We start from the raw sequence: 72,089 nt of genomic DNA, 5'->3' as shown, positions 1-72,089 counted from the left end.
AGTGGGCTCAGGCAAAGCACTATTTTGGAGAGTGATACTTGCCGACCTTTTGGATGAAACCAAATCCCAAAAAATTACTACAGCTCTTGCAAAATGGGTGACACTAACTGCAGACCTGTCAGCATCGTAGAAGACTCGGGTCTTAAAGACGTACTACGGTTGGCATGTTCTGACCCACACACTTTTTTCTTTTGTTTACAGTAAATAAATAATAAACAAATACAAATCTTAAAGTCAAGTTCATAAAGTAACTTTCTTTGCATTTATTTGAGTCCCAATCAAGATAGACTGGTAAGAATTGCTTTCCATTGTTAATATGCACTTAAAAAGTTCTGAAATGCAAATTCATGTGATAAAATATGCGATTAATCGCGATTAACTATAGAAATTCAGCGATTAATCGCAATTCGAAAAAATTAATCGTTTGACAGCCCTACTTATAACACATAATATGTAGATTCGTAGGCCTAACGCATTCCGCTTATCTTGCATACATGCAACAATTATTTTCATACAATCATCCTAATCGGGATTCATGTGGATAAAAATGATTGGACAGGAGGGTGAGCAGAGCAACCAATAATGAAAATAAACTTTATTTGCTGAACACGTTTCATACAAGCATACATAACAGCCATACAGCTCAGTGCTTTATAATAATGAAATGACATGCAGTGGGTGCTTCACATGAAACGACATAATTATTGCAGAATAAGAAGGGTAGAATTTTCCAACGAGTTGTCCACGTTTATTAAGCCTGCATGAAACATCACGTTTAGAACGCACGGGGCAAAGTATCCAGATGCACTTGTTTCACCGGCAGACCCATGTTAATAACATCGCCCTTGCATGATTACAGCCGAGTGTAAGGACAGTTGGATTCTCCTCGCACCGCAGTTGTCTTACCCTAATTAGGGTTCCAAGCCCGAGGCTGTAGGAACCGCGGTAGTGAAGCTACACGGTTCACACAGCAGGGCTGTGGAACCCTATTGTTTTTCTAGAGATTATTCTTCCGTTGATAAAACTCCCGCTACAGCCTAAACCGTACATGGTGCCATTTTCAGGACTGGTCCAAAACTCTGAACCCTCAGCGGAGACAAAATTTGACACACTTCCACCACTAGGTGGCACTATAGCAGAAAAAACGTGTTTGGCCCTATAACTCCCAAACCATACATCGCACATTCAAAAACCATATATCCTCGTGTTCCCTGGATCCAGGTGACTCTCCTGATATAGACCACGCCCATTTCTGCCTAGACTTTTATGTGTGAAAAATCATGATTTATCGAAAACTTTCTTTGCCGAACTCCTCCTAGACCGTGTAACTGCTCTGCACGAAACTTGGCATTTAGCATCTCCAGACCGACCTGATGAAAAGTTATCAAAAGAATTTTTATAGGATAAAAATTGCGCATATTACACATGAACAAACTTGTGTAGCTAACTATAAAAACACCAACTTTGCCATATCTCGGCCAAAATAAATGCTATCAACGCAAAACTTTTTGCCACGACCCTCTGGAGGTCCTCCACACATTTTACGAAAATTGGCCACTAGGGGCTGCTACAAGTACAAAAAGCTTATATCTCATGAACTGCTCTTCCGATTTTTACAAAATGTGGTGGGTACTATCTAGGGTCACTCCTGAGGCTACCCCTACAGTAGGGTACTTATTGGTCAAAGTGGGCGTGGCCTATGGGACCCACATTTGGATTCACCACTTACCCTAATGTGAGCAACTTTAAATTTACAGGGTAGATTTACAATGGGTCATGGACCTCACACACCAAAAACGACATATGTGGACCACTAGGTGGCACTATAATGATGTCAAACGTGTTTTTGCCTATAACTCCCACATTCCACATGGCACATTAGAAAACCTTACATCCCCGTGTTCCTTGAATCACGCTGAATCACATGATGTAGATTACGCCCAATTCCGCTTAGAAGTTTTTAGCAATAGTGCGCAATGTGCAAAACCAACTTTTTCGAACTCCTCCTAGACCGTATGACCGATCTGCAAGAAACCTGGAACATAGCATCTCCAGATGGACCTGACCAAAACTTATCAAAAGAAATTTGCTACGTTAAAAGTATGCGCAATTTACGACAAAACAAATTTTCCTAGCTAGCTACCAAAACACAAACTTTATCATATTTCGGCCATATTAAATGCTATCAGCAAAAGTCTTGAGATTATTTTTCCACATAGCACTATAATGCTGTGTACCAAATCTGTAATCAACAAATCAATCATCTTATCCAATTTTTAGCACGTTTGGGACGAACATAAGGGCCCAAAAATGTTCATCTTTTAACTTCACCTGGTAGAACTTCTGCCATTTTCCTGGGTTAAACACCTGCCAAACCAACCCCCACCGCCAGCTGTTTTGTCCAACTGCCACAAAGCACGCTTTAAAGAATATAAATATACAAATACAATTTCCCCACAATGGGTACAAACAATTTTGGCTTAATTTATCTGAGGATAGTGCTCGGTATGACTCTGAAATTGGTTGTTGACTATTTACAACCATGGTGCCGACCCAATAAACAATTACAGGCTGGCATGAAACATATCCTCAAATCAAACCAGAATTACAAAAGAGTACCCCTGAGAAATTTCCACCATACTAAATAATTGATTGCAATCCTCTCCAAATAGAATATAACAGACCAGGAAGTACACAAGAGTCTGTATAAGGAAATAAATCTGCGGTTAAAAGACAATTATGTGTCAAGAAGTAAACAGGCGATCACATGGCTTGGCTCAGGCTGTATTTGATGGGGCCTTTTCTTTCTGTGCCACATCATGGTAAAATAGTATTGTACAGTTTTGATGTGAAAATAATGTATATAAACTGCATTATTTATACAGTATATAAAAAAATGTATAGTCTATGAAAAGTAAGGAAATACTAGAGAAACAGAAATATCTGCCATAGAGTGACATCACCGACCATCAGAGATCAGCCAGTGGGACAGTTCAGATTTGGGGATTTATAAATACATTTTTATTTACAGTTTTGATCATATAGGGAGTATCAGCTACATGTGTACATCCATGCTGTATGCATACACATATATTTTACCTACATAATTGAAATATCATTACACATGCTTAATTGGAAACACCTAAAATGTGGTTCTGGAGAAGGGCCACATCTTAAACACTACACTTGTTAACTCCTCACATTAAGAGTCTTATTCATTTTATGTATTGGCCTTGTTTAATGAAGGTGCCCTAAAGTAAGGGCAATGTAAGGACAGCTTCCCTCTTCTTCATGCATGATTTTACATACAAATGTGGAGGCCCATATACTGTAATTTACAGTCAAAAATGAACTGCAGACACTCCCTAAAGCTCAGCTATGATTTGGCAAGAAACCTTGTGATCTTTAAACCCCTTTCATGAAATGACCTACATGACGACTTGGAACCTCTGGAACTAGTTCCTCTCTCTCTCTCTCTCTCTGTGACTTCAAAGCCTTAGTTAAGGTACTAGAAGATGGAACTACTGGGAATTGCTATTACTTTGAATAAGTTGGTTCTTACTTTTTGTGCTCCGCTGTGGCTGCTGTACCCACACCCACAATTTCTCCTTGTGTGTGTGTGTGTGTGTGTGTGTGTGTGTGTGTGTGTGTGTGTGTGTGTGTGTGTGTTTCTCAGCGCTCTCCCTTAGCAGCTGGATTGTAGGACAGTGGAAAAAACATTCTTAAATGTGACACCTCCAGCATTTTAATCGTTTATTTTAGTTTTCATGGATTTTGGTTCTGCACAATATGCTTTTCAGTAGAAGACAGCAATGGGTAGTTCTACAATTGCTTTTAGTACTATTTATGGAAGGACTGCTACCATTACTGCTGCCATAACTTCTAATATTACTACAATTTATTTACCTAAAAAAACAAATTGAGCATTCAGTAATTTAACAACAATGCCTTGCTCAAGGTTGTTGAGTTTTCTGGAGGTTTCAACCACATTGCATGGCCTCAATCAGTGGATTGAGAGGGTGAAAGGGAGAGAAGTGACTGCATTTTCTGTAAATGGACCTTGGGCTACGATTCTTTTTAAACTACTATTTTCCAAAGTCAAGGTTGGTTCTCTTAGACTTCAGTGCCGCATTTGATACTGTGGATCACCGTATCTTGGTTGAGAGGCTCAGGCAGTGGGTGGGAATCTCAGGGTCAGCTCTGGAGTAGGTCTCTTCTTACCTTTCAGACAGGAGTTTTTTAGTCACTGTTCATACCTATGCCTCATCAACTGAATCTCTGTTATGTAATGTTCCTCAAGGTTCTGTCCTGGGTCCGATGTGGTTTGCTCTGTACATGCTTTCTCTAATCTTAATGTCAAAACTTTTACGAAATTGTCTAAACTCCATTAAACTTTTACTAATGCTAGACTAATTGCCAAAACCCTGTTTGACTATGTAGCATATTAAATGACCAGAGTAGTTCACCAACTAGCAGCATTAAAAGCAACAGCAGAGTAGAGAGCTCAGTGGTAAACAATGGGCCTCATTCACCAACCATTCTTATGAAGAAATATGTTCTTAAACCCCACTTACGCACTTTTTATGAAGATTCTGACATTCACCAATGTTTTCTTATCTTGGATTTGTTCTTAGCTAAGAACAAAATCTACGAACACTCAAGAGCACTTTTACGCACATTTGAGTGATGACAATTTGCTCCAAATAATTGGTTACTGCATTTTTTTAAATTCTACAGTCATTTACAATGATAATATTGTACTGTAATGTATTTCTGATTATTTGTTGAAAAATAAAATCATAGTATGTAAAGAAACACTAACACTGCAATTTACATCAGCAATTAAACTGATTAAATCCTGCGTTACTTGGTGATTGATCGCGCTATTTATAGGGCCAAAATGCAATGGTGGAATGTAACAAAGTACAAATTCTTCGTTACTGTACTTAAGTAAATTTTTCACGTATCTGTACTTTAGTTAAGTAGAATCAATAGTGCATACTTTTGACTTTTACTTCGTTACATTTTGCAGCAATTATCTATACTTTCTACTCCACTACATTTCTAGAACGTTCAGTTACATTTTCTGATCAGTTTTTCCTCCTGCCAAAACATCTTCCTGACCGTCACACATTTGTCTCACCAGTGAAGTTTGGTTGACAGATATATATGGGGCACCGCCGGTCCTTCATTGGTTTCCAAGCCGGCTCCGGTGCTCCAGAGCCCGGGCGCAGCGCTGCTGACCCTCGGTAATACAGCCTCCGGTAAAAGTGAAAATGAAAATGTTTGTTTTTTATTATTCCCGTTTTTAAATCATAGTTGCCTCTCCACAGCGTGGTTTACTCCTCCGCCAGGCAGCGTAAGACACGTTCATATCTTATTTATTTGGCTGGACCTCTTCACATCTCCACATTTTCGCTGCTTCACACACTTTATTTGCTTACTTGCATGGTTAAAGAAAATAAAACCGTCTTAAAATACATCCATGAATAAAACCAACCGCATTCCGATTCTAACAATATATTTCTGTTTTATCCTGGTTAGGATAGGAACTTCTTTTAAAAGCCAGGCCTTGTTTGTGGTAGTGGACATCTTCTACTTTTATTAAAGTAAATATGTCTCTGGTTATTTGTACTTTTACTTAAGTACTGAAATTCAGTACTTCCTCCACCACTGCAATGTACAAGTCATCTGCGACTCCGACAACCATCTCTTGCTTCCCAGCAAGTGCACAGGAAGTGTCATGTCCTTATATAGGAATTTTGCGGGGCGTTTTCTTATGCCAATTAGTTTTCTTATTCTGGCACGCGCTTTCAATTACGAAGACGTGGGATTCATCAATCCTAAGAACACAGGTGCGAACAATTCTGTTGTTTAAGAACACGTCATGAATCCGACGTAAACTTTTCTTAGGGACTTTCTTAAGAACATATTTAAGAGAAAACTTAGGAAGATATTGGTGAATGAGGCCCAATGGATCTTGGAGCTGATAACATTGGCCATAAAAAAAGCAAACTAAGTTATTATAAATAGCCTAATTAGGTTTATACTTACCACTTCAACTGCCTATGTGGCTTTTCACATCTGCCGCTGTAGCATGTCTAAAGTTTTTGACATGCTCCTAAAACAAAAGGTTTTAATAAAATTGTACAACTTTAATTTGTCCAACGATATTACTGTCAACAACATGTAGATGAAAATTAAACTTAATCAAGACTAAAATAAACTGTAGTTAGTGTTTATTAATATAATAGCCTACTGATCATGGTTCCACACATTTTTAGTTTGTGGAAGGGCCGTTTCTTCCACCTCCCCCTAAGGCTGTATTTGGCCCACAGGCCAGATGTGCCCACTCAGTGGAGCATCTTTCTTGTGGCAGCTGCCAAATTTGTCCCACCTGTGCTCAGCCAGTGCTACAGCCTTGGCCCAGTACCACCATCTCGCAAGCCACACACTGAAAATGTCAAGATTTGAAGATTTAAATCATGCAAAAAGGCAGGTCTGCTTGGTTCTTTTGGTGAATAATTGTAAAGACTTAGCCTGCAATATGTTTACAGCATTTACTATGTAACTGGGACATTTTGGGACCAATTGGCGGGATTGCTGTGGACGAAGTACAAGCGGCAATGAGCAAATTATGTTTAACCATGTATTCAGCTGACGTTAATTTAGCTCACGTTACTGTATTGTGTAAACAGTCTTTTTGCGGGGTGCAAATGTTCCAACAAAAGATTTCCTTACCAAAATACGTATTTGTGGTGTAGCCAGACTTTACTCTACAGCACTCTTCAGATAGGTCTGGCAACCCTTAAATTGATTTGTTTACTTGAAACGCTTAAGTTAATTTGAGATAGCCCTTTTTATTTATTTGTTTGTAGCCATATCTGTATTCTGAATAAAAAAAAAAGGTCTGGCAATGCGAGACTACACTGTAAAAAAGTACAGACCCATTTAGTTATGTCCACTTATTTCTTATTTTTAACTGAACAAGCTTATACAAGTTGTGGATTTTGAACTCAACTTTATGAGTTTTTGAAAGTTAAACTTGCATTTATTCATTGGGTCGACTATTTTCATTTTTTGTCAGATATGTATGTGTTGATTGAACTTCGGTATGTAAGTTAAGTTATCAGTTGAAAAAAAAGCGGGTGTGTGTGTGGCAACAAAAAAGATTTGCCTTTCAAGTTTAAAATAACCTGTCTTCTTTCACGGCAAAGTTAAAGCATGGACACAATAAATTAATTATACACCGCAGATAAGTGATAGCCTATTCAAATTTCAACTAAAATATAACACGTGTTGTGGCAAACAAGAAAGCACTAGTGCCACCGGCGGAGGGAGTACCTGTCAATGACTTGTGAATTGTGAATTTGGAATTTCACTCTTCTCAAATTGAAATGGAAAGTACTTTTCAAAAGTCAAACGTTTAGCTCCGCCCACATTTAGCCCAACCCCGATCTGCGTACTGCAGTCAGGTACAATTGGTTCATTGGCTGGTCAATTCCCATGATGCAAGGCGGTAAATAGAGTTGTGTTAAAATTTGCTGAAAAGTTAGCAGTTTGTTCGAAATACAAATGTAACTTTATGAATTCCGTTTATTAAACGTGTCTGCTTAGAATGTAGTGTTTTGTTGCCTGGTAATTGTCATTGTTGTGCTGATTTACATTTGTAACCATGAGTTACAACCTACTACCAACTGTTACGTTTGATAAGAGCTGGACACACCCAAACACTCATGCTATCTCTGCTATAGATGTGGTTATATTATTTTAACTCGAAACTGTGAGTTGTAATAAAGCAGGAAAGTATGTCTGTTATACTAGGCAAGGAAGGTTTCTTGCATTATCAAAGAAAATAAATTATTTGTTTTAACTTAAAGTATGAAGTTAAACCAAGTAATAAAAAGTTAAATCAACTAAAAGAACAACTTTAACAAAACTAGAACATTGTAGTTACATCAACCTCATTAACTTTAATTTCTAAGTTGAAACAAAGGCAGTCTTCAAGTTGAGTGAGCTTCGATTTTCAAGGCAGCAGGTGAACTTGCATTTCCAAGTTAAACTACCTTGAATTTTCTTACGGTGTAGTCGTTGCCTATTAAAGAGATTTTGCAGCAATGCGTCAATCGAGGCAACGAGCCTATATCTACCTATCCACCTAATCTAAATACCTAACTAGTTAATCACCGTTTGAAAGGAGCTTAACTTGAAGGGTCTTGCAGGTGGCAGATAGACACACTTGGCGGATGACGGTTAACGTTACATTACGCCGCTGATGTTGTCATCATAGACTGTATATATAATGGACCAACAGATCCCGTTGCTCTGGACGGAGACCAGTGAAGGCCATCAGAAGCACTTTTCCGGTGAGCGCCGAGCATTACTGCGCAGCCTCTAACAGAGAGACGACGTAAATGTGACGTGAGCAACCTTTCTGAAAGTTGTAAGTCTTCTGGTAGCTGTGCCAAAAGAAATCTCAATCATTCAGAATATTGCAGAGACGGAGAGTGTAGGTATATGTAAGGAGATAACATGGACACAGGCTAATTATTGCTAACTAAAATGCTAGTTAGCATTAATAATTAAACTTAAATGGCTAATGTAAGTCGAAACTGCCTGCAAGCTTCTCCTGTACTATACGGTAATTCCTCTACTATGCGACAATAAGTCCTGTGGTTATGACACAATCGTTAGCCTATTTTTACAAAAACGTCTGCTACGGAGCCATAACGTGAGATACAAGGTAATGGAGCCTTTTATACATTGTCGTGTTTCTTATAAACAATGGACAAATAAAGTCTTTAAACGCTTCAGATGTAAAGTTATTCGCTGTCAAAGTGATGTCAAAATGAATGGCAGTCAATGGGATGCTAACGGGGGGTGAGTGCTTGTTAGCATGAAAATGGCGCCATAGGAGGTACGCATTGTGAGGAGAAGCTTACCCCCTTGGTTGTCAGAAGGGACGCCAGGTGAAGTTGGCATCGCTTCGGATCTTCTTGCAGCTGCAAAACTGTGAATAGCGAGTGAAGGGAAGCTACTGTGTTGCTGTAATCTGTGAAACCACTTACTGAAACCAACAAAGCTAGCAGTGCTATTTAAAAGAAAAACAACCGGCAGAGTTAGCAAGTTTGGAACTTTTGTTAATGATATCAGCTAACGTTAACGGTTATCAGTGTTTTTGCATGACATGTTAAGCAAGCACCGATGAGGCTTGATTCCTGGGAGTTTGATAAAAACAAAAACTGCATAAATGTTGGACTGAAAAAGGAAAGTGAATGGAGGCCAATTTACTCCGAAACCGGTCATGAACACAGTAGAAAAAGAAGACACATTCAGAAGTAGACGGGAGTGTTGGACAAAGCGTTGAAAACCTCAAGTCCAGAGGGAATCAAATAGCCTACAGGTAGGTGAGGAATATACTCTCTCGTTTCTTTGCTAATGTGTGGCTTTCTTGATGGCAAAGTGGCCCGCCGTGGCTATATGCCGAATCACTGTACACTTAATAGTTATATTGCTACTGTTTGCCTGAATTTAGCTGTTGGGTTGGAACGTTATTGTAGTTAGGGCCTACTATTAGGGATAGTGAAGTTTGCCATTGCATGCTGTGCACACAGACACTCGGCACCATTGACGGAGCCTGCTGGGCCTTTTGAACAAACTTTGAACTCACCTGTTTGGCATTGTGTCATATGAGAGTATGTAGGCTGTAACCTTATAGATGTTTTGTGGTTTGTTGTTGGAAGTTTTGTATACTTACAATTTTAATAATTATTATGCTTTTATTTGGGTCACATAACGATTACCTTTAACACCTTGATAACTGCTTCAATTGCACTTTATGCTGATGTAATTGATTTATTATGTGGGTCATTGTATCCAATTTTCTTGTATGGCAGATGAGGGCTGGGGGTGTTGGTGAGAAAGGGCAAACAAGCAGTCTGTATCTGTGTATTTGTAGTATATGTTTTATGTAATGCTGTTTTGTTTAAGTATGTGTTTTATAAGTACTTTTTTATTTGTTTATAGGACCTCCCTTGAAAATGAGATGCTACATCTCAAGGGGCTATACTTTCCATAAATTCAAATGAGGGATTTTGTATGTAGGGTTTTTTTTATTTATTATTTTTTATTTTTGAGGCCTGTGTAAGTCATGTATTTGATACATGCACCCGTTTTGAAATGAATGTGAACGTTTGAATGTTATCTGTTATTGTAGTTCATTATATTTTGCTACCAATCTACCCTTTGCTGAATATGTAAGAATTCACAGTCTCTACATGTTTGATGTTAAGAAGATAGAATGATAGAAAGGTGGAAAGATGGGAAACAGGATGGAAAGTTTGATCTACAGTACCATTGTACATTAACATTTGACATAAAGGTGATCATCATTGGTGATTACCAACATCACTTATCAACAGATAGATCTTATGGTATAGATTGTTAGTCAGAGATACAGGTTTCTCTAATGAATTAAGTCTTTCAGTAGGAATTTACAGTGGTTTGTTTTAAGTGGGTAACAAACACATTTTTTTAAGACTGGAGACCACACCAGCTGTGAACAAGCCAAATTGGGCCAGGGGCAAACTCAGCCTTTGACTACACACCTGTAAAGTTGCGTGACTGCATTTTACACAGTTGTGACGCTATTATGGTGACAAAATCTAAAACACCTGGCAAAGTCCTCAAAACTGCCTCTGTAGTAGTTCTGTTCTGTTTTTCAAGGTCCACATTTTGCCATGATGACACATACATGCAGACTCAAAAGGTGAAAGCATTAAGCAAAATCAGTGTCTCTTTCACAGCTGGTAATAAGGTTGCCTTTGTCTGAAAAAAATACTAATTTGTTTGTGTTTCTGCAGTCCCAACCCCATTTTAATTTGCAGGCTAATTTTCCCAGAAAGGCAGCATTCCCAATCAGTTTTCTATTAGCATCCATTTTCAATTGTTTTGTGTTTGTTTGGATCAGGATACACACATACAAAGTCACTTCTCGTGATGAGTTTGACAAATCCTTCAGATTATTACTGTTTGACCGCATCCAAATTCACTTTAGGTCATCTTTGACAAAGTGTCTTTTTTAGTTGAATACAGTTGAAGCAGTTTGGTACTACACTTATGTTAACTAGTTGCCACAGGTAAAAAGGAATCTTCAGCATAATGTGTTGTGTACTCGTTCTGCTTTACATATTGTATAAAGAACTAGGCTAAGACACAAGGACACATTTTTTAAATGCTCCACGTAACAATTTAACAGCAACTGATGGGATTTCTTAAACAGGGTTTATGCTTTTTAAAACCCAGGAAAATATTGCAAAAACAATAGGGATTTTCCAGGTTTTAATTTACAGATATTGTTCATTGTACATTTTATCCCTAGGTAACCGTAATATACAAGAATTGGTATCTTCAATACACATTTTCCACATGAGGGGAATGTGTTAGATTTATGTAATTCTCTAGGAAACACTTGCTGCAAACAAGTCAAAAATTAAAAATAAAATGAATGTGTTAGTGTTAATTCAGCTGCTGAGCATTCACACCTGACTCCATGCTCCAATGAAGTGTTTAGAGTTTTAAATTAATAATGTGATTTGTGCATGCATACACATGTTCATAAGTGTGTACTCTGGGGAATTATCGCAACGTCGATCTCTGTTGCCTTGTCCATTGAGGGACGTGAGGAAAGAAGTGAGAGATGGCCCCTGAGGATATTGTGGCTGTGTGATGTGATTGTATGTGGTCGTCTGGCTTGATTGCCCTGAAACAAGTTTGCAATTCAGCATCTGACAATTCCACTCCAGTTCAGTATTTTCAAAAGAATCACACTAGGTGCATCTCACTTCCTTTATTTGATAGCTCCTCGGCCCTCGGCTGAACCGGAAATTGTTCTAGCCCTCCTTCGTGAATGTTGTCTCAAAGCTCTTTTATAAACGGGTTTCCTGTTTACAAACATTACAGGGTGCGTGCGCATACCAGGGGCAGAAAGCCCCTGCTGACTCAATAAAATGTGATTTTATTTGGATCTGTTTGTCTGTCTTTAATTTTGCAGTGTTACTGTGATATATATGTATGGCTATAATTATCATTTTTGGCTAATATAATAGCCAATGTTAGCAGCAGGGTTACCCCTGAGTGTACCCTATGGTTGGTTTATGCCTTAAAATAATGGCCAGGATTTCTGGGAAAAGGTATGATATGTGTGTCTCCATTTCAAAACATAACTGCAGGTTGACTGTTTTTAGCAGCAGAGGTTGATTGTGGGCGAGAGGGCGACAACACTGTCGTGGTTAGCTCGCCGAAACTCTACTGCAGCTGTCTCGGCAATGTTAGCTAATGTCCGCTAGCATACAGGCTAACTATAACCAGTTAGCTTTGTGTGTAACGTAATAAAAACCCACCCATCTCGTAGGAGTGAAGCTTAATATTTCATTCAATAAAATTATGGTCGAAAGGAGCACTAACGCCACATGTCTTACGTTGACAACGTGGGCGCAGATATAAGAAACTCCGAAGGCAGTCGTAATATTTACCTAGCAGGCTAGGCTAACGCTGTTGCGCTAACGTTAGCAAAACATCGGCATAGCTTTAGTTAGCAGTCTAAACTTGTCCGGACCTTTAACTGTCTATGGCCCGGACTCGAGTACTACAGTCCTCGACTCGAGTACTACAGACAGGTAGAAAGCGGCTGAAAGCGTAGCGTAAATACAAGCCTGATCGTGCGGCTGGCCTTTCACACGGACGCGTATTTCTACGTGCCGGTCACAAAGTGATCCTTCTCCTCTCTCTCTCTCTCTCTCTCTCTCTCTCTCTCTCTCTGATAGAAAGAGACAGGATGAGTGGGGAAAACTGTGTCTGTCCATTAGGGGTGCAAGATATATCGACTCAATATCGTTATCGCAATATATCGAAAGTGTCGCAATAAGTATGCAATCTTTTTAGGGCTGTCAGCATTAACGCGTTAATCGCAATGCGATTAAGGGCCGAGCATAACGCGTTAATTTTATTTAATCGCATTAATTGCATGCCGCCATTTATTAATTTATTTTACACTTCACTCGGCTTGGCATCGTGCTTAACAGGCTACTATTTTGACCCTTTGCAGCACCTTTACTTATCATCAAGCTGCCATACTTCCTTGTAACACATCCTGCTGCTGCAGGCTGCAGGCATGATGGAGAAAGACAGCAGCAACACAATTCTGAATGGAGCTTTTTATTTTCCAAAACTCCCGGACGGCTCAGTAGACAAGTCGAAAGCTATATGCACATTGTGTAAAGCCAAATTAAAATATTGCCGAAGCACGTCAAGCTTGAGCTACCACCTACGGAGCTAATTAACGTGACTCAGGTTAGTGGGCTCAGGCAAAGCACTATTTTGGAGAGTGATACTTGCCGACCTGTGGATGAAACCAAATCCCAAAAAAATACTATAGCTCTTGCAAAATGGGTGGCACTAACTTCAGACCTGTCAGCATCGTAGAGGACTCGGATCTCAAGACGTACTACGGTTGGCATGTTCTGACCCGTCTCGTTGCCGTCGAGGGGGACAATAGTTTCATGCATACACAGCATGTATGACACGGAGAAAACAGCCACACTGGAACTGCTGCAAAGTGCTGCAAACGCTGTCTCATTAACCGGTGATCACTGGACGTCAGTGAGTAATCCAAATTATTTAGGAGTTACTAAACACTATATTGACTCTGGTAAGGATAGGGATTTTTAGTTTTTTAGTTAGGTACTTGGAGGAATCGTGCAATAATAACAGATTCACACTTTTTTCTTTTGTTTACAGTAAATAAATAATAAACAAATACAAATCTTAAAGTCAAGTTCATAAAGTAACTTTCTTTGCATTTATTTGAGTCCCAATCAAGATAGACTGGTAAGAATTGCTTTCCATTGTTAATATGTACTTAAAAACTGTTCTGAAATGTAAAATAATAGAATTTAAATCATGTGATAAAATATGCGTTTAATCGCGATTTACTATAGAAATTCAGCGATTAATCGTGATTAGAAAAAAATAATCGTTTGACGGCCCTAAATATTTTTTTTTATTTTGTGGAGTGCTGCGTCCCGTCCGTTGGCTGTGTGGCTTAGTTGTGTTTGATTTAGAGCCCGCTTGAAACGCTATAATGATCCTGTTTCATTGGCCAGTTACCGTTCCACTTGCACATGTTAGTGCACGTCAGCACACGGGTCCACTACGTCACAAACCCTATGGAGCGTACCATGTGACGTGTGTGCATATTTCAACAGAGTGACAGTGTAAGTGAAGAAATAGAGACAACAAAATGGAACGAATCAGAGAAGCAAAAGAAAAGTTGTGTCCTGTTCTCTTTATTTATTTTATACTGTACAACCAGTAAAACATGTCCTGTTCTGTAGACATGGTCGTTATTTATTTATTCATGTTGTACCAGTCCAATATGACTATCAGTTGAAATAAACCTTGTGTTGTAAGAAAACTTGTTTTATTTGTTATGAATCTATTTTGATGCGTTTTCCCTTAACTTTTGTAATTTTACATATGTTTAAAAATATCAAAATTAATATTGATATCGCAATATTCATAATCGATATCGCAATATCACATTTTGTCAATATCGTGCAACCCAACTGTCCGTCCGTTGGTCTCTCTCTCTCTCCATGTGCCTGATCGCGTCTCGCTGTGAGAAGTCAAGACAGCCGAAATCACCATGAACCGATGTGTTTTATTTTGAAATGTGCTTTATTTTTTGTAAAGAATCTGGCTGCACTGTGGTCTTCCTGTATGTAATTACTTGCCTGGCTTGACGCATATGCTCGCGTAAAAAATAGAGGAGATGCCGAAACTATTCGCTGCAGCGCACGGGCATACGCGGATGCTACACGCCCGGTGTGGCCGGACAGATTGGATTACCTGGGCGCCGAAATAAAAATAGCTGTGCTACGCTACTATACGCGATGCTTACGCCTGCGGTGTGTTCCCGGTGTAATCGAATCATGAGACCTATGAAGATTCATACCGTACAGCTGACATATTCACATGACACTTCAGTGGAAAGGACGTCTCATCCCTCTAAAAACACATTTCTTCGTTTCCTCTCTCCTCCCATGATTTCCTCCGTCTCTATCATGCTGCCTCGGTGGGCCAGACTAAGACGCGAGGAAGCAGGGGCGGATTGGCCATCTGGCAATTCTGGCAAATGCCAGAGGGGCCGGACCATTTTTTCTAATGTGGGCCGGTCATATTTTTTTTTAATATACAAATAAATAATAATAAATCAAGTCGACCGACCCAATCATAGGTTACTCAAATTGGAACATTCAGTCAAAATCAAAGCACGTCACCTGAGGTGATCATGCTGCTCTGGGGGACCGGCTACGCAGCAAGAAGCCGCTGCTGACGGGTGCAGAGCTCTGACTGCTGTCTGTCTGCGCGGCCGTCTGACGGTGTCAGTATTACATTTACACAGTTTCATTACCGGTTAAAAACATCTCGTCGCGTTAAATAGTAGTCCAATTCGTTCGTACAGTTGGTTTAACACCTGATGCAAAGTGTAGGCCTATAGGAGTACACATGAAAACCCTGAACAAGCAGCGTCGTTCTGCTGTGCTCCATTCACGTAGTGTTTAGTTTTACACTATGTAGGGTTAAACTCCACAATTAATCCGTGGTTCACATGTACAGTATGCATGAACTGTGGTGGTTCATTACACTGTAGGCTATATTCAACATCACTGATAATTTCTGATCAATAGAATATAGAAAACATTACACTTCATAACGTAATGTATCCATAACATTATTGTGTTATTGTACAATTTAGCAATAAAAGCAGTAGCCTATGTAAGTTCATGCTGTGTGTTGTCGTATCCGGCCCATGTCCCAGATGTGGAAGCCCCCTTACTGGACTACTGAATATAATAATATTCCATTATATTTTGTATTTTGAGTTGTTACCTGCCACCAGAATTTTGTGATTTCCTTGCCATAAATATAGATGTTTTTACCATAAATTGGTGCCTAAAAATGTTTTAGAATGCAGGAATTGAAGTCTTTTACCCTCAAAATTCCCTGGGGGACGACCCCCAGACCCCCCCTGCTTAATGTGTTCCCCCAAAAGGCCAATTCTTTAAAAAGTAGTAAGCATTGTTTGCCAGTTACTTACATTAAATACTTAAAAATCTGTTACATAAGGTACTGCTTATACTATTTCACCATCTGTACACAATAAATTAGTGAATGCACGTGTCCGTGGGTGGGGCTGCATGGCCGTGGTGATGTGGGCTGGTATGACTACAGTGCCAGGGCTGAATTTTTGTCCCAGTCCGCCCCTGCAGGAAGTGAGGCAAGTGTGTGTGTATGCGTGTGTTCTACCTCTGAGGAATACAAATAATTAAGGAAGTAGTAATCAATTTTTAATTAAAATGGAACTCCATCCATTGTCAATACTGCATTTGCAGGTCACATGACAAGCTTGTACGAGGTATGCAATCTAGTCCTCTTGTGGCTCTCTCTGTGTCTCTTCATGGCTGTCTTCTTCTTCTTTAGTGAATAGCTCTGAACTAATTACATGATGTAGTATAATGAAATACTGAATTCTTCATAATGTTGTGAAATGGCGACATACCTATGATATGTTGCCACTGATGGGGCATAAATGGCATTTTAAAGCCATTTCTTGAAAGTGGCTGCCATACACGTGCAAACTGTGAAAAAAGGAAAGGATTGGGTTGGAAAAGCCAACTCTCTCAAATCTGACATCTATTACTCGTGACCTTTTGAAGTCTGGGCTCATCTTGTCTTCCTCTTTCAGTCTGACTGATTTGTCAGGTACAGCAACATGGTTTCATTATGGCTGTGCACCTGGCAGGGAGAGACGTGTGTGCTTTTTTTGAGGTTTCATTGACAACACACGGTAGCTTCACACAACATACACAGCTTTTCACATACCATACTGCACTCAGCCTGACTTCAGTTTGATTAATGCGTGAATGGGCATCACTGTTGTCAACGCTTGCTTTGAACATTGAAAAGGGCAGCTGTTTAAATTAAAAGCATCCTGCTCCTGTAATGTCCATAAGCAGGCTGGAATCTCGCAAAATCTTTTAATAGAATAACTGAATAAGAAGCCAAATGAATAGGAAAATGACTTTAATTCAGGAAAAGAGAGGAGGCAAAAGTACAATTGCTTGCGATTCAGAGGTGTAGAGTGAGTTATCCCAAGAGGGTTTCTCAGAGCTCATCAAAGCTCTTTCCATAGTTGCCTGCATTGTAATTGGGCAACGCTGAAATAGATAACTGAAATGAGGCACAATGTACAGGTTCTAAATGAAAGTAATAGGGAGAAAATCCAGCCGTTTTCCTTATAGCCTTCAATGTGTCTGGCCAGACTTGTTCCAGGAAATGATAGCTCAGCACATAATAGATAGTTTCGGCATTGTGATGTTTTATTGTGAGAAGCTCCATTCTGCCTTTGGGTTGTGCTGCCAACTGTGTCTGATTTTGGGGAAAATATTAAGTATGGTAATTACCTACTCTAGTAGAGAGAGGCCCTTGTGCCTATTTTTTACCCCAGTTTAATTGCTTCCATTGGGATAATTAGTAATCGTTAAGAGATAGTAAAATGGGCATTTATGCATCGTCACGATGCACTGTACCTAACGTCCAAACATTAAGTGGTGCATCATTAGCCGAGTGGCCAACAGAGTGGTGTTGTAACTAGAGCTCCATGAAGAGACCCACCAGTAAACTGTGGCTCTGTTATGATCCAGGACAAAATACTGAACAGTGCTGCTGTCAATATTTTTATGGTTCCCTTGTACTTTGCAATTCACAATTTAAAATGTGTAAAAACAACTGTAGATACTGACAGATCTCAACCACAGTTAAGACCAACTCTACAGTAATGAGAGAATGTGAAGGTGTATGTGATAGTGTGTGTGGGTGGATGTCAGTATTTGAAAGTGTAAATGGAGGTAGTGTATTAGTGTAAAACTCAATTTTGATGTTTCGTAATAGTTATCAATACAATCAAGTTGATTTTATAGAACAAAGATAGTCTGCAGTACATCCTGGGGTTCAGTACATGTCGCTGTCATGGACTCCGATTATATTATCATATTTCCATGTGTGTGTTCTCACCTGCATTGTCTGGGTGTCATGCTGGAATTAGTAATGTGATTATTCACTTTGCTTCCCATTTTCTTCTCTCTGATCTGCCAGATCAGATTAGGTCAGCAGCTGGAAGGGCTGTTTGTACTGTAGATTTGTTTGTACCCCTATTTGGGAAACAGTATCGTGGTCCAGTTAGTCATGTCTGTGTTGATTAATTGAAGTGCAGTGCTCCGAGCGTCAGAAAACCTGCTCCTGCAACGCTTAATCGTTAGCAAGACATTTTAACTGTGGTAGTTATACCATTAGAGGGGTACTGGATCTATTGATGCCTGTACCCTTCAGTGTACCTTAAGAAAGGTCTTAGTAGACTGCACTGGTTACCGCACTGAACATTGGGAAGGGTAAATGTTTCCACATCCTTACTAGACCTACCACATGCACAATCCTTCATATCAAATGAGTAATTATGGGACACAAATTAAAACACAGCATGTTAGCACTGCTGCTAGGGCACTATACGCAATATAACTTGAAACATAAGTTATACAGTATGGTTTATGCAAGAGAAGTTCCCTGCTTATGGGATAATATAACTCCTTTTATGTCTTTACTTTATCCCACCATTAACATTGTAATGCAAGGATGTAGGTTGAGGTTAATGTGAAGCAAAGTGTCTGCATCAATATCTGCCAGGAAGAAATGGCTCGAGAGCAAAGTACCTCACCTTGTGCGCTGGATCGTATGCCGTCTCATAATGTAATGATTTAGTCAAGAAGCTGGCAAGAGCAAGGAGAGGAGGAAGTGTTTCAGGTCCAATGAAACGTTCAAAGAATCCAATCACGTGAGTCAGTTAGGAGGCTTATTTCTTACTGTAAGTTTACCAGATGTTGCAGTTGCAGGCCTGTAACACTTAACCTGCACATATAACAGTTATATAAATGAGTTAATGCACAGATCTAGGTGAAATGCCACTTGGAAATCACTTTTTTGTGCCTTACACACTCACACACACACACACACACACACACACACACACACACACACACACACACACATAACACTAACATTGAGGTTCTGAAAGTATTTGCATGTGCTATCCTTGCAAATGGAGGGCAATTGCACCAGGGAGATTGCGTGGGACCTGAGGGAGTCTGCCCTGGGATCTGTGAAGTTGCTGTAATGTTATGATTTAAACTCTTGCCTGCAGCAATTCTTTATCTCCCCACTGTCCCTTTTCATCGCCCTCTGCTGTCAGTCAGAGGACCAAAGGGCCTTTGGCAAATTGTGTCAGTGTGCATCTTGCAGGGCATGTGTTTTTAAATGCACAGCAGTGAGTGTGAAGAGGGGTCTACATGTCATCCCTGGCGCTGTAAGGGATCTTACATGTTCATTCAGTCAGCATAAAAACCTCACTAACACCAGCAAGTGGGCGTGCCCCCTAGGAGCCCGAGGGGATGAAGAAACCTGAAGCCATTCAATAAAAATGAAACCAAGAAGACATCCGAGCTACTGCGGCTAAAATGCAAGCGAAGCAGGAGCCGTCTGATCCTGCTAGCTCTCCTGAGGTCATAATCTTGAATAAAGGAAGATGGGAAGAAATTCAGTTGCCTCCGGGCAGGCTGTGTGGGAAGAGGAAGTCTTGAAGTACTACTTTGTTTATCCACTATACAATTAGGTGTTAAAATGGCCAACCTCATTCAATGTCAATGTCACTGAAGCGTTTCTTTTTTTTTATTTTATTTTTTTTTATCCTTTTAATGATCCTCTTATGAGGTTTCCCTACTGCAGAACAGAGAAAAAAGCAAACTCCAATTTCACTCAATGTGTTTGGTTCCTTAAGTATAAAATCCTATGTGAAGTGTGTGTATTAAATGTTGAAAGCCTGTGGATGTAGTACATGTCCTGATGAAGGCTTTTTCAAAGACAGAGTGTAGAGTAAAAACGGAGGCAATTTCTTGTTCTTCATTAAGGGAAAAGTCAGACTCTAAAATCTGAATCATTTTAGCTCCAGAAAAGATCTGCTCTCAGTAATGGCTCAATTATGACAATGAGCTTCCTGTTGGTTTTCCATTATCCAGATGATAAGAAGCAATAGTGCTTTTCCTCCCTGTCATCTCTGAGGTAAACAGCAGCGAAAAATCTCAAGAAAAACATTTCTATCCCCTGTGACCTTGGGCATCATATACATGCTATGAATTATTTTTCTATTAATATCATGGAAATCAAGTTGATGACTTCAGAATCGAAAAAAGGAAGAGTAAGCATCTTATTGTTTTTGGGCCTATAGGAAGACTAGAGTAATACATCACATACAAAACCATCAGTTAAAGGTGCTGTAGGTAGGATTTGAACATTGACAACTTCTCAGTCCCTCCCCCCTTTCTGCTAAAGCCCAAAACGGTCTCCTAAGCCCCTCCCCCCACAAGGGAGAATGAATGCGTGTGCATGAGCAGTGATTGACATTGATTGATTGGTGCATCTGAACAGGGAGCGGTGGATTTTTGCACATCACACTACAGGCTGTAGGTGGTGTCAGAGGAGCCGGATGTTTTTTTAAATTACCTGCTTCATGTAGTTCTACTCAAACATAGGGTCAGTTTCAGCAATATGACAGAAAGTTAGTTTTATAAGGCTTACCTACTGCACCTTTTAATACACAGATTATATAAGGAATTTACTTTATAATAATCTTAACAGTATGATAGACATACTCATGTGGTCTTAACATTAAACACTAGGGTTGTGTATTGGTATTAAATACCTTTTTAAGATATTGACTGAAAAAATTTATTGAAACTTCTCCAGTTAAATGATACCTCTATTTGTTAATTTTTGTACCCAGATCTAGAAAATAAATCTATTTGTATGGTTTTGCTCGCAGCCAATCACGGCAGGCAATCTTTGATTTGATATGACGTATGATTGGCCCATTACCGCAGCAGGTAATTTAACCCCTACAGCCTGTGGTGTGTGTGGTAAAGTTGCGCTCATTTGAACACTTTCAAAATGTATTTGTATAAAAATCATTTAGATGGAGAGGAGCAGTGTTGGGTCTAGTAACAGTAACGTAACTACTTTTTCGGGTAAAAAGTAGTGTAACGCGCTACTTTTTACGTAAACGTAAACGTAACGAAATGTAGTTCCTTTTTCAATTCGGCGCAACGTTACTTTTCCCAGGGACAGATTTGACAGCGACACTGCCTTCTCAGCTGCACGCTCACAAGCTCCACACGGGACATGACAGAGGCTGGTAGCAGAGCAATCATGGCGAGCGAGAAGCAGCCAAAGCTAACTTTTGAGAGCGTTTTAAGCTTTGTGGCTTTTTTGCAAGATGGCGCTCTGAGCCAGGCAGACACAAAGCTGACAACCTCACAGATGGATGTGGTGGAGATGGCCTCATACACGCAGCGGACCGCTGTGGACTTGTGTCGGTTGCACAGACACGCAAGGATTTCCAGAAAAGAGGCTGCATGTGTCTAGCCTGGTCCTACCAGACTCTCGTACATTTAATTTGTACAGGGAGTCTGGCCTCTCTCCATTGACAAGTGTTAACTTCCTTGAAGGCGGGTACTCTGTTGAAGTTTAAACCTATTGGATCTGCCCAGAGCCACTCTGGATCTGCCATAACCAATCGCTAACGTTTGGTTGTGACGTATGTCATGCGCATGTGCAACAAGAGGGGCGACCGACAACAACTATCGGCTTATATTTAGCATTAGCAAAAAAAAGATATATATATATATTTTTTTTTTGCATTAGCATCGCTAGCGTTAGCATTAGCCAACTCCTTCACCACTAACGGAGCGAGCTGGAAAATCAGACTTTTCCCGAACCCCGTGGGGAGGAGGGCCACAACATAAGAATATACCGCAAACCCAGACGGAGTACTGAAGGGAAATGAAAATTGAGCAATTGAAGTAAGTAGGAGGGCGGAGCCAGGCTAGCATGTGTCTACGACAATGCACGGACCGTCGTGGCTGCGCGACCGGTACGTAAGTCGATACAGACATTACATAGTATACATTAACACCGTGTGACGCCGATGACCTGCTGATGAATGAATCAGCCGTCACTTTGTGAGTAGAGAATCCAGCCTGCAGTGTAGTTCAGACACTTCACTGATAAACCATAGATTGGCTTTATGGTCAAAGATAGTTTTTGAATTAACTTCAGTCTCTGCCAGAGACCCCTGCTTTTAAAGTGCCCATATTATGAAAAAAACACTTTTTCTGGGATTTGGGGTGTTCTTTTGTGTCTCTGGTGCTTCCACACACATACAAACTTTGAAAAAAATCCATCCATGCTGTTTAGAGTGAGATACGGTTTCTGAATGTGTCCTGCCTTCAGTCTCTGGGTGAGTTGTTCAAAATCGGCACGGCTTGTGACGTCACAAGCCGTGCCGATTTTGAACAATGAGCTGGCTAACCGCAACCATTAGCTCGTACGCTAACGCTAATGCTAACGCTAGTATGTTACCTCGTTCTCAATAGCAAAGCACTGCTACAACACTCACAAGTTCACCATAATCTACAAAAGAACTACTTACATGTGCGCCCTCATTTAGAAGTCTCCCAGCTAATCCTGCCTTGTAACTGACCGAAGTTGTACAAACAGCCTTTCTTTTACTGTCTATGGAGCTAGCTAGCTGACATGATCTACATCTGAGCTACTGCACATGTGCAATCAAAGATAGTACAGAAGAAGAAGAAGAAAAGAGGTCTCACTCTGTAGCTAAAACAGAGACCAGCTGAAAAGAGGATCTGCAGCAGTGAGAGAGAGCGGTGCAGTACAACAAAAATATGGTGTTTTTTGAAAATTAAACCATGTAAACCTATTCTGGTAGAACCTTAAAATACAATTATGAACCTGAAAATGAGCATAATATGGCTGATTTAAAAGTAACGTAAAAGTAACGAGTAAAGTAAAAAGTTACTTTCCATAGGGGGTAACTAAGTAAAGTAACGGATTACTTTTTTAAGAAGTAATGAGTAACGAGCAAACACTACTTTTTAAAAGTAACTTCCCCAACACTGGGGAGGAGTGGTGGTAGTATTTAGGCATCGGCTGGTTACCGGTTTCAAGGTGTACTGAGGTTTGAAAAAGTCACGGTTGCAAAACCGCTAAAATTGTCTGTCATACCATTCCTAAGGTATGAACTTTTTCTCTTCAAGGACAGAAAGTGCAGTTTAGTGATCAGTCTCCCTGCAGTGTGTTTAAAAATAAAATACATTGTGTTCAATGGAAAAAAGTTGTTTTTTACCCAGACATTTACCAGGCAGCTATACTCCTGCAACAATCTAAACCAAAATCATGTACAGTAGCAGAATAATAGGTGGATATTTTGTATGCATGCTTTTGTACAACACTGAAGTAAAACAAATTCTCCTGAAAACATCAGCATTTGCCGATTGAGGGGTTGACATTGGAAAGGAGGGGAGTCTTTACATATTTCGGAAAATTTCTAGAATATTTGTCACATATTTTTGCAAAGCTGATTTCTACTTTAAACCCCCGAGAGCTCTGAAGTGCAGCTAAGTCTTGCATCTTTGATCTAAGAGGGATATCTTTGATCATGAATACTGCGGCAATGTTTCTAACTGGTGGTGTCTTTTCCTTTATGAATTTCACTCTACCCTTAGCATACCAACGCAACACGCATACTCACACAGACACCAATATAGTACACTGGCACTGCATACATTTTCAGGCTAGCATAGGAATATGAGGAAATGTGAACTTTCCATTGCAAGTATTTAATTTGGTTTGTCAGGCCTAAGGAGTGGATCTGTTTCTCACATATGCAGGTAACGACAGCCATCACAGGGGTACTTGTGGTTAATTGCACCAAGTATAAGATAGACCATGGGGAAGAACTAAGGGATAATGAAAAACAAATGGTAAAATAAAATAGAGTGGGAGTTTGAGATGGGCAGAAAAGCGGAAGAGGTAGATTTAACCAAGTCAAGGTTGACTGTGAGGAACTGAGAGAAAAACACCTGAGAGGATAAAATGATAACTAGGTGTGATATTTATTTTTTCACATTTTATTTTTTCAGTGACATGCTATTCCCTGAAAACTTTTCATAGCTTTCCCTTGGCTTGTTATATGACAGCATGAACATTTAATTAGTCATATGCCTCGGAAGTAGGCCAAGATCTGCATCGCACCTGTCCTTTTGATTGACTTAGAAATGTACACTGATCCATGAATAAATGTGGACACACACACACACACACACACACACACACACACACACACACACACACACACACACACACACACACACACACACACACACGTGATGCAATGGTAAGAAATCCCAGCAGTTTGATGTTTATTTGTTGTGGTGTTGGTGACAGCACAAGACCAAGAAATGAATTTATTTAATCAGAGAATGGGTCTAATCCAATGCACAGCTGCCACCGGTTAATGTTTTTCATCATGCCCCTGTGAAGAGGACATCACTTCAAGGAACACAATTCACTTAATTGAAACACTTGTAAACAGAACAGTAAAGAAAATGGAAGAACTCTCCCCCTAAATGTCAATTCATACACTGAAGTCCAGTACTATGAGTTTGTCAAGCTAAGAAAATCGATTTGAAATCTCCTCTCTCTGTGTTACACCAACGCACACATACACGCATCACACATTTCCACACAAAAGGGTAGCCCGCTTGCTCCCAAGCCAGATTTGTGCCCAAGACTGTGGGGCATTCTGGAAAAAATTGGCTAATCTGAACCATTAAATCATAATTGACAGAGCGAGAGGGAAGCAGATACACCCGGAAAGTAACAGGACACTAAAGGCACATTTTAGTGAAGCTCTCTATGCCATTTGTACAATCAATAACTGGATTTGAAACCACAGGGGGGGAAATGCTTTTTGTTTGACATAACGGCTAGATGAACTGCTTTTATAACAAAAGTATTTATAGCAATACTATGTTCCTCACGACACAGTGTATTACAAAAAGTCTCATAACTACGGGCAGTAGTAAAATCATTTTAAAATAAAGTAGGCAATTCTGAATTTCATACGGACTGTGTTCGTAAATACACATGTACCTGGTTTAAAAACTTAGACCTTTGTTGTTTTGAGAGTTGTTAGCAATTTAGGGTTAGATTTACAACCTAAAAATGACAAGGTCTTATTTTCAACAAAATTGGCATTATTGAAGTGCCAATGTGTGGAATTTTTATGTGATCATAATAACTTGATGGCATACTTTATGGTTGTTTGTAAAAAAGTGGGAAAAAAAGTTATTTGTTCTAAGATAACCCTTGGATTGTTTAGATGTGTACCATAGAAAAACATACTTGGACAATCAGCACAGTGGTTAGATTTATACTTGAATGAACTTCAACTTCAACTTTATTTGTGTCCCCGAAGAGCGATTAGGTGTGCAGCAAGTATAAACACATACAAGACACATAAATACATACAAGTTCTACAACACCACCGTAACAGTACGAGGACAAATAAATACCAGTACAAGGTGCATGGATAGCAGCGTCAAAGTAACCTACGTAGGGTAGGAAAAAGTGCACATCAGCCTACAAAACTGACACAATATAATCAACAATGACCATTGTCAACAACATCAGCATCCATTACATTACCAACCAACGTTTCTGACATCCTCAACATATAATCAACAGACTACAATATATAACCAACCAAGGAATAAAGAAAGAAAGAAAAAAGAAAGGATGAAATGAGGTAGCCAAGAGATCAGAGAAGACTTCTCCCCTGACCCCTATTCAAGAAGGAAATGGCTGCAGGTATAAAGGAGTACTTGTACCTGTTAATCCTTACAGATGGACATCTTAGACGGGAGCTAGACGGCAAGGACTGAAATTTAGGGAATAAGGGGTGGGAACTGTCGGAGCGAATAGCATTAGCTTTCCTGACTATCTGTCCATGGAACAGGTCTGATAATGTGCACTGTTGGACACCTAATATCTTGTTGCTCATCTTCACAACTCTGTTTAGTGCAGTTTTGGACTTGATGTTAAGATTTCCGAACCAACAGAGAAGGGAGAAGGTCAGGACAGATTCAATAAAAGATGAAGATCATGAGGGACTCGTCGACATGAAACTGGGACAGTTTCTTCAGGCAATACAGGGGCTACTGGCCTTTTTTGCATAACGCTTCATAGTGGAAAGTACATTTGAGCTTGTTATCCACTATGGTCCCAAGGTATAAACAACTAGGTGAAACAACTAGAAAATAATGCAGTCATTTAATTACACGCCTCTTGCCTTTGGAAATAACGTCAGGTTACTACTATAGCTTGGCATGCTGATGTTTGCGTAACATTAGATGAAATAACACATAGTGTTTAATCCATTCCTTACCCCTTTGCATTTGTGTCATTAGGTTTGTAAAGGCTAAAAATAGACAGGCTAAAAAATAGACACCCCCCTTCAAACTCTTTAGATAGCCTATACCTGGTAGGCTAACTGCAGCCCCGCACACTGTTTGGGCATGTGTACAAATCAAGGCTTGACATGCCTGCTGTGCCAAGTTACGGTTGTTAAGCTATAATTGGACTATCGTGGTTGGGTTTAGCAAACAGTTATTTTCAATTTCAGTCTAGCCAAGTGAATGAACTTTCCAACATGGTTTTGTTCTTCACTGTCAGTCCTGACATTTCATCCTGCATGGCTGCTGGTGGATTATCAATCATAAATATATGATAGTCTATATAGGGCCAGAAAGAACAAAAAAGGGGAAAGGGAGGATGTGTGTTGAAGAGAGACAAAGAGGGAGACCTAAATACTTTAGTATGTGTGAGTGCATGTCGTGCACAATTTCTGTGTTACTTTTATTTTCTGTGTGTTTGTGTGTCCGTCCACGTTTGCAGTCAAGCATGCATGGCCATGTGTATGTATGCTTGCAAGTAGCACACCTGCAACCTGCAACTGGAATGGCCTGAAGGCAGGAGAAGGATGGTGGTGTGACAGGAAAGGGAAAAGAGGCGGAGGGAAGGTGGATGGGAGAGGGTTAAGGGTAGTCGGATCAGTGACAGGCCGAAGCTCCCTCCCCAGAGAGAGGCCAATTCAGGGTGGGTGAAGGGGGGACACTTTGGCGTGGCCTGCCACCAAGCTTATTGGCAATCTGTTAGCAAGGCTGCCGGCAGGAGGGGGAATAACCCGCCCATGGACAGAAGAGTGCCGGCGAGAAAAGAAAAATCTACTCTCCTCAGGATTCCTGGAAATGAGAGAGAGAGAGATATATATGTGGAGTGAGTGGGTGGTGGTGAGGGGGTAAACAGTTGACAGGATCAGAGGAGCACAGGAGAGGTGAAAGTGGGGCAGAATATATAGTGGCATTTTGTCACTGTGGAGGCCAGTTGGGAATGTCCCAACACTGGGATTAGCATTTGAATTTAGTGCAATACGAGAGAGGTGAGAGAGGTGATTGCGCATCTGGAAAGGGATTGTGAGCACAGAGCATGAAGATGAAATACAAAGAGATGCATTAGAAAGGAAGGGAAATAAATCAAAAAGTGTGATTATGTGTCCAGTGAAAAGTAAATTACCCTCTTAGACAGAACAACAAAATAGGTCACATTTTTACGGTGTGTTACATACAGTTACTGACCTGTTGCGGCTCACAGTGTCAGACGTTTGGTATGTATGTGTAGCACCATAGACAGTAAAATAATGGACACAGCGACGCCATATATTTCTACGGAGATCAGTGACGTCACTTTTCCAGTGATGGCTGAGCATTGCTCAGCCTCAAACTGAGCTTGACGACGTAAATGTGACGTGAGCAACCTGTCTGAAAGTCTTCTGGTAGCTGTGCCAAGAGAAATCTCAATCATTCCCAACAGGGTTCGAATTACGTGGGAGCCAGTGGGAGCTGAGCTCCCACAGAGAGAGGATGAGCTCCCATGAAAGCAGTAAAATCATACACCTGTGGGGGTCTCTAAAAATCATCAGCACCATTATTTAAATCACAAATAAAGCACTTTTCCCAAACACACGGAGCTCTGAACCAGACCTGCGTCGCTTTGTGTCCACTCTCGTTGTAAAAATAGAGATGGACGCACTCTGCTGTCGACATGCTGCGGCAGAAGTGTCGCATTTGTGCGCCGTGTATTTCTGTCATAGTTTCGGTTTCCCACCTCCGATGTAGAGCAGCGTACAGGCACTTCCCTAAACTTTGTCTCATTCAGAGACCAGAGTCTCAAACGGGGCTCTGTGTCTGTCAGGAGGTCTACCGTATCAGCAGAGCAATTACATAATGCACAGCAGGCTATGGTGCAGGTAGATTATTTTCTGAAATATAGTGACTTTATTCTTGTAATAGCCTATTATCACTTTATTTTTCTCAAAATATCACGACTCCTCCTCCAGTTTTGAACATGAGTGCTCATGTTCAAAACTTTGTGCACAATCAAAATATATCCCATCTCCTTAAATGTGCACATGACAATTATTCACCTCAATGATACATTATTCATTTTAATGGATTAACACATCTGAAATATTACAGTCCAGGGCTTTATTAATCCATTAAAATGAATAATGTATCATTGAGGTGAATAATTGTCATGTGCTGCATTTAAGGAGGTTACTTCCTCAACAAAAGACGCAAAAGAGGAGGGAAGAGTAAATGATGCTAGGCTACATGTGTGCTGACTCAGATATAATTAGAAAAGTCGATCTACAGGAGAATAAATAGCAATACAGAATGCCTGAGAGCCTTACTGCAATATATTCCATTATGTTTTTATATTTGGATTGTAATCTATGTTTCCCTTTAAAGATATTTCCAGCATACATTGATTCAGAAAAAGGTAAATAGGTGCATAAAAATTCACCAGACTGCAGGAAATGAAATGTTTAATGCTCAAAACGTGCTGCTCATAGGCTCCTTTTTTTTCTTTTTTTTTTTTTAAAGAGACTCCCACAAAGATGAAATCATAATTCGAACCCTGATTCCCAATCTTGCAGAGACAGAGAGCGTAGGTATATGTAAGGAGATAACATAGGCACATGCTAATTATTGCTAACTAAAATGCTAGTTAACATTAGTAATTAGTAATTAGTAATTAAACTGCCTGCAAGCTTCTCCTGACTATACGGTAATTTCTCTACTATGCGACAGAAAGTCGCGTGGTTATGACACAATCGTCTGCTACAGGGCCATAACGTGAGATACAAGGTAATGGAGCCTTTTATACATTGTTGTGTTTCTTATAAACAAAATGTCAATGGATAAATAGAGTCTTTAAACGCTTCAGATGTAAAGTTATTCGCTGTCAAAGTGACACCAAAATGAATGGCAGTCAATGGAATGCTAGTGGAAGGTGATGGCTTGTCAGCCTACAATCTCCCCATAGGAGGTACGCTTTCCAGATGCTCGCTTACCCTTTAACTCCTTAACACTTTTAAGGTAGGTGAACTAGACAGAATTCAGTTTTTAATATGAAGTACTGACATTTGGGGATGAAACAAGAAAAGTGAGGATTCAAAACGTCTACACTTAAACATAAAACGTGTATGTAGGGTTAATAAAAATACTGGAAATACTTTCTTTTCAAACATTCTCGCTTTTTCATTGTTTCCTAGTTTTGCCTCCAAGGCATTTAAGAGCAGTTCAGTCTGACACAGGCCTCAGGCCTTTGTGTAAGCGAATACATCGAGCAGTAAAAAGAAATATTTTGCATTATTCTATATGCGCTGCAGTTGATGTACTGTAACTTAGGTGTGATTTGGATCCTCTGCACACTTCTACTTGACATGCTATAATGATATAAGACTGAAGCGTTTGGCGGGAAGCCCTGTTCATTCCAATGAGAGTGCTCAAAAGCGCATAAAGCAATCATGGAGCTTGGATCTTCTGCATTGACTGCAGTGTTGCCAACTCTTTTACAATGAAAGTAGCTACCACCAGCTCCAAAAGTCACTAAAAGCTGCTAGATGACGTCATACGCTCATTTGCATATATGTGACGTCATTACACACTCATTTGCATAAAGCTTAGTGGTTCTGTCAGCAAGGTAGATAGAAAGAAATAGAAATCTTTAGCCAAATAATCACAAATTCAATACAGCAATTTATTTTACCTTATAATTATTACTTAGGTAGCCTATCTTTGAAGTAAATAACAGAAATTCTACAAAGGGAGGCCCCCGCACCCTGTCCCTTCTCCCCTTTCTATCTGCCTGCGCACTGTGGGCAGTGCTGCTGCCCATGAAGAGAGAGGGGAGGAGGGGCTGCTCCTCAGTGAGTCACAGAACAGAAGAGAGAGGAGACTGTTTTGGCGGCCACAGGAGAGAAATACCTCGTGTGCCCGCTGGACAATACAAGATTTGTCGCTAGTCGCTTTTTTGAAAAAAAGTCACTAAGGGAGTCTGAAAAGTCGCTAAATCTAGCGTCAAAGTCACTAAGTTGCAGAGGTGGGACAAAGTAATTGTTATGCAAGTCACAAGTAAGTCTCAAGTCTTTGCCCTCGAGTCCAGAGTCAAGTCGAGTCAAAGATGAGGCAAGTCCCGAGTCGAGTCACAAGTCAAAGCCAACAAGTCTCAAGTCGAGTCCAAAGTCCTACCATTTTAGTTTCGAGTCATTTCAAGTCATTTCAGTTTCAGTGTATGCAATATTAAGAATATTTTCACTGCTTCAAAAGTCATAAGAAAGCCGTTTCTCTCAAGAAACTGAAGTCATATGCTTTATAGCAGTGGTTTTCAAAGTGGGGACGGGGACCCCTGGGTGCTGCGAGGGAGTGCGGGGGGCCATGGCAAGTTGGCATGAAAAGTATAGCAAAACAAAATAATTGAATAAATTAAATAATTAAAGTAAACCAAATTAAACCAAAAATAAGCTAAACAATATTCCCATTAGTTAAGAACTGCACTATAATAATCTATTGCATCTCTGAACATTACTACTATAATCGTTATTATTTTATTTTATTACATGGCTTGGTTGAATTCCAATGTAGAATGCGGCCTGTTATTTCTTGATAACAGACCGCTGCGAAGTATAACAGACCGTTGCCATGAAAAACAGAGCGTTGCTATGGACGCAGTTCGGTTTAGCGGAAGCAATACAATCGTTTTTAAATCAATAAACTCCTTTTTAAATCAATATTTTGTGTCAAAGTAATGATTTATTTGATAGGTAGCCATGTAATAAGCGGGATAATGTATAGTGAGGCGGTAGTTATAGCGAATACAACCCCTGATATGAAAAGGGAAGGCTAATGGTGGATCTACTGTGACTGTGTTATGGTAGCGTTACTTTAAAACGGACGTTGACATGATGTTGGCGAGGTTTTCCATCTGAGTGTGCTACACTCATGTACCTCATATAATCAGGGTTCAAAAATCCCTATTTTTGTAAGCATGAACCAGCAAGGGAGACGTGCGTTTACTGTTTCGTTGATACAGTAAATATGCAGCAGCTAGTATGTTACGGTACATACATCCGATAAGGTGCTTAGCATTCGTTCAAAACTTACCTTTCTTTGTGCAACTTAAGGTGTCGAACAAAGTTGGACGTTGTGGCAGCTCCGTCTGTAATCTTCGACCCGCATGTTTTGCAAATTGCAACTCTTTTTTTGTCGACTACCTCGTAATTGTTATAGCCAAACGAAACTATCTTCGGTATCATTTTGCCAACTGGCTCGTTGTTGCTTGTGCTTCATTGGTTGTCTTGCAATGTGCCTGCTTAGATGCTGTTGAATCAAAACAACGTGGGACTACAGTGATTGGATGTCGTGCAGGCAGCGCGCGTGCTCTCTGCATGCATACAGGTGGTGCACATTTTTTTCACAGATGCAGATAAACTGAGAGCGGCGCGGCCGTGTGAACATTTTCTTACCCAGTTTTCATGGGAAGTAGCAAGTCTTCTCGAGTCAAAAGGTGCAAGTCCAAGTGAAGTCACGAGTCATTGATGTTAAAGTCCAAGTCGAGTTGCAAGTCTTTGTACATTTTGTCGAGTCGAGTCTGAAGTCATCAAATTCATGACTCGAGTCTGACTCGAGTCCAAGTCACATGACTCGAGTCCACACCTCTGCTAAGTTGGCAACCCTGGTTGACTGGCCCATGACGTCACGATCATAGACTGTATATAGAATGGACCAGGGCTGGACTGGGACAAAAAATCGGCCTTGGTATTTTTCGGCCCCTGTGATTGGTCAGACAGATTCCCTGCAGACAGTCCTCTTAAAATATGCGTGCATTCTCTGATATGAGTTGCCTAGTGTTCTGCGTTCATGTGATAGTTTTGGATCCTTCAAGAGGGGTCTCAAGACTTATCTGTTGATCTTACACTTAAATAATTTATTAATTCTTAGAGTTATGATTTGTATATTTATGGTATTTGTTTATTTTTTATTATTATTGATATTTGATATGGTATTGCCATTATTGTTATTATTACTATTTTGCTTAATATTGGCTTAGCAACTTTAAAAACTGTTATCTGTTATAATCTGTTAATTTTAACTATTGTAAGATTCATATTTTGTCGCTTTGGACAAAAGTGTCTGCTGAATACAATAACCATAACCATAACCCTTCCCAAAAGCTACAATAAAGCTGAGAGTAGTATATGCCCTGGAGAAGAGCACCAATACAAGAGAAGCTAATTAAGCAATTCAAGGAACACTGATGCTTGTATCAACACTGACTTTATAGATCACACAGACTTTTCAGCTACCCAACAGGCCAACCGCTAGCATTTTCAATGTAAGCTTAAACAGTTAGGTTACCTGACAGCCACTAACTTTAATGTTACAGCCAAACTGCTTGTTGTCGTTATGACATGAGGCGCACATAACACACACACACACACACACACACAGCCTCCCTCCCTTCCTGAGAGTCCCTGTTAATTTGCCTACTCCTTACCACATCGTCATCTACTCTCTCTTCCATCTTTTCCTCACTCGCTCCCCTGGCCCTGTCATGGTCACTCTCCTCCTGATCGGGTTCTTCCCGGTCATGATGTTGTTTCTGCTTCTCTGTATAGCCAGCCACCTCACCTCCTTCCTCTACTTCAGGTAATGCTGATGTTGAAGCAGCTACTACAGCCCCAAACATGTCAGAAATGTTGGCACATTTTGAGGAATCCGCTTGTAGATTCTTATTCTTTTTCTCCCGTAATTTCTCGGCACCTCCCTTGCGCTTTGGTGGTCGTTCGTCCATTTTAACGTGGATGCTAAACTTCCAGCATAACTATCACAGCTCGTGTCTCAGGGCCGGGAGGCGTGGCCCTAGTGGGATTCGTAAATTTACGGCCCGGAGTGGGGAAGGGGGTTCTTGGATTTGATTGGGTCAGGCCAGTGCCAATAAAAAAATGAACCAATGGGCCGCTAGGAGTTCTTTATGGGCCGGCGCGGCCCAAAAATGCGTCGGCCCACCGGGAAAATGCCTGGTATGCCAGATGGCCAGTCCAGCCCTGGAATGGACCAACAGATCCCGTTGCTCTGGACGGAGACCAGTGAAGGCCATTAGAAGCACTTTTCCGGTGAGCACCGAGTGCTGCTGTGCAGCCTCTAACAGAGAGACGACGTAAATGTGACGTGAGCAACCTGTCTGAAAGTTGTAAGTCTTCTGGTAGCTGTGCCATGAGAAATCTCAATCATTCCGAATATTGCAGAGACGGAGAGCGTAGGTATATGTAAGAAGATAACTAAGCTAATTATTTCTAACTAAAATGCTAGTTAACATTAGTAATTAAACTTAAACAGCTAATGTAAGTCGAAACTGCCTGCGAGCTTCTCCTGTACTATACGGTAATTCCTCTACTATGCGACAGTAAGTCCCGTGGTTATGACACAAGCCTATTTTTACAAAAATGTCTGCTACGGAGCCATAACGTGAGATACAAGGAAATGGAGCCTTTTATACATTGTCGTGTTTCTTTAGAAATAAACAATGGACAAATAAAGTCTTTAAACGCTTCAGATGTAAAGTTATTCGCTATCAAAGTGACGTCAAAATGAATGGCAGTCAATGGAATGCTAACGGGGGGTGAGTGCTTGTTAGCATCAAAATGGCGCCATAGGAGGTACGCATTGTGAGGAGAAGCTTACCCCCTTGGTCACGATAGACATGTGCACTAGCAATAGTTTGTTTGTGTTGTCGTAGCAACCGGTTGCAACATGCTCGTTCATGAGGTTCTCTCTCGTGTCTCTTACAAGTGGCGAACTCATGAACTCGCCGTTTCATTGTATAAAATATTCACTAACGTTAAACATTGTTTTCGTTGTTCCTGATCATTTACATGCTTATCTAAATAAACAAAGGATGTATTTAGACAACCATGGAGATGTAATTGTTATGTCGTGCTACTAGCTAGCGCTAGCTACTAAGGTTAAACTGCAGTTTGGTGAACAGAGCTTCTCTTAATAACATCCATGGCTTCATCTCTCATCCACGTTACAGGCTTTACAGCATACATACCATGGATGTATTAATAGAACACATGGTGAATTACAACCATTAGCGTTAGCATTATCCATTATTACAGCTGCAGGACCTCGGGAGAACAGTCATATGAGCATGCGCAGTGCAGTCTGCTCGCGTCCATTATGCACGTTCATCATGCCTAGTTTAATAACTCTGGATTCGGCTACTAGTAAATGTTAAAAATGTTAAAAACGTGACATTTTAAACAAGGACTCTTTAAGTGTTCGGTCTGGTAAGTTGATGTACCCCAAAAAAAATTATCCGCTGAAATGTAGAAGTTTCTTTTGCCATGCAAAGTCTATGGGAAAAGTCTTTCTGGGCCAGAGGGTGCAATTCCACCCTTATCCGCTAAGCCCATGGTTGCTTTAAGACATGGCGCTCTTCCTGGGGGCTTGTGAGTACAGAATGTCACTAGAGGAGGAGTAAGTAGACGACAAATGCAGGATGAATACTGAAATCTCAGCCAGGGTTATTTGCATTTGACACATCTAAACCGGGCAAAAAAAAAATGTCACTGTCTTGTCATCATATATGGTGCTGGGAAAGTAGCAATAAGAACACTGGGTTGGTAATGTGATGAAATATATTAGACAGAGAGGGGAAATTGGAGAAATAGCCAGGAGTTAGGAGAAGCAGGATAACATCTTTCATAACCATTCAAAATAGGCCCATTACTGCTGCATATTTTCACACTGTTTGATATACAGTCAGATACTGCGCTGCTTTGTGCAGCCTTTCATGTCACTGTTTCCAGCGACTGTAGCAATTTCACTTTCATAGATGAAATTAATGATGTCCAAGGGGAAGACAAGAGACATCAATCAACAGTTGAGGTGACAGGCAACCTTATAGGTGAATTACCCACACTTACTGTAGGTAATGTCATATTACCACAACGTCTTTGCCGAACCTCCTCTTTAGAGCCACCTCCTAGCCAGGTCTGGTCTCACGAGCCATCTGAGAAACCAAGATTTTCCAGAGAATTATTGATGCTGTCACATAACCCAATTTTTCAAAGACCCTGCTCCATGGGGAAGGAAGAAAAGGGGGGGAAAAACGCTACCCTATGCCGCCAACGAGGAGTCATTTTTCTTTTTAACGGAAAAGGAGGGAGAATATTTCCATTCCAAATGGGCTTGGAGTTATTAGTCTGGTTGGTGGGTATTTTGTCACTGTCATAAGCACAGTGCGAATTAATTGTAGAAATGGTCCCCCACGAGCCACCTTGTGGGGTGGAAATGACATTTTCTTAACCTAAGGACCTTAATCAAAAGCAACGAGGTGGCGCACACCTACAAAGTGTGTTTAAGCAGTGCCAGCAGGTGCAGGCTGACACCAATTTGGAAAGTCAGCAGGATTGGCTGCTAAAATAGGATTAGAGCGAGTTTGAACTGTTCATGATTTACCATTTGTGTCCTCTGGCCAACAACCAAAGTTACGGCTTTAACCTTATCAAGAAAATGGAGGTACATTCAGAATTACAGTCATATTCTTGTATGTTTTGTGCTGCAGACATTTTTTATACTTTGTAGAAAATGCAAATATTTATTTTATAATACATCAGAGAATTATAATAGTCTCGCTCAAAAACACGACAGGTGTTGACTTAGGAGTGTGGGTGGAACAGTTTGTATTGCCCTTCCATCACAAGTCACTTGAAATTTAATCATGTGCTTAATTAACAATTGTAAACACAAAATTGCCAATATTATGCCTGTGCCTCAATGACTTTCACACTTGATAAACAGTTGTGTGAAATACAATAAGTTGGGTGAAGTGGAATATAAAAAACTAATTTGATGCTCGTGAATACAATCCAATTAACCTCCTCAAGGTTTTTTATACAGCAGGGAAGAAATAACACGATTCTAGAAAAAACTGTAGTGACTAAAAGCAGACAGGGAGAAATCAACAACCCCTGCAGAAAGATGGTATGTTATTTGCTACTCTAAAACACATTTTGTAGAAGTTGATGTACTGATTTTAAATACAGGGATTTGTAAGGATTAAAAAAGATTCAACAGGTGCACTGACTGACATACAGGAAATATCAAAGTCTAGTCTTGCTGTTGTAACATTTTGCCTCTTTCATAAGTTTCATTAACTTTTCAATAATAGCTCCTTCACTGAATGTTCCCACTCAGTGATACTAATTGACCCCTCGCAATACTATACTATAAACCTCTCTCTCTCCTTCCTTTTGTTCCATCCTCCCTTCTGCCTCTATCACTGGCCTTGTCTCGAGGGGTAAATAATTGATGCCCCTCTTCTCGCATTGTGAGAAATTTATGAATTGAAGGAGCAAAAGGATGGTTGTATTTTTCTCCCTAACTTCTCAGTAGCCCCTCTCGGACTTATCTATGTAACTGCACCAAGGTCAAAATAAGTCTGTATTTTATAAAGATGGATTACTCTTGCAAAACTTTCGTATTCAGACCTGGCCAGCACTCTCCATGCTTACCAAGATGGTTTCTGGCCTTACCCAGCCCCAAGACACCCATTTCTCACTGTGTGTGTGTGTGTGTGTGTGTGTGTGTGTGTGTGTGTGTGTGTGTGTGTGTGTGTACATGCCTAGGACTACAAAATATGGAACATCAACACCTGATTTATGCGCTAAGCCTACCAACTCAATGTCTTTTTACCCAAGTAGTAGGAAGGAGTGCAGGTATAAATACAAATATAAATAAAACATTAGTTTGACCAATAGCTTAGGGCTTTCTAACTCGCTACAATGTCACCATCACAATCAGTAATGTCTTTAAAGAAGGGCACACTTGTTTCTGCAGTGTACAGTGTTGAGGAACTCAAAGTTCCATCTAAAAATTGTGAAGTATTGTGGAATAAGAAAGAAAAATAAGTTCTTCTCACAGTACTTTCCAAAATATATTTTTAAAGACCTCCGTGAACTGTACCATGACACATGGTCTTCAATCACACTTAGCGACAGACAGAGAATTATAGATATCTCCCACTGCTATCTGCTAACATTTGTCAGCTCATGGGTGTATTTAAGGCTAGCTGTACAAAGTCAAGTCAACTTCAGCACAGAGAAAAAAGTCCACAGCACAAATATCCTCAGTGAGAAAATAGAGACCTCGAGCCACTTTTAATCCCACTGCTTCACGGATCATTTCTGTTGTTCCGAAATTAACTTTAGCGTGTGAAATTTACTGCTGAATTCAAAGAGCTGTGCATACTGTAGGAGGACCTTTGAATGGAGTGGGTAATAAATGTAACACAAAGTAAAACTGATGCTCCTAAATAAATTCCAGCAGCACCACAGCTAGAGAAGTTAAGTTGAATTAAGAAAAGCAACAACACAAATGACCAAAGCTCTTAACAGAGAATTGAAAAATAAAATTAGGTAAGTAACATAATTAGATACATTAGTAACGAAAAAAGGGCAATGCACAACATACAGTACTTGTAGAATAAAAGCAACCATTTAGCAATCTAATACTTGTGGATACTCAAAGACCCCATTAGATTGTCCCTTTAGCTGCCATTATTACAGGGGACAGAGGCTATTTCTACAGTAAGCCCACTGACGTAGTTGCAGTGTATGTATTCACACCTTTTAAACATCTGGCTAGAATGCATCGCAAACCATCTCGGGAGGTAGTTTGAACAATCGGATTTCAATTGGTCTCGAATGGTTCTTCTTTTTTGAGATTGGACAGCCATTATATCTGCCAAGACGCTGTAAATGTAAATGAAGTCAAAAACAGTGGTCAAGACATTGGTCTTGACCACCAGATTTAAAAATGGCACTGAACAGGGTGAAGACCACTTCAGTGTACAAATTAAATTCATTTAATTTTTTTAATTACAGTGACAGGCTCAAATGGCTCCACCATGCCCACATAAAAACACCAGTCGATCCAAATAAATGAATATGTCAGGGAAGTAAACACAGGAGTTTCATTCAGAATGCTGGCCATATCAGCCTATAGTAGGGCTGCAGCTAAAGAGAATTTTCAACTCTGTCAATTATTTCTTTTGGATGAATCGACAAATCACTTACAAAATTATATAAATGATATAAAACAGAACAGAGAACAACATTGCTGTAACAAGTGAATGTTCTTTTTGCTTCATAAACAATTAAAATCATTAATTGATTATTAAAACAGTTGGCTACAACTTTCGGTCATTCAGTTAATCAACTGATGAACTGATAACTGAGTAAAATGTAGTGTCAACTAAGGCAAACTGTAATGGATGTCGGAATGAATTCAACACATAAAAAAAGAGCCGAAAAGGAATGCAAAATCCTTTCTCATTTCCCTCACATCCTTCTCTCCCTCTGTCTTTTTCTCCCGCTGAAGATTAAAATGAACAAACCCATCAGCAGGACTCATTTACTTGCCTAGCTATTTTATGAACATAACAATTTTGTTGTTTTACATCACATCCTGAACCAGTACCAGAATAACTTTGTTGCCAACAGAAATTAATTAAAGAGACACATCCTCTCCACAAACCCTCCATGTATTCTTCACCCACTTCCTTCCTCTCTTACTTGTCATCCACAGCTAATTCACCTGGCAGCCAAGTGTCAGGGGCCCTAAGTTGTATATTGGTTAATGAAGCATGTAACCTGAATTTCTCCTGCCTCCACTTCCTGCCCTGGGTGACATGTGCTGCTCTTCTGTGCTCTTCACTTCACACAGCATCAAGGGCAGGAGCACTGGGAGGCAGCTTAGTGCTCTCCGCCTTTCTCCACCATTCTTTTCAAGCCCTGCCAAAATACTCCCTGAGTTCTGTATGCAAAATCGCTCACTGGCCAAACACAGTTTATGGAGGGCACATTCACACTAATATGCTGTCTGTCAGCACAGCTCAACTTTGTCATGCAGGTATACAGTGTTTCTGTAATAGTGATGGGTCAATTCACAGCTCAAACATTCTATTGGTGAATATACAGTATGAATATATATATATGAGTGAACACACTGAAGCATTTGGAAACAAACGCTAATCTAAATTAGGCTCAGTGTCTGTGAGCAGACATCCCAGTGAGCACGTTTGCTTCCAAACATAAAAAAGCTCAAGGGACAAAAATCATTGTCTTCATGTTTTGGCTTCGGTGCTTGTTGACATCTAATAGTGTGTAAAAAAAAAAAAAAAAAAAAGGGCGACTTGATCAGCCATGGTCCCAAATCAAAAATCTTACAAATCCCTCTTTTTTCACACTGACAAAAAGTATGTTTGAAGAAAACTATTTTTTTTATTCTGGTTTTTGTTTTGGCGTTTTGCAGTTATTATTTATTAGATATTAATTTCTTTGTACATGTATAAAAATGAAATGTGCAATGGACTCGATTGTTAACGATTGTTTGGAAGGGGGTGAAAGAACATTGGAATAAAGTATTAAAAAAAAGAAGAAAAGAAATGAATAAATGCCATTACTTGTGTTAGGCCGTTGTTATGATAAGTTTACATTGAAGGGTTAAACCTGTCAACCTGGACCACATAATTAATCCCTGTGGAATTCCACTGTAAACAAATGGATTTCATGTTGTTTGAGCTGTAAACACACACACACACACACACACACACACACACACACATAAGGGGCTTTCCGACCGGAGGGATTTTTGCAGTTCTTAAACTAAACGTTCCTAGAACACTTTTTTTGTCGTGTTCCAACAGGAAAAATTTGGGGATTTGGCCTCAGTAGCATACTTTTTTAGCTCCTACTTCAGAGCAGGGTCTTTTCCCTTTTCCTAGGTGTACTTGATTGGTCGAATTTATAAGTCACGCCCACTGCCAACTCGGAAACTTGCAGATAGAGCAACAACCAACAACAGGACATTTTTAACAATTTTCACCATCTTATTCATCATTAAATTCACTTCTGACAACGTTTTAGGTGAGAAATTAACTGTTTAGATTTCGAATATAGGCAGTCTTGCGAACACTGATGCCGAAATGACAATTTGCTTCAAAGTTTTCGGAGTTCAGAAGCTCCATCAAGTGAGGCGACAGCCAGCAAGCGCCTGCCCTGGCTTCTAGCTCGTCGCTCGGCCAGTCATGCTCAGACACCTCGCTGTAAGCTGGAGGTCTCTCAGACCGCTCTCGTAAATAAGAGGCTTTTATTTCGCCGTTGACGGTTGGTTTGTTTAAATATCACAACACATGTCCATCATAAGATTAACGGGAACCTGTGGTTAACTGTCTTTTCGGAGCTAAACTCCACAAGCGTGTCCTGCGGCTCGCCGGCCGTCACACACACACACACACACACACACAGTCACACACACACACACACACACACACACACACGTCCACAGCGCAGCCAGCAGAGGTGGGGTCTGTTCCGAGTATAATAAAGCCCCGTCTGTGTTGAGCAAAACATTACGTGAATTACTACGAGAATGGACGTGCATTTAATATAGGAAAAGTGCACAAGTATTAGCATCATTTGATGTTGTTGTATGTGGCGCTAAGGTCTAGTGACGATGCTATAAAGACCGTTGCCGTGCTTGCGTCACTCCCTTACCCCTCCTACCAGTCCCTATGGCCACTTGGCCAGTGGGAATGCAAACGGGAAAAAAGATTTTGGGGGAGAGTAGTTCTTAGAACTGCTTAGAAGTGTACTTTTCCTCTAAAAAGTACAAGTACTATCCGGTCGGAAAGCACCTATAGTGCGTCTCACTATCTTTGTGGCGACCCGTCATTGACATAATGCATTCCTTAGCCCCTTACCCTAACCTTAACCATCACAACTAAATGCCCAACCTTAACCCTTACCCTTACCATAACCTAATTCTAACCCTAATCCTAAAACCAAGTCTTAACCCTCAAACAGCCCTTTAAACTTGTGGGGTCCAGCATTTTGGCCCCACAAAGCTGTCTGGACCCCACAAGTATACTGTATTCCTGGTTTTTGGACCCCACGAATGTAGTTAAACAAGAAAACACACACACACACACACACACACACACACACGCACACACACACAAAACATTTGAGGACGTCATCTTGGGCTTTTGGGAAACACTCATCCACATTTTTCACCATTTTCTGACATTTTATAGACCAAACAACTAATCGAATAATCGAGAAAATAATCAACAGATTAATCGACTATGAAAATAATCGTTAGTTGCAGCCTTAACACACACACACACACACACACACACACACACACACACACACACACACACACACACACACATTCTGCTTCAAGTTGAGTCATGCACAAGTTGAAGGAGCTGATGGGATATGGTGCTAAAACAGTCTCATAAGTATAACTTGTAAAACACAATTCACAAATGAATGCAGAGTGATTGGTATCCGTAAATCTGTGTTGTATCCGTGCCTCTAATTTGTGACTTGTGAAACACAATGCACAAATGAATGCAGAGCGATTTGTATCTGCAAACACAATTCACAAATGAATGCAGAGTGATTTGTACCCGCAAAAACAATTCACAAATGAATGCAGAGTGATTTGTACCCGCAAACACAATTCACAAATGAATGCAGAGTGATTTGTACCCGCAAACACAATTCACAAATGAATGCAGAGTGATTTGTATCCATAAATGCGTATCTGCAGACTGATCTCACTAAGTGGCGTATGTATGACACGCCAATTCGTATGCCATTTTTGCGTGTTATGAAGACGCATAATCGTTTTTTAGCGTGTTTATCAACGCTGTTTGCCTCCATTGACCTACATTACATGTGAATTATCGTCATAACGAGTAGTATGAAAGGACGGAGGTTGGTTGGGGTGGTGGATGGGTAAAACACAGGCCTTTCACCCAGGAGAGCCGGGATCGCATCCTGCGTGTGGTGTTTATCAACTGTTTTTTTTATTTATTTATTTATTTATTTTTTTATAAATAAAGCCTTTCCCAATGTTCTTTTCCTAAACCCAACCGTTTATTGTTTTCCTAAGCGTGTGACGTTGGTCAATGTCGTGTTTTTGTCGTTATTTAGTATTACTAAAGCCTTTCCCAATGTTCTTTCCCTAAACCCAACCTTTTTTTTTTTTTACACGCGTGTGACGTTGTTCTCACGATAGCACGGCGCGTTCTCGCGATAACACGGCATGTTGCGACGCCATGTGGTGTGTATGTTTACATCCGCTGTATACAACGTAGACATACACGTGGATAGTGTAAAATGCGTACAGATAACACGCCATTTGGCTTTAGGAAAGTGGCACTTATGGATTCCAAACTGCTGTTAATCTACAGGAAGATGGTGAAGAAGCCTTGTCAAATGTTTCAGAGACGGTTGGCAGAAACTACTTGACGCTCCTCCGGGTAAGTTGATAGTATTAGGACTTTGTCGTCAAATAAATTACATTGTTTTCATCATCATTGTTGCAGTGCATTTTCAATTTGTTTTGTGTTGTTATAGCAGCAGTTTGCTACATTATGGAGCGTGCTAACGTTCACCTTCTTGTAGAGCTTGAACAGCGATGCTAGTGAATATATTTGGTATCATATGAAACTAAACGATCTAAGGAATCCATTGATACCAACCATGTCATGCTTGTCCATAACAGGGATATATAAAACAAGGTTCCATAGTTAAGCCATTTTCAAAGGAGTCTCTCTCACCTCAAGATATCAGAATAATGGATTTATCATGTTTTACACTGTAGCTGTTGCCATAACTACATATTTCAGATGATGTTGCAAGTTAAACTATAAAGAATACAAATTTAACATTTGCTTGACATATTGTAACCATGTTTATTAGTACAGTAATTGCCACGCACCAGGTTAAATACATGCTTCTCCTGTAAGACAAAACGTATGTGCAGTTGTACACCCTGATAAAAAATAGTTTAATCACTGAATCTGCCATGTTTTACAGATCTGTCTGATGCTGTCCTGAACACCTGTTTGACAAGGTTTACCTGGACCCACAAGACTCTCCTCACAGTATGAAGGTATTGCGGGACAGGTGTCCTATTTCTGCCAAGCGATGGTCTGATGCTGTCCTGAACACCTGTTTGACAAGGTTTACCTGGACCCACAAGACTCTCCTCACAGTATGAAGGTATTGCGGGACAGGTGTCATACTTCTGCCAAGCGATGGTCTGAAGACAACAGAGCAGCATCAGAAAAGATTCAGTATCCACAGGATGACTTCTGTGACCTGAGAGCCTACATTACCAGCTGACACATCTTCAGTAGACAAGAAACCCTATAGACTGGTGAAGGACATGAGCTGGACAGTTAACATCTCCTACTCTGTGCATTATGTATACACACTTTATATTTCCATTTCATTCAATATGAATAAAGTCCTTTATTTCTAAGCAGGGTTTGGTCATCATTAGTTTAGTAGTAAGGCTCCTTAAGTGTTATATAACATGTTTTTTTTCACAAAGACTGTAACTGCACTGTTTATACAGGTGATATGTCTGATTTAATGCATGTAGAAGGGTCAAACACTAAGTCCATTTAACATCCTGACTATAAAAATGTAATCCTTTATGACAGGTAATAGTGACAGTAAGCAACACAAAACATTTGTTTAACAGTTAAACTTTATTGTTTTGACAGATGGCAATATGAATAAAACAAAACTATTTTGAAAGGGTATCAAATCTAATCTGCAGCTTGAAAAACATTTCACAGCATAAATATGACAACGGACGAATAAAAACTTCTAAAAAGTTACTTTGTGAAACAAGAGTCCCTTTCACACAGCCTGACCAATGTCTATGGACACAGTACAGTCCTCACACTAGCTGTTGGTACTTTAGTTACTGAGCAGTTAAGAAGTATGACACCTGTCGAACAATAACTTCCTCCTGATGGTTTCTCATACTGTGAGGAGAGTCTGGTGGGTCCAAGTACAACTCATCAGTGGTCAGTCAGATCTGTAAAACACGGCAGATTCAGTGTTAGATTAAACTAGGCTATCATGTTTTATCACGGTGTACAACTGCACATACATTTAGTCTTGAATAAAGGAACAGCACGTATTTAACCCGGTGTGTGACAATTACTGTAGGCCTAGTAATAAACATGGTTACAATATGTCGAGCAAATGTTAAATTTAAATTCTTTATAGTTTAACTTGCAACATCATCGATTGATTCCTTAGATCATCTAGTTTCATATGATACCAAATATATTCACTAGCTTTACAACTGGGCCCACTAACAGTTTAAGCAGAGCTTAATAACATTTCAGACTGCCAATTCCATACAAGACCCATGTTACAGGGCTGACTTTAATGAGCTAAGTTAGCATCGCTATACAAGAACGTGAACGTAACATAAAGCAAATTGTAAATGCACTGCAACAATGATGCTGAAAACATGAATGTAATTTATTTGACGACAAAGTCCTAATGATATCAATTTACCCGGAGGAACGTCAAGTAGATTCTGCCAACCTCTCTGAAACATTTGTCAAGGCTTCTTCATGGGCATCTATGTAGTTTAACAGCGGTTGGCATCCATAAGTGTTGCATTACCGCCATCTAATGGAGAGCACTGAGATCGTCACTTGAGACACAAATTGTTTAGTGGCAACAACTGCGCGGAAAAAGGGTCTCAAAAGTACCCACACAAATAGGAGATTTACACATTGAAAAATACTAAGTTCATTTACAAATGATGAAATACGAATTACAAATTAGACACACGGACATTATACGGAGACATTTGCGGATACAAATTGCTCTGCATTCATTTGTGAATTGTGTTTGCGGGTACAAATCACTCCGCATTCATTTGTGACTTGTGTTTCACAAGTCACAAATTAGAGGCACGGATACAACACAGATTTACGGATACAAATCATTCTTTATTCATTTGTGAATTGTGTTTTACAAGTTGCAAATACTTATGAGACACCATAATGGGATTACATTGAAATTGAAATTGTACCTCGTGCGATTTTCATGTGTTGTATCTGATGATATATAACTTTGACTTATGTTTAATTATGCCTACATATATTCATTTTAAACGTATTCCATATTGTACTATGTTATTGAGGTTATGGTGGAGTTGGGGCCCTGTGTATAAGAGAGGATGCAGATGCTGGGTCTGGAACAATGACAGGAAAGGGGTCCTGATAAGTACACGTCCTGGTAAATGTGTATTCTGTTGAAAACTCTGATGTAATAAATCTTTTTATACTAAGAGCAGTGTCTACGAAGTTCCTTCTCCATACGGCGGCAACACAGTGCTGCAACTGAAATATACCACACATGTGACAAATAAAATTGATTGATTTGATTGCTTGACATGATCAAGTGAGAAATCTGACTTGCTGATGGGGCTAGAGGAAAAGTCAGAGGATCACCAAAGCCATTAGGATTCATCCACTAGGGACTTGTATACTGTACCACATTTCATGGCAAATCCTTTCAATAGTTGTACAGACATTTCACTCTGGACTACAGTATTGGATTAATAGACTGGCAAACCAACAAATCTGCACCTCTAATGTGGCTAAAAATATAAAATGTTAAGATGGCTAATTTTCAGGTTTGGGAAATCAAAACAAACCAACAAAAACCTTGCCAGTTACTGTACACAATGAATACAAATGAATAATGCAACACACACACACACACACACACACACACACACACACACACACACACACACACACACACACTCACAAATTCCACAGAAATCAAGTAAAAACACACACAAACTCAAATGACTGAAACCACCCAGAATACTGAAAGCACACAATTACCCCACATACATATATGCATTAAGACATCATTAATAATACATGTAGATGTAAGTAAAAAGTATGACTTTTGAAAGGTAGCATACAATAAAATCATAAACATGTTCAAAACGTTTGTAAATGTAGTCATGTTGTCCTCTATCACTCCTATTCACTATGATGCCACTCAGCACCCCCTCTTATTGACTTGTTTACTGTATTGATGTCCGTGCCTATTTGCTTAATGGTCAGTGTGATTTAACGTCAGGATTCATTGGCATGAAATTCTGTTTCACCATCAGTGGCAACTCTGCTCTTCACTTCATCACTCTGATCTTACCGCAACTCCAGATTAGATCCTATAGCTCTCACATGCATCATATTTACACCATTGTTTCCACTATCCTGACAAATAAACGAGTCATGTCACATATAGTGTCTGCGTCCACACAAATGTGTCTCTAATTTGAATGGTTCTGCCTTAAATGCATTCTGTGAGCCTCCAGCAACAGCTCAGCTCAGTTCAAATCAGTGAAGCATTTCCTAGAATTGACATATTCACCATAAAGAAGAGCCATTGGTTTCCTGTGCTTTGTCTGAGCGTGTCTGTCTGTGTTAGTGTTAGTTGTGCACAAATATATTGTAAGGACAGTCTCCGTTGGCTATTTCCCCCAAAGCTTGACCCACTGACCACTTGATCCATTTCTGGAGTTGAAAGTGAAATTCAATTACTGTTTTGTATGTTTTATTTTCAACATTAGAAGTCAAAGTCAGGCCTAGTCATTTCAATTAAACAGGCTTATTGAACTATAACTGCATTCGATTAACTTTATCTTAATTACTTCTCGGTGTCCGCTGTAACCTTGGGGGTGGCAATGTAGTCCCATGGCGATGAAGTGTTAAAGGTATAGGTTTACAAAAAATCACCGCTTTAATGCATCTATATCCAGAAAAATCTATTTTCTCTGTAAGAGTAATTAAATAATCAAGTTTTGATGCAGGTCCCCATGGGGAATATTGGTCTGTAGGCTATACAGGCTTTTCTGTTCAAGGCTGGTTTATGTACAGTGAAATGGTTTGGAAGTCAAGGCCGAGCAGTTATAGTCGAGCTGAGGTGACATAAAGAAAATGCATGGGGCTTATTGATCTCAAGGCAGCAGACATCAGCACTGTAGCTTCCTTTGCTGATGAACAGGCCATGGCCTTGTGACCTTTTGCAGTGTCAGTTTTTCTGGGTTTAATTCTTGTGAATCTTTCAGGGTCATGAATGAAGCTGGGTTCAGCAATTGCAGCGTTATACTACACCACTTCACATATTGCAATTTGTCTTTGTCTTAATGCAAAGGATTTATAATACAATAACATGTTTTGACTGTGAGCAATATACCTTATGTCAAGGTTATGCATCTGTTTTGCACTATGAAATAGCAAGATACCCTTAAATTATTTTCAGACTTTCCTGACTACTTTGTTTTAAGATTTTTTTAAATTATCTATGGTATCCATAGTTTGATCTTATGCTGCCCTTTGTTTTTGCTTTTCTGTTTCGGTTTATGGAGTTACTGAATTATACATTTTGAAGATTTGTCTTGTAAATTGAGTCATGTTATTTTAAACAAAGATGTCAGGGGTCACATCAACTATATTGAAATATTGATCAAAATTCATATTATAATGGCTGAAATGTTGTTTTCACCAATAGATTGTGGCTCTATACTCCAACTGGCTGAATTTTGATTACTCCATTGGAGAAGTTTGTATCATCAATTATTCATCCCCTTGCACTCTCTCTCTCTCTCTCTCTCTCTCTCTCTCTCTCTCTCTCTCTCTTGCTGTCTGTCTTCGTCTCTCTCTCTCTCCCTACCTCTCATGCGTGAATATCCTTCCACCTGAGTAAGCAGGCTGTCATTCATAACACACCCAGTCTGGGCAGAGATAAATAAATAAACCAGGCACATATACGCCTCATTTCATATGCCATTTCCATTTTCTTATCCATCACTTTCCTGCCTCTTTGGTGGACTATCATTCAATTAAACACCATTATCTGCTGGTATGCTTGGGGAATGCTGCACACCTAAGCTGCCCATATGTCTCAACCTTTAATCTAAAGCAAAAAGGCAATTAATCAACAGGAATCAGTATTATGGAAAACAAACCAGGGGGGATGGACTTTATCAAATCCTCTTTAATTAAGCGAATTACTTGAATGGAAGGTGATGTGTAATTTGCAATTTACAAAAACATTATTGAGGTACGAAGTGGAGAGGCTTTTGAAACATCACTGCGAGGTGTTAAGCAACATGGTTCAGCCTGGAGTGGAAGATTCTTTCTTTTAAGAGGGATCAGATGACATGTTTGCTCAACTGCTTTTTTTATCCCACAGGCCTTATAGAAAAATGATTGCAACTATGCATTATAAATAATCCCTTGGTTAGTCTCATATTTGACATTTGTTATATCAATATAGCAATAATAAATAAAAAAATGATCATGGCCTGTCTTTTATAATGTATTCATTAATGGACGTCAAGGCACGGCTTGTTAATTCTGTCATACTCAAAGTGTTTGATCTGAGATTATGATGATGTGTTTAATCTAGTTTCCCCTCAATATTTCTTGCAGAAAACTGCCCTTTAGCATTATGTAATATGTATTCTACCTGTTTTTATGCAGACACATTTCCATCTATTTTCAAATCATGCGGCCAGAATGTTTTCTCACCACATTCAAATCTTATAGCTTCCCTAAGAACAGTTCATCTCAGAACGTGATGTGTGTTTATCTCATCAGTCAAACTCCTAGTTTAAATAAAAGGAAGAACAAGCCAGTTGTGCCTGTGGCTGCAGCTGGTAGGAATCAGTTGTTACTCCTGCACTGCTTTGCAAACCAATAATTAGCTTGCAGTTGTGTGACAGTTTTCAAATTGTTCACTGAAAGGTAGCTACAATTTTGTCAAAGACAGCATTGGGTTTGGGCTTTCTGAAGCTTCCTACAGCGTAATTGTTGACCAGCAAAATCGTCAAAGCATGATCAGCACTGAAGAATACCCACATATGTATAATCCAAACATATTTCAGTGTTGACACTGGCTGACTGGCTGGCTTTCAAAACTTCCAAGAAATGTCTGATCTTTTGAAAGAAGAACAATTTTGTCTTTAACAAATATTGAAATGTTCAATGATTCCTCCTGTTTATTTAACAAAAGATATTTGACTGCAGGTACTTTGTTGGGCAGATATCAGAATGAGTTTGATTTCCTCTTGTAGAGGAAAAGGGTCATTCGCTGCTGCAGTGATCAGAAATGTCATAGGAGTTAACTTATGCACACAAATAAGAGAGCGAGGTGTCTAGATAACCTTTGGTTATATAATATTTAACCTTACTTTAGGGATGCAACACCTTATATTAATTAGTAATTTTATTATGAAGGGTTATCTCATATATAACATTTAAAGAGGGATTAGATATTTAATTTGCTCTTAGGACACAAACAAGGTCACCTGCACGGCACTATTTATGTGCTATCAATTGAGTTGCCTCCGTCAGTCACTTAATGTTGCTTTTGAAATAACTCTTTGAGATTTTACTCTCAAAAACTGTCAGAAAGTCCTGTGTATATGGCTGGCTTTTCATTTCCTGTCTATTTGACAACACCAACACCAGAAATACAGACATTAATCAATATGTTTTTGCAATATGACAATCAAACCCATGTTTTTTCTACATTATTTGTTATTTTGTAACATTACTCTACATTTGTTCCTGAATATAGCATCATTTTTTTGATCAGGGGAATCGTGGAGGACAGTGATGGATAGAATAGAAAGAATTGTTGAGAAATGTTGATATACAAATCTATATTCGTTTTTCTATGTAACTGTGTGAAGGTGTTGCTTTGCTTTGACATGTAAACATAATCACCATATTAACCTGATGTCATTTGCTGTAAGGTAAATAGCTGAACAAGTTCACATTTCCTGATCACAACTGCAGCACAAACAACTGACATACAAAGGTCAGAGCCACTGTGGCCAGACAGTTTAAGCAGACACTTTAAAGAGAAATTGGGACTTCATCCTAGCAGAGAATAGGATAAAGGTGCAAATCAGACAAATAGTGCTAACATATTGGAATAATTCTGAATATAGAGATGCATATTTGCAAACAAATAAAGCAGATTTATCTTCAGTTGAGGCCATGGAATGATAATTTAAGAGAGAAATGCTCAGAGGATTTTTATCTGTGCACAATTGAAAGTCAGTAGAAGAGATATCATGGGAAGGTAGTCTGGATCAACGGAAATACATTTCCAGGATAATTGTCTGACATCCGGCACGTGGCTCAAATTTTGATCATCGGCAGCAATGGGCAGGGGTGGGCTCAGCCCACCCAAACGTGCGTCTTGCCCACCCAATCAAAAGTTAAGAAAATGTGTTCAGCCAATGAAAAAAAATTGCTCAGAAAATACCAGTACCATTTCTAACTTCTGATTGGGTGGGCAGCCTAAAGCCCGCCTCCAAAGTCGCCCAGTGCCCCGTCTTCTCATCGTTATAGTGCTCTGAAGCAGACCTGTCCGTCGCTTTGTGTCTACTCTCTCTGTAAAAATAAAGATGAACAGCGCAGCTTCCGCAGTCAGTGTAGCAGCTCCAGTTGATTATAATGGACGTGCTTCTGTGTGTGTGTCTGCTGCAGACATGTGGTGGTGCGTCTGTGCTTCTGCCGTAGTTCCGGTTTTCCACCTCAGATAGACCAGCGTCCAGCCGCTTCCCTAAACTTTGTCTCATCCAGAGACCCTGGCGGGGATCTCTGTATCTGTCAGACGGTGTGGATGAGATACTGCCATATCAGCAGAGCAATAACGTAATGCACAGTAGACTATAGGGCATGAAATATTGTGACTTTATTCTCGTAATATTATATCTTTTATCTCAAAATAAAATGGGATGAGTTACATTTTGAATGTGCACAAAGTTTTGAACATGAGCAGAAATCTTGCTGAAACACATCTAAGCTATTACAGTCCAGGTGTTTATTAATTATATTGAATTCATGTAGCCTATCATTCACATGAATACGTGCCACATGCACATTTAAAGAGGTTAGTTCCCCAAACAAAAGACGCAAAAGAGGAGGGAGGAGTAAATCATGCCTATGCCTACATGTGTGTTGTCTCAGCAGAGATAATGTTAAATGAGAAAAGTTGATCTACAGGAGAATAAATATTTGAAAAATACAGAATGCCTCAGAGCCTTACTTCATTATATTCCATTATGTATTCATATTTTCAATTGTCCCCTGTGTTTTACTTTACACAAATAAAGACATTTCCAGCATAAATAGATGCAGAGAAAGTTAGAAATAGGTGCATGAAAATTCACCAGAATGCAGGAAATTTAGTGTTTAATGCTCAAATTTTATGGTGTAGAACCCCCAGACATTACCTTTTTTATTTTATTTTTTTTAAGATTATTTTGTGGGCATTTTTCCACCTTTAATGATAGGAAAGCAGTGAAAGGGGGAGAGAGAGGGGGAAGACATGCAGGAAATTGTCCCAGGTCGGACTTCAACCCTGGACCTTCTGCGTCAAGGCATGAACTTCTGTATATGTGCGCCCACTCTACCAACTGAGCTATCCTGGCCACGCCCACATTACCTTCCTCCCCAAATATGTTCAAATAGATCCTATGCTTTTGGGTTGCCAGGACAGCTGGTATTAGGTCAAAAGTTTGTGCCATGTCTCCAGGGCCTGGAAGCTGGAAACCATGGAGCCTATTGTTTCTACCAGCCCACCCTAATATAGCAGGCTAGAACCGGCCCTGTTGACAAGGAATATGTTTACGGCATGTATAATCTAACTGGGAGGTTTTGGGACCGATTAGAGAAGATTGCTATGGACAAAGTACACACGGTGATACACTGGTAATAGCAAATGATGTTTAACCATGTATCCAGCTAATTTAAATAGCTCACGTTACGGTATTGTTTGAACAGTTAACTTCATTTGATATTGTATGTGGCGTTTTCTTTTTCGGGGTGCAAATGTTCCACCAAAACAAGTTCCTTCCTGAGACGCTTGTGAAAGTAGGGTTTAAAGTAGGGCTGTCAAACGATTAATTTGTTTTAATCGCGATTAATCGTTGAATTTCTATAGTTAATCGCGATTAATCACATGTTTTATCACATGATTAAAATTCTGTTATTTTGCATTTCAGAACCAGTGTATCTTGACTGGGAATCAAATGAATGCAAGGAAAGTTACTTTATGAACTAGACTTTTAAGGACAATTCCAGCGCAAAATTAACCTAGGGGTTAATAACAGATCTGTACTCACTCGATTGCTCTCTGGGACATGTTTTCATGCTAATCAAATGTGTTTGTAGCTTTAAACGAAGCTAGCACGGACTGCTGATTAGCTTACAACGCTAGTATTCGGGGCACAGGGAAAGTAAAAACAAATTGCTATTTTGTACCACTAAAAAGGCTCAAAATATCACCAAACTTCAACGGTAGCATAATGAGGGTCCCTAAATGTTAACCGAAGCATTGAGAACTTTGTAAGTGTACAGACAAAAGAGATAGATTATAGATTATAAAGACACTCACGTTCATGTTTACATGCGGCCGCCATCTTGAAAACCAGTCATGACTTACAGCTGGCGATGCAAACTAAAATCAAAAGCAATTTGCTCAATATATCTGAAATAATCACACTGATGTAAAACATAACTTGTCTAGTGTACTTACTCGGTGGATAACTGTCCATCTGGTCCCTCCGGTCTGGGTCGCCGTCTCCAATTTATTTTCGGGACATGGGAAAAAAGTTTCAAGTACAGCCCTGTTTTTCAGAGAGGGGAAATCTTCAGACTGTACAAAACACTGCGTCTCTTGGGTGTCGCAACGCAACAGGTCCCACTCCGTGCAACACAGACACTCCTGTTCGGTGGCCATAGCGTCACAATGTCCGCAGGTACACCACCAGTTTCCCGAAGTACAAGGCTGTGTTGCGGCATTGACTACCGGTAGCTCTCTCTCTCTCGTAGCCCTTTCACGGAGCTCCCGCAGCTCTTCTTTCAATAAACTGTCTGTACACTTACAATGTTCTCAATGCTTCGGTTAACATTTAGGGACCCTCATTATGCTACCGTTGAAGTTTGGTGATATTTTGAGCCTTTTTAGTGGTATAAATAGCGATTTGTTTTTACTTTCCCTGTGCCCCGAATACTAGTGTTGTAAGCTAATCAGCGGTCCGCGCTAGCTTCTTTCAAGCTACAAACACATTCGATTAGCATGAAAACATGTCCCAGAGAGCGATCGAGTGGGTACACATCTGTTATTAACCCCTAGGTTCATTTTGCGCCAGAATTGTCCTTTAAGATGTGTATTTGTTTATTATTTATTTACTGTAAACAAAAGAAAAATGTGTGAATCTGTCATTATTGCACAATTCCTCCAAGTACCTAACTAAAAAACTAAAAATCCTTATCCTTACCAGAGTCAAGATAGTGTGCAGTAACTTCGAAATAATTTTGATTACTCACTGACGTCCAGTGATCACCGGTTAATGAGACAGTGTTTGCAGCACTTTGCAGTTCCAGTTGGGCTGCTTTCTCCGTGTCGTACAGGCTGTGTATGCGTGAAACTACTGTCCCCCTCGACGGCAACGAGACAGGTCAGAACATGCCAACTGTATTACGTCTTTAAGACCCGAGTCTTCTACGATGCTGACAGGTCTGCAGTTAGTTGCCACCCATTTCGCAAGAGCGGTAGTCATTTTTTTGGATTTTGTTTCATCAACAGGTCAGCAAGTAGCACTCTCCAAAATAGTGCTTTGCCTGAGCCCACTAGCATCAACCTGAGTCATGCTAATTAGCTCGTAGGTGGTAGCTCAAGCTTGACGTGCTTCGGTGATATTTTAATTCGACTTTACACATGTGCATGTGGCTTTCGACTTGTCTAATGAGTTGTCCAGGAGTTTTGGAAAATAAAGAGCGCCATTCAGAATTGTGTTTTCTGCTGTCTTTCTCCATCATGCCTGCAGCCTGCAACAGCAGTTACGAGGAAGTATGGCAGCTTGATGATAAGTAAAGGTGCGGCAAAGGGTCAAAATAGTAGCCTGTTTGGCACGACGCAAAGCCGAGTGAAGTGTAAAATAAATTAACAAATGGCGGCATGCGATTAAAAAAAATGAACGCGTTATGCTCGGGCCTTAATCGCATCGCAATTAACGCGTTAATGCTGACAGCCCTGGTTTAAAGAAATGCAAACAACCCAGATTAGTTTTTTTACTCCTATGCCAGAATGTATATATGGTGTAGCCAGACCTTACTGCACAACGCTGTGGAAATAGGTCTGGCAATTCGAGAATACATGGGAAGGTGACATGGCTTAAAAATGTTAAAAATGAGTTTTCAGTTTAAATTCACACATTAGGTTGAGCAACCCTGTCACCTAGAAAATGTCAGTCAATGGGTCAATTAAGGCCTTTAGATTGTTAAATTCCTCAATTACCAAAATCTATATCCAGAGTTTATGCCTCGAAAGATGTGTAGTTACCCATAAATATATAGAAAATTAGGAAAGGAAAACATTGTAGTCTCCCCTATTATGATTTTACATGCTAGATAGCTGAGTTTACTCCATGTGTTCCATTCCATGGAAATTCCAATAATCATGACAGCATAGATCCCTCGGTTTAACTGAAGGCCATCTGCCATTAAACAACATAGAAGACAAGGAAATGTGAAGGTTTTCTCTCCCAATTATTGGCAGCAATAGTTGAGAAGGGCATGATAAACTTCAGCTGAGGCATTTGGAGGTTATGGATAAAGACAAATAAATAGTTTATCTTATAGTCATGTAGATTGAGGTCTTAAAGTCACATGGACCATGACAAGAGGCTGGACTGCTGTTAGGACTGAATTTGGGAAGTGAAGAGAGACATTAAGCCAAGAAGAAGCAATTAGCGACTTAGTTGACGGTACTAAATGTTGTGTTTACTGGTAAACTGGTAAACCTCGTGGTGCATTCAAAGTTATTGTAAAATACCCTTTTCTCATCAGTTTTTGTCTTTTAATTTACTGGTGAAAGAAGTATGCCTAATTATTGTTAGAAGTTATTGTTATTACAATTTTAATAATCATTTAAATTCCCTCCTTTTTTGTGCTGATACAAAAATGTATCTGATCCATGACTATTTGAGAGGGATTGGAAATTATATTGCAAGCTATTATTTAATTATTAAAATGTGTGGTATAGTTACATAAGAAATGAATTCCTCCAAATATGGGCAGTTTAAAACATACGACAACCGTATTGTTAATTTCGGCAACCAAAAGCTGATGCCTGGTTGCCAAGACGGCAACCACTTTAAAAAGTTAGCGTTAAGCTCTGATAAATCTACCTCTGTACATACTAAAAAAGTAGTCTTAATATACTCCTATACCTTTTTTTTAAAGGTCCCGTAGGTAGGATTGTGAAGATCCAGGACTTAGCCAAAAAATGTGAACATCGACAACTTCTCAGTCCCTCCCCCCTTTCCGCTAAAGCCCAAAACGGTCTCTTAAGCCCCTCCGCCCACAAGGGAGAATGAATGCGTGTGCATGAGCAGTGATTGACACCCTGTTAGACACCCCCCTGGCCCTGATTGGTGCATCTGAACAGGGAGCGGTGGATTTTTGCAAATTGCGCTGTAGGTGGTGTCAGAGGAGCCGGATTTTTTTTTTTTTTATTACCTGCTTTATGTAGTTCTACTCAACATAGGGTCAGTTTCAGCAAATATGACAGAAAGTTAGTTTTATAAGTCTTACCTACTGCACCTTTTAAGTAACTCCAGAGGAACTCAAAAGAAGTGATCTCAGTAAACAATGCAATCACTATGGGGGTGGAAAACACTTGAAAAACAACCCAAAGCCTGCTAGTTAACCTTTAGAGACTGTCACTATTAACAATAGGATCTATTGGGATACTGTATCGCTGCAGAGTAAAAAACAAACGAGCAGCTGATTGTAAATCATACAATAACAACACTTCTCATCCGGCTCCTCTTCTTTGCTCTTTTTAGAGCACCTCCCTCCCTTTAAGATGGCATTGCCTTTTGTGGCATCACCCATTGCTGTAAGCCAAGTTTAAATAAATTATTGGATACCTCAGGAAAAGTGTTGATTGACTGAAAAATGCACAGACAACATAGAAATGAAACCCATTTTAAAAATAATGTCACATATCCTGAAGAGGGAGAATAATTACAGATTTAAGAAAATAAATCAGCCGAAATATGTTAGACAAGGTCGACCGTTTTTTATATTTTTTATAGTTTTTTATATTTTTGAAATGAGGCAATTAGTGAACAATCCCAGATAATTATCAGCCATCATTAGACGTAGTATTTCATTGTCATGTAGAAAAAACAAGGGTGGATGTGTTCATTACTTCACCTAGCGGCAAAAAACACACCGGGCCCGTAAGTGTCGCGTATAGCAGCGTAGCGCAGCTATTTTTATTTCGGCGCCCATGTTATCCAATCTGTCCATTCATACCAGGCACGTAGCGTCCGTGTCGGCCAACGCGCTGCAGCAATTGTTTCGGCGTCTCCTCTATTCCTTGCGTGAGATGTGAGCGTATGTGTCAAGCCAGGCAGGTAATCCCATACAGGAAGACCACGTTGCAGCTGGATACTGTGTAATAGATTTTTGAGAATTAAAAAAATCTTTTTTTTCATGAACCCATTTTGATATGGGTCTATTCATTAGTTTTTAAAAAAGATACCAAGATAGGTACTCCCCATATTTTTGGTAGCCTATTTCTGTTCAGTATAATATTACTTATAGTTTGACATATACAGCGATGACGATATATCGATAAGTTAATATCGGCCCAAGGATCGGCCTGTAAAATGAATTGTTCTAGCTAACATGTTTTGATCATCGTGTTTTGAGGTATCTTACTAACTAATTAATTGAGAGCGTCCTGATGCCGAACATCACAGCCTGGTATGGAAACACTAACAAACAGGACCACAAACCTAAAGGATATTTACACACACACACACACACACACACACACACACACACACACGCACACGCACACGCACACACAAACACATACATTCTGCTTCATGATGAGTCATGCACAAGTTGAAGGAGCTGATGGGAGTACATTTCACTGAAATAGGCTCTATGCGCAACTTACTTCCGCATTTTACCTCGTACGATTTTCATGTGAGAAAATTGATTGATTGACATGATCAAGTGACAAATCTGACTTGCTGATGGGGCTAGAGGAAAAGTCAGAGGATCACCAAAGCCATTAAGATTCATCCACTAGGGACTTGCATATCTGTACCACATTTCATGGTAAATCCTTTCAATAGTTGTACAGACATTTCACTCTGCACTACAGTATTGGATTAATAGACAACATGCCATCTGCACCTCTAATGTGGCTAAAAATAGTAAAAATGTTAAGGTGGCTAATTTTCAGGTTTGGGAAATCAAAACAAACCAACAAAAACCTTGCCAGTTACTGTATTACAAAGTCTGTTCATTTTGACACTGCCAACACATTTTTCTCTTCCATCTCTCCAAAGAGAACTATGGTTGAACCAGCAGCAGTTTAACTCATCATGGTGTTTGGAAATTAAACTTAGTGTTACTGTTTTATCATGAAATAGTGAGTCACAGGCTTGTGTTTATGAGATTTAAAGGTCTGAGGCATTCATTTCAAGTATAGATAATTACGGTTTAATCTTTTTTATACCTCTGCTTCAGAATTCTTGTATCTAAACACCACTTGTGAACAGAGAAGGTGATATCACATGCACAGAGGATTTCAAACCTCTAGAGTTATCAGTTTGACTGCACAAAGTGTTTTGGTACTGCCCCTTCTAAGCTTCTCTGATCCCATTTAAATTGCTAAGTGGGTTTTCAGACTGTTGCGGCCAGATCCAAACTACCGTTTAGGTGTCCTCATGCATTAAATTAGGTAACATTTTTGAAATGACTGGAAAACAAATACATATTTATCACGTTGCCAAGGTTAAGCTGTTAAAGCTATGAAACACATAGCTGAAGTATTTGTTGAGTCTGTTTTAACTTTACATGGAATTCCTTCGCATTGTTTTTAATATGCACATATGGAGAAATGTGGTGAAGAAATGAGAGAGATCCATGCTCATTTATGCTCCCTTTATATACAAAAATAGATCCGTCCATTTCAAAGGATGTAACTGTCACTGCCTACATACTTCCATGCGCCCTTTACGTTGGCATTGACGTTAAGCAATACAAGATCTGGACGGCAGCTCAGAGTCAAAGGTTTCTGACAACAGCAAACATGGCAACGGTGGAGGAGGTCGTAATAATTTACTCCTTAAGAAAGAGGCAAAACCAGAGGCAATGTTGTAGTATAATTACATCAAAGTTACATTAATGTTTCTATGAAATACATCGCCATTCTGTTTGGCCATATTTAAAAATGTCTTCTTTGTGTCCTATGGTCGTGTCTCGCTTGAACTATTGGCTGCACTGCCCCCACGATTTCTGGTAGTACTGCTCTGTTTCTCCCGTATCCCTATCTAACGTTGAGCATAAATGAGCCTTAAGAGTGAATGAATAGGTTGATGGATTGGAGATGAGCGATCAGGAAAGGGAAGGAACAACAGAGAGCTGAGAAGTGGTAAGAGTATACGAAGAGAGTGACAAGGAGCTGTGTGGATTTCAAGCATTTGCACTTGGCTCAGCCTTGGTGAAGAAACTAATACCTCAATTTAGCCCCTGCAGCCCAGTATAACACTCCCTTTTCACATATTCATCTCTGACATACTGAAAACCGAGAGAGAGAGAGAGAGAGAGAGAGAGAGAGAGAGAGAGAGAGAGAGAGAGAGAGAGAGAGAACCAGCCAGTTTTATTTTAGCCCCCATGAGGCACTGCAGATTTTGTCATATGAAGAAGCTGAATTTTTGACAGCTTCCAAAAGGCTGTAGAGTTCGATTTTACATGCCTGTATTTGAGCCTTTTAGCACCGTGGTTGTCTATTTGGGAGTTTTCCTGTGAGACAACATCATACATCAAAGTGAATGAGAGCAGTGGTATAAAAAGGTGAGCCAATGTTTAGGAGTAACTGTCAGAACTGGATATGTATCTGTGAATGTGCAAGAAAACTGCAACCTCGTTAAGTAAATATTCTTTTTGTTCTTCTTCAAGTTGGCATAAACCTTTTTCCACCTATAACCATGGTAAAAATTACCTTTTATCCTGTTATAAAACAATGTCCAATTTAGGCACAATACAAAAAAGACTGTAGTTCCATGTTGTGCAATGCGCTCTCTCTCTCTCTCTCTCTCTCTCTCTCTCTCTCTCTGTGTGTGTGTGTCTCTCTCTCTCTCTCTCTCTCTCTCTCTCTGTGTGTGTGTGTGTGTCTCTCTCTCTCTCTCTCTCTCTCTCTCTCTCTCTCTCTCTCTCTGTGTGTGTGTCTCTCTCTCTCTCTCTCTCTCTCTCTCTCTCTCTCTCTCTCTCTGTGTGCCTCTCTCTCTCTCTCTCTCTCTCTCTCTGTGTGTGTGTGTCTCTCTCTCTCTCTCTCTCTCTCTCTCTCTCTCTCTCTGTGTGTCTCACTCACACACACAAATTCAAATAGGCTTCATGGAAATTTCAATAACAATGTTGCCAAAAGCATCAAAATACAATTTGACCAAATATTTGGACTGAACACAATAAACAGTAATATGAACATTAACACAACATTAAGACTAATTGTCGGTCATTCACTGTCCCACTATCCCCTCAGTCTCTCTCTCTCTCTCTCTCTCTCTCTCTCTCTCTCTCTCTCTATCTATCTATCTATCTCTATCTCTCTCTCTGTCCAAGTATCCTCTGATCCCCCTTTTAAAATCAACAGTGGTCTCCTGCCAGCTTATTCGTTATGGACATTTATGGTACGTAGCAGTTTTAAAAAAGGGCCACCGAAGTCCAAATTTGCTTCGATTGTACTTCAAGGACAGTTGACACATTCTTACAACTCTGCTACTTCAACTAAGGGCACAGAATTGTGATTTTTTTTTTCACTGAGAAATGTATGTAAATTAGGTTGAAAATGTGACTTGAGAGTTTGGTGTGATTCACTTCTCCCTGCTCCATCCACAGACCTATATAGGGAAAGAGAAAGCTTCTGGTAAAAGATCCACCACAGCCTTGTGTGCTCCCAAACTCTTTACATAACTCACAATGTAGTCTCTTACTTTGTCATTCTTTAATTTAATACACACCGACACATGCAGGGACAATCATAATATATTAACTCAACACCCACCAAACAGACCCCGTACCTCACATACATAGCCTATCTCATATACTAAACACCACATAGGGCTCTCACAAGAGGCTCTATGGATGTTATAAACGCAAATGATGCTGGACTCACATCACACAGAGGATTGGAAAAGCAAGACAAACTACACTAAAAACATATCAGCTTTTAACTCTCCTGCAACCCAACGTTTGTGTTAGGGGTGCACGATTCAGAAAATGTCACGATTCGATTCAACTGTGAATTTCGATTCAAAATCGATTCACAGTATGTAAATGTAGTTACTTTTCCCATGTGATTGCAGTAGAATTTTTTTTTATATATTATATATAATATTTTTTTTAAATATGAATCGATTTTTGGAATTCTATGAATCGATTTTGAATCGGTAGACCTTGAATCGCGATTCAAATATGAATATGAATCGATTTTTTTGCACACCCCTAGTTTGTGTTTGTACCTCGTGTCTGTACATGTTCACTATGTGTCTGGTACATTTAAAAAAAAAGAGAGAGTGCAGATGCAGCAGGTGATCATAGCAGTCAGGCGCTAACATATGACACGCGTTGTCATTTCTGAAAGGTCACTCCAAAATGGAGCTGTGATGTTGGAGAATTAAAGTGTGCCCTTAATGTTCCATGGAGGTATACTTTTATTGTTATATTATACAAAAAGTAGATCCGACCAGACGATCTGACTGGTCAACTAGACATTAACACTAGAAGTGCCGGAATTCAAAATGACCGCTCACGGCAGTTCTAGTAGTTCTACTAGAACTGCCGTGAGCGGTCATTTTGACCGCCAGATTCCAAGTATCTTATTTGAACATTTAGCTATAACCTAACCTGGCACTGCCTCCGTTTTGGTGTCTGCTGCGGTGCGCAGCGCTGCTCGGACCGTGAGCCGCGGCCCTTTTTTCCTCCATAAACTCCGCTCTCAGCTGCTCTGCCAGTTGCTGCATGAACTTCCTCCGGACAATTTTACTGCTGGTGCAGTCCTTGGAGAGGATGTGTGCAACGATTCCAGCCAGTTCGAGGATGTATAAAGTTATATGAACATGTAAACAGCCACCGGCCATCTACGTGTACGGCGCCTTTCACAGAGCGAGCGCCCGGTGTTTGCCTTCTGATTCAGAACAGAGTGCCTCCACGCCGTAGTAGCCTATGTTACCGACTCTGGCTTTGCCTTCGGCCCATCGGTGATGCCCACACTTGTTACTCGAGACCGCTAGTTACGTTGCTCTGACAGAGACTATGGTAGTTACTAAGCAACCAAGATGCATCTTCAACCACGCGAAAAATTAAAAACAATACCGCGAAAATCCGAACGGTCAATATGACCGTGTATGGCCGAAATAGGTAAAAGTGATTGTATTTTCTTTGCCTTTTGTGTAATGTATATAAAAACAATTTTAAATTAAAATACAGACTCTTTTAGGAAAAGTCAGGCAGCAGCAGGATTGTATTTTTTTATTCAGCAAAGTTATTACACATATAAATTTCAAAACGGTCAAAATGACCGTCATGGCCGTTCTAGTGTTAAGAAAATGCTCAAATCCTGCTTGTGAGAGGGTTTTTAAGCAAATGATTCTTTTGTATCTTTGTTCATTCTTCCAGACCTTGTGCTGTGATGTATTGAACCTTTCTAGCAAGAAATAAACTCTTAAAAGACTTAGTTGACAGAAGCTTTATTTTAGATCTCACCTAGGTATTAGCATTTCGACCACAAGCCTTATAAAGTACTTCCTGCCTGCTCACATGCTAATTTGACTATATTTGTTAATAAGTGTACTTGTGTTCTCAGGCCTTTTGTCTTCCATCAGAGCCACACATCATTTCACATAGGACCTTTTCATGGCTCCATTTTACATGATTTCGATAGTATATAGTCAGTGCAGAAAATTATAGTGTGAAATTAAAGGTTGGGATTGGGTTCCCACTGAAGGTTTTGTGGGATGAAAGCTTTTAGAGGCAGACAGTCTTGATAGTAGTGTTTCAGCTCCATTTTCCCTCAATTTGCCCTCAGTAATATTGCTCTTCTTTCATATTGCTATATGTTTACCTTGTTCTGTATGTATAATGCTGGAATCTAGTGTTACCAGTTAGAAAAAATCCATAATAAACAAACATGAATATGCAGCGATGGCCTTTGCATCAACCATTTTTAAAGTTTAATTTGCCATTGCCAACAATCAGGGTTTGAGCAGAGATGGGAACTCCGAGTCTGAGACTCGGACTCGAGTTGCACTTAAGTCGCACTAACAGCTAACTTCAGACTTGACTCGGACTCGACCCAAAAGACTTCAGACTTGACTCGGACTCGAACTTCGAGACTCGTCAACAACCTGTTTTCATGCAATTATTGCTTTTTAAATCTAAATTTATTCATGTATTTCTATTTTCTTTTATTGGCACATATACGGGGAAAACGTAACGCATGCGTTATGCCTTATGTGCGCGCACTCACATATTAAAAAAAATGCATTGACGAATGCGACACCAAGTCCTCCCGGAGTTGTGCCTGTTGTCATTAGTTTTGCTTTCAATAACTTGGTAAACAGAGGCAGTAAGCTAACAGCTACATGCAAGGTGTGTGGCACCAAGATAAATGATGCCGGATCAACAACGTCGGACTTCATCAGGCATCTCAAAACGCACCCAAATAGGTCAATCACTCACACGCTAATGTGAAAGAGACGTTACATTTAGCATATATCGTCACAGGTAACAAGCTAACCATCGCAAAGTGTTGTGCTAATGCTGGGAACAGGCACGTTGTATCTTTATAGTTAGTAGTTGCTGAGGCTCAGACATCCATGGCGCACAGGAAGCGGGACGCATGAATCCATCTCCCCAGGAACAAACGCTGTGTCGGGTGGGCAAACTCATGTGATGCGTAATTGATCCCGTGGGTGATTTGTAGACTATTAAGTGAACAAGGTGTGCCCGGGCCACCAAACACTGGGACGTCTTGACTGTCTTAATTCTGCACATATTTCTGTTACTGTAGTCATATTTACTATTTCATTATTTCATCCATGCGTGACGCAGCGGATCCGTGCGCACTGTCACCTGCCGTGGAGAGGCTGGCCTCACTAACCTCTCCTCCTCTGAGTCGGGTCTCCCTTGTGCTGGATTCAGTTTCACTGAGCATACTAACACTTAGAAAATAAATGGCATTACATCAGTGAGTTCAAACTACTTATTGTGCGTAATTTGGACTGACACTGAGATGCGTGTTGTTCTGTAACTGGTGTGTTGCTGCCACTATTCTCTTGATTTCCACTTCGACATTAGACATTTTTTTGAGTGAAAGAGACGTTACATTTAGCATATATCACCACAGGTAACAAGCTAACCATCGCAGTATTGTGCTAAGGCTGGGAACAGGCAAATTATATCTTTATAGTTGTATCCATATGATGTGACCCTAACCCTGCTCCGCCGTCCTTCAATACCCACCAGGTCCGTATTTGTTGCGGAACGGCTGCGGCCATGACTGATAGCTGAAGTCACTAGGACCCACGAGATCTCGCGAATTCACGTATGATCGCGCGATATAATAGGATGTAGTTTCTATAAACAGAACCACAAAACCAACAACAGTTTGTTTCCATTCTGACTTCAGGTCTGTCTCCGCCCATTATGACGTTTTCAAGGTGTAGTGCAGGGAAATATGATCCGGCGTGAGCACGGTGTATTTTATTTTGAAAATTAACCGGATGTTTTATTTTGCTTCTGTGCTTGACTTCCTGTTCCGCACTATTTGCCCTGTGCTGAATTGCTGCGGAGCTCTCCCCGGCAAAAATAGAAGCTCTGCGTATCTGCTCCTGAGGGCTGCGGATCACCGGAGCTGGGACGGAGTCGGAACGCAGCCGTTCCGCAGTCAGTGAAAATACATTGACTTTAATGGAAACCTATTGACTCCGCTGCCGTTCTGCAGTTGGTGGAAATTGGGGGTTAGGAGAAAGTGAGGGCCTGGGGAGCAATAAACCGCTCCTACCATGACCAAAAGAGAATTTAATGATCCGAGAGAGGAATGGAAGGAAAGTTGGGTATCTCCTGCTCTGTATGCTTGACAGAGCGCCACAAATGAGATTCATCCCGTCAAGCCATTCTGTCTACTACTTGAAACAATCATAATATAGCCTTTATTTGACAAGCGCTCTTACCAACGTATATATATATATATATATATATATATATATATATATATATATATATATATATATATATATATATATATATACCCACGATCCCTGCCTTTTCAGTTATTCTATATTTCTGTCAGCCAGGTGAATCATGATAGATAATCTTTGGCCCACTGCCCATGACTTTAACCCCACTAGCAATAATAACTCTGCTGTGTCAAGTTCACACGAGGGACATGTGCACTGGCATATATCTGAGTTCAATTTCAGCTGGATTGCAGCTGCATTGACTGGAGTGATATAATATGCCTGGAGCCAGAGGGGTGTGTCGTTCTGGAAAAAAAAAGTAATTATAACTTCAAGCTCTGGATGAGATACTTTATCTTATTTCAAAACTTCTCACCTGTATTTATTATTAACGTGAAATATATTTAGCATGCATGAAAGACAGTATAACTCAATGTTTTGTTAGTGATTGAAAACTAGATTTTCTACTAATTTATAGAAATAGCAAAATGGAGAAAATCAGATATCACAATATTATTGACCAAATACATCAATGTCGATATTGCGACGATATTGTAGGATTGACAATTGGTGCTATAACAACATATTTTCACAATACAATTTTACATAAATAATCATCAATAATGTGGATATAATGACATGAAAGTGATTAAAGGCAAATAATAGAACAGATTGAACAGTCTGTTAAGTTCAGAAAATGACAATTTTACTGTAATGCAGCCTTTAAAACCAGGAAAAGACTACACTTACCATACTACCATATCCAAAATCTAAGACGATATCTAGTCTCATATCACGTTATAATATCGATGTTGCCTAGCCCTAGTATGCACTGTGCATTTAATAGTTAAATTAGCACACGAACCATGCACACTTTTATATGGATCTTGTGGCTTTTGCAGCACCAGCTGTTATTTTAAGCAGTACTGTTCTATGGAGGCCTTGATTACATTGTGAGTTTCCAAATTGGGAGATGTAACATGGAACCAGTTAACAGCAGATGGACAGGGCATGAGTGGACTCAAGAGGACAAAAGGCCACTTGGCCAAACTAAGCTACTGCTAGAAGATGAGAAGTGTCTCAGTCTTAAGAGAAACACATTATAAGTTAATGCAATGCCATATTTCTGCTAAAGGGTACAGTAGGCAACATGGTCTGGTCTGGTGCTTGTTAACTCTACTGTGACTGTAAAGCTAAATCTAATGAATGTCTGCTGAAGAACTTTAGCAACTTGAACTTGAACATTTTCTAAATTAAAAAAGGTTATGACCTCCTAAGAGACTCAGAGGCTGTGATTACATTTAAACATCCCTAAGTGGAATTTGCTGTCTTAGCAACAAGACGGAATATAACTTTGAATTGATTGTGATTTTTCGTTGAGCTTGGCTCTTATCAACAGCTTCTGGAATTCAGTGGCATTCTTTTGTGGTATGTTGCTGGCATGGTCCGAATGCAGTATTCTGTAATAAGGCTCTCACAGGGAATAAAAAAGCTTTTGAATTGTGGAACAAAAGGCATCTTAAGTAGATGAAGCCATGCTGTCTCAGTCTGTGATGAAGTAATTCAGATGCTCCTTTCTGTTTTCTAATCATAAAAAGGTTGTCTTTCATATTCATTTTTTTTCCCCAATCTCATTCAAGAGGATGCAAGAGACATGCAATATAATAACATAACCAGTTAACATACAAAAACCTGATGAACATCTGGCACTTAATAAATCTCCCTTTTGTTTGCAAACCTGAATATGTCTGACAAGACTGATTGACTTGTCTGTTATTCTACTGACTAGCAAATATAGAGCCTCTTTACTAGCCAAACAACCTGTTAAATCCAGTGCAGTCATACAGTAACTGGATCCTTCTATTGGTTTTATTTAGACTTTCATTATAGAAAATGGCAAGTATTCTGTCCAGTGGATAGAGGATAATAGTAATCGGGTGGGAATATCTTGCAGCATTTGCTCTGTATATGTATATCATATTGCTTATCTCTAAGGATTCAGCATTGCGGTGCACTACTAAGTCTGTCTCCAGGGAATGTGAACAATTACAGAAAAAAGACTCCTCGGTTTAAAGGCAGAACCTGCTAGGTACTGACTTCATCAACAAAATTACCCAAAAGCACTCTTTGTCCATTTGTCTGAATGGGCTACATTTAAAGGCAGTTATTAACAAACAAGAATGTTTCTATGACTAAAGCATGTGCATACATGAGTAGAAGTATTTAAATCAGGGCTTACAATTATGTAAGTAAGGGCCAAGTGTTTTGGCCCTCTCCATATGTTCCTCTGACAAGCCTGTTACACAGCCTCATCATATTAAAGTGCCCATATTATGAAAAAATCACTTTTTCTGGGATTTGGGGTGTTATGTTGTGTCTCTGGTGCTTCCACACACATACAAACTTTGAAAAAAATCCACCCATGCTGTTTAGAGTGAGATACAGTTTCTGAATGTGTCCTGCCTTCAGTCTCTGGGTGAGCTGGTCAAAATCGGGACGGCTTGTGACGTCACAAGCCGAAACGAGCAGGCTAACTGCAACCATTAGCTCGTAGCGTTAGCATTAGCATGCTAACGCTAATGCTAACGCTAGCATGCTACCTCGTTCTCAATAGCAAAGCACTGCTACAACACACACAAGTTCACCATAATCTACAAAAGAACTACTTCCATGTGTGCCCTCATTTAGAAGTCTCCCAGCTAATCCTGCCTTGTAACTGACCGAAGTTGTACAAACAGCCTTTCTTTTACTGTCTATGGAGCTAGCTAGCTAACATGAGCTACATCTGAGCTACTGAGCATGTGCAGTGCAATCAAAGATAGTACAGAAGAAGAAGAAAAGAGGTCTCACTCTGTAGCTAAAACAGAGACCAGCTGAAAAGAGGAGCTGCAGCAGTGAGAGAGAGCGGTGCAGTACAACTAAAATATGGTGTTTTTAGAAAATTAAACCATGTAAACCTATTCTGGTACAACCTTAAAATACAATTATGAACCTGAAAATGAGCAGAATATGGCTGCTTTAAGCTTTTTTACTTCCTCATAAAATACCAAGTCCTTGTTGGAATCTGTGCCTTGCCTCCATGATCACCATACCTTGTATATGCTGTTGTATTTAGTTTTTTTTTTCAATATTATTTATTGTTGTTTCTATTAGGGCTGCACGATATGAGGAAAATATGCAATGCTGAATATCAATTACATTGAATATCGCGATAATGATATTACTTGCAATAAATAAATGAATATGAAAGTGTACTCAGTTCTGCCTTTCTGCTGCTTTCAGAATTCTGCTAAAATACAACAAAATGCTTGTTGAATTTAAAACAAATGAAAGGAAATCATTTCCAACATTCTTTTATTGAATAAATTGAACATTAAATGGAATGGAACAATTACATTTTAAAGTGCAGTTTTCTACTGATATTTTCTTTCAACTAACACAAAGAATCTCCGATTGTCTTTCACGATATGTTGCAGCCTTTTGCGATGTGTTTATTGCGCCAGTTGATATTGCGATGATGATTAAAAAACAATATATTGTGCAGCACTAGTTTCTAATACTGTTTTTCTGTGGATATGTTTTCTTCTATGTTAACTTCACTGGTTATTTTTTATTTCATTTCATTTCACTTTATTATTTATCTCAAACAATCAACAATGTTGCAAAAGAAAAAAAAAATATATAATATATCAGAATTCACCAACAAAAACAAAAATAATAAAAAAATAAAAAAGGATTAGTTCGAGAAGGAGCAGGCGGAAGCAAATAGCTTGTTATCATATACTCTTTATGATATATCATCTGTAACTTTGCTGTAAACCTGTCCTATTACATTGTTTACAGTGTTTCAAAACAACTATGCTTAAAATCGATCTTTAAAAATTAATGAGGGGGAAGAAAGGGGGGATTTCTTTTTCTGAACATGACTGAATTTGACTTTAAAGTGTCCCATTCCATGAGGAAGAAAGATGGTATTTGAAATGTCATCCCTATACTGCAGTTAGTGGGATGCCAACACAGCCTTCAGTGTGCAAAATCAACACAGTCAACTTTCTCTCTCTTTTTCTACATGGTAGATTCTTGTCCTCATTTGCACATCAGTATCTGTTTGATCTCCATCAGCCACGCAAGTTAACAGGGGCAGCCTTGCATTTGGATCAGGGATGAACAGACATGGATGTTTTAAGCACATCCAGGCATACATCATTATTCTTTTCCCTTCCTTCTAATTAGTTAATTGAAAGGACATCTGTGTAACATCTACAACACATTAGTGTTTCCCCATGGATTTGCTCTGATACTAGTGCCAACATAACTACCACGTCAGTTCATTGTAGCATATTTTGAACAATTACTGCAAATTCTGTTTTATCTTGGCTTTTAATTATATGGAACAAGTTCACAATTTACAATCAATGCTCATCTCTATCTATGAATATTTACTAAAATGTGTAGTTATTATTTTTGCATATTATAAAATGTGCCACAGCATCTGTGTTAAGGGTGGGAATGCACTGGGGATATTCACAATTAGGCAACCAGTAAAGCAGCTGTATCCTGAATATTCTTTTGCTTTCTCATATGGCAGCTCATTTAATTCCTTTTCCCTTGCTCTCCTTTTAATACCTCAATGTATTATTTCATATAGATTTTGCCATAAGCCCCAATCAATACCTCCATTTGGGATTTGTGTTCGCTGCTAAAGCCAAGCAATAGGCTAAGCGAGTAAATAGAGCAAGGGCTGCAGGACAGCTTTGACAAACAACTAACATTTAGTATGCTGAAACATTCATTAATATTTGGCAAAAGCTACCCCTAAGAAAGACAATGTCGATTTCATGTCGCTCATAATTACATACTGTATTTTTGATATTGTTGACGATCTGAATGAAGTTATGTAATGAACAAGATGACTATAATGTCAAATATCTCATTTGCTAACGGCATATCGAAGCAAACTTTGTGCATCTCATTATTAAAGTATGACTCTTCTTTTTGCTTTTCTATCTTCTGTTGTCCGTCTCCATTCTTCTCTCACTGTCTCTTATTCACTATACTGGCAGGAAGGTGCAACGCTAGCTAACAGCCAAAAGGTGTGATAGCAGGAAATGCATTCTGGGACACACTGACACCCCAATTACCTGCTGGCAGCGGCAGGGTTAGCTCCTTGTAGTGTCCTTGGGTTGTGACATTTTCCCTTTCAGCTCCCCCTCAGATTTACTGGAATGAGCGGGGTTGCTGAGCAGGCCACTTTATAAATACATCTCCTCTCGATTACGGTGACCACCGGCCCTGGGCAGCTGAGTGTAGCTTGGATGGCTTCATCCCTTGAGATCCAATGTCGTATATCAAGGCCCCAAATGGCTGTCCTAACTCTGCTATCAATCTTTGTTATTGCCAGCCGCTGACGGCAGCGTAAGAGACACACACAATGTGCTGCTATCTAATCAGTGTGGTGCCGATCACCGGATGGTAAACATGAAACAATAGCTCTTGTGTCCCTCGCTACAGGTTTTGTACAGACAGCAGGTTGTCATAAGGGATCATTGATGAATATTGTCCTGTGTTTGCATTCTATCAACCTACGTGTTTATAAAGCATGTAAACGCATTTGCGAACCTTTATACTGCTACTGTATGTACAAAAAGCTCAAACAAATCCATGCTGTCATCACATTCAAGGTTGTATCCTGACCATAATATATTAAAATGTACACTATTTTATTAGTATTAAAGTGTTATGTAAGTGGCACAACTATAAGAGGAACTGTAACTGCACTGGAGTTACTGAAACAAGTAACAGTTTGTTCACTCAGCTAGAACAATTAAGCCGTGATCAAAAGGTATTTAGTTTATGAGCTTTGAAAGATAAAGGGCATTGAATGTGTCTGGCATGGAGAAAACAGGGATATGGTTAGTTCCATAAGCTGCAGGGGTAACAGAGCATTACATATGTGGGCGATATACACTACATTAAAGTGCTCATATTATGCTCATTTTCAGGTTCATAATTGTATTTAGAGGTTGTACCAGAATAGGTTTATGTGGTTTAATTTTCAGAAAACACCATATATTTGTTGTACTGCACATTGCTGCAGCTTCTCTTTTCACCCTGTGTGTTGGGCTCTCTGTTTTAGCTACAGAGTGAGACATCTCACTTCTGTACCAACTTTGTTGGGAGTCACACATGCGCAGTAAGTACTGCTAGCTAGTCAGAGTATGAGGGAGTGCCATGCTAGCAGCTAGGCGAGCATTATAACGTGTGTTACAAAGTGACACACGTTTGTCACGGAGGTAAAGGCTGGACTACAATTGAGCTGTGTGGAGTAGTTTGTGAACAGTGTTTTCTGTTGGAGATGGTGAGTCCCTTTGGGGTGGACTTTGGGTTTTTTCACTTTGTAAACCTATAACGTGCACAAAAAGATATATAACACAATAAAGGAAAGGGGAAAAGCCAAAAAGCATAATATGAGCACTTTAAGACCATCTTTTCAGTGTGTATGTGAGTAAACAGAGAGAACATTTCTGAGTTCATTATATTTATTAGTCTCCCCTTAAGCTTGAGAAACTCACATTTACATCAATAGAAAATGAAAAGCCCTGCACACACATATAAGTGTTTACCGTTATTTTGGCGGATTAGACCTCTTAAGTTTGAAATTAGGCAGTACTATGCTGGACCTTTGCTGATGTCACTATTGTCTGTAGTGGAAGGAATTATAAATGAGTAAGTTGTCCAGACACAACAGTTGCAACAAAACTAAAAGAAAAGTCTGAACATGGTCTTCACATGCCCACGCTGTCCCAAAAAGAGATCTAATCAGCCAGTAAGTGAAAACACTTGAGCACTTTACCATAGGCTGGTGGGGATTTTAACATACAGTTTAAACTTACACTTCAATTCACAACTTCGCATAGGGAAGTATACTGGATGAAATCTGTCAAAGATTGAATCGATTTTAGGTTAAAATACAAAGTCTACCAAGTATCTCATGCAAATTTTGTTCTTTAATGCTTTTTCTTGCTTTTTTAAAGTTTTTTTCTGAAAAGTGGTTCAAGCTCCAGAGACATAAAGAGGTTATGAGTTGATAATTACGCTTGTAAACACAAATTTTGCTGCTACTGCACCTATGCATTATTTACACAGCTAACTCCCAGCAATAGAATGTTAAACACTGGTTAAGTCTGCTCTGGCCTCCAGGCTTTTTACATTCACAGTGGGAAAAGGTGCAATCTGTCTGCATACCCAGGGTGTATTTGAACTACAAAGATGAAAGGAAAGGAGACTGAAGATTATGAATTTAACACAACAAATAGAGGGGCTTCTCATCTTTGACAAGTTGATTGCATTTTATTTTAAATTGTTTTGAATAATATATATGCCCCAAAACAG

The 72,089-nt window shown here is 39.7% G+C and overlaps 1 long non-coding RNA gene across 1 annotated transcript; it reads left to right on the top strand.

Annotated features, from left to right (window-relative positions):
* Positions 1 to 28,534: 28,534 nt before the first annotated feature.
* LOC118494646 lies at positions 28,535 to 34,799 on the top strand. The gene is made up of 3 exons (XR_004896774.1): positions 28,535 to 28,546; positions 33,550 to 33,554; positions 34,647 to 34,799. It is a non-coding gene; the product is annotated as an uncharacterized LOC118494646 (long non-coding RNA).
* Positions 34,800 to 72,089: the final 37,290 nt, after the last annotated feature.

The sequence above is a fragment of the Sander lucioperca genome, chromosome 2 (assembly GCF_008315115.2).
Source record: "Sander lucioperca isolate FBNREF2018 chromosome 2, SLUC_FBN_1.2, whole genome shotgun sequence".
Classification (NCBI taxonomy): domain Eukaryota; kingdom Metazoa; phylum Chordata; class Actinopteri; order Perciformes; family Percidae; genus Sander; species Sander lucioperca.
Note: the sequence above shows the minus strand (reverse complement) of the source record. Positions and strands in the feature narration are given on the sequence as shown.